The sequence below is a fragment of the Dendrobates tinctorius genome, unplaced genomic scaffold, assembly GCF_039654945.1.
Source record: "Dendrobates tinctorius isolate UK_male_01 unplaced genomic scaffold, ASM3965494v1 ptg000334l, whole genome shotgun sequence".
NCBI lineage: Eukaryota > Metazoa > Chordata > Amphibia > Anura > Dendrobatidae > Dendrobates > Dendrobates tinctorius.
The window spans coordinates 1917142-1989230 of NW_027362000.1; the positions used below are offsets into that span (position 1 = coordinate 1917142).

Here is a 72089-nt window from a genome sequence, read left to right on the forward strand (position 1 = left end):
CTGAACGAGAATGATAGTGGACCAGCCCGGATCAATGCGAAAGGACTAAAAATGGATTTGGCCACAAAAAGGACGCTGGGGAAGAAATCTGCTGCTTCTTCCCATAGCATTGAAGATAGGCTGATTCAGCTTTTCTCCAAATAAACGGCCATTCTGGTAAAGAAGAGACATCAGAGTTTTTGGACACAGGAGTCCATTTTCCACTCTCTAAGCCAGGGTTCCCCAACTCCAGTCTTCAAGGCCCACCAACAGGTCATGTTTTTAGGATTTCCTTAGTATTGCCCAGGTGATAATTGCATCACCTGTACAATACAAGGGAAATCCTGAAAACATGACCTGTTGGTGGACCTTGACGACTGGAGTTGGGGCTCTAAGCCATAATGCCCTTTGATGGCATTTACTGCTGATAGCGCAGCTAGCAGCATCTAAAGAGGCGTGCCTGAGACCATTTGTTTTAGCTACCCACGCCGCAGCAAATGATGGATAGAGTGCTGAACCCGAGGTCTCAAAAAAGAACAGAACGAGTCAGATTCTCTGACATTCCGTGGGACTTTAATTGATGATCCATGCACCAGGATAGAAGGGTTTTGGATGCCAGTCAAGATATTGGCAGGTTTACAGCAGGAGATTCAGCCAAATCTTTCAGCAGAAAAAAGGTGTACTTCGCCTAAAAGAGGCTTCTGATCTGTCAGGCGTTTATCCGATCGTTCCCTGTGCCGGTTAACTGTAACCCTGACCTCTGGGTGGATAGCAAACGCTGTATGAGGGCGTCTAGTCTACTTGAAGGACACTGTGTGATCCAGGACAGAACCGGAATTCTTGTCAACCTTCAGAGTCTGGTTGATGGTCTCAATAAGCAAATCCACCATTTCCTGGAAGTCTGCGATTCCAGATCCAAGAAAACAACTGATTCATACTCAGAGTCTTGTTTGCTGCAAAACTCTGGTGAGGGAGAGCGAGAAAACATAGCTCACGGATGCCAAGTCATGTGATTGCTCGGGTAACGTACTACAGATCCGTTTTCTAGACACCTGTACGTTTGTAGAATACTTGCGGCAACTGCTAGCCGATGACTCCGGTGTAGGAGAGGATCCATTTATATCAGTCCTGCTAACGCTCCGATCCACGGAGGAATCACGGAGGGATTCAATCTCTTTGGCCAGTGAAGCCATGGACGAAGCCCACTCGGGGGAACTAGGTACACGGGGATTGGTGGTTGCAGAGGGCTCCTGAGCGCATAGGGTTCACCAACAGACTGCAGAAATACCCAGGTTCTATGCCTCGCGATCCTCTGCGCTTCTGCTTCTGAGAGGATGCAAATATGGAATGGGTAGGATACCTGGACTCAGAGGCGAGGGGGGGGGGCAGCCGGGGACTTTCAATGGAAACTCTTCGCTGTAATGGCCGCCGAGACTTCCTTGGGAGATGTCGCGCTGCGAGAAACGCCAATAGAGGAGGCGGAGCCGCTGGGAACGTGCGCAATGGGGCGGAGTCAGCCTAGCAGAGGCCGAAGCCTAAATTTTCAATACCGGCCAGACGAATCCCGGAAGGAACGCGACTCTTGCTCAGGAGCACCCCCTCACCTGCCGTATCTGACCCAGGTACTCACCGCTGGGAACCAGAAGGCCCGTGGAGCAAAATGCAGAGCTTGACTGCTCTGCCTGTAGGTTAGCTGCCGAAGCTACTTTAGCGTGACATAGTGCGGGCAGCAGCTGCCGGATGGCAGAGTACACAGCTCTATTCAGCAGGTCAGAGTGCTGTCGCTGTCGTTTGGACAGTGCAGGGATAAAGGAACCCTCAATCCACCATCCCTTTAATAGGGAGGTGGAGAAGGACAGTGCGCCTCCTTGTATCATCCGCTTTAGCAGTGGTGATGCAGTGGGGGCTGCACGGACTCCAAGAAAGTGCCTCTGTACATCCAAGGTGTCCGGTATTAGGTCTGGCTGCAGAAGAGAGTACGTGGAGGCGACACTCCATGTGCTCGTCTGTTGATGGTGCGGGGAGATTGGTGCCCTTCAAGGGACCCGTCGCCCCTAAAAATCAGCTCAGGCATGGCGTCCCTCGTCGCAGGAGAGGATATGTGAAGGCGACACGCCACGTGCTCACCTGTTGTTGGTTCGGGGAGATCGGAGCCTTGAAAGAATCCATCACCCCTTCATCCGAGGAAAAAGTAAAAATCAAAAGTGTAATTATTATTTGAAAATTGAAAATTAAAATAAGAAAGAATTTTTGGTCTGAAAACCAGACCCGTGTGCCTCCTACGGACACTAAGCAAGAACATCCATTTTGGTTTCGTTTTTTGTATGTTCTATTGTGAGTCTGTAAAAGTGGCGTAAGACTCTGACAACATTGTTCACAGCAGTGACCTGGGATTCAGAAATGCTTCCAGGGGTCTTCCCCAAGCTGTTCCCATCAATTTCTAGTCCCTCTGCAGGCCGCCGGAAAAATGATTGAGTTTCCCATAGACTTACATTGGGCCCGTTGCTCGGGTCGAGCACCCGAGCATTCTAGTGTTCGCCCATAAAACTGAGAAGCCTATATAAAAAGAACAAAGGAGTGCAGATCATTGAGGAATAAAAATTAAAGGAATACCAAGTAAGGAAATAAAACAACCACTTTATATAGTTTAGGAAAACGCCCTAATTATTGTTTCCAGTAATTATTCCACAGGTATCTATATCCATAATTCATCTGAATTATAAAAGACATGTAAAACGAAACCAAAGCGTTAACGTGCAAAACAAAAAATTAAAATCCAATTCAATAAAGTGACAAGGTCAAACTGCAGACGGCTCTAGGTTTACTCATAGAAAACAGTCACTTGTCATCACAAATGTATAAATCTCCTTTTTGTAGTAGCAGCAGCAGCAGAAGACAGGGTTAGCCTAAACAAATAGTGTATCGGAAATATATATATCTCGGAAAGGAAAAAAAAAAAAGAATCGAGCCCTTAACTCTGGACTATATAAGATAAATGAAAAATAAGAAAAAAACATTAAAAATAAATTAGAACAGTATCTCTATGTGAGAAATCCTCTCTAGATGCCAGGACTCTGGCTACGTCTCCTTGGTGGCCTCCTCCAATGGGGCGTTATGCCCTAATCTCACCCCATCTTCCTGGACCCATGATTAACCACAGTATCTTAATACATTAACCTCTTTTACAATCTGTGCTCTCAGAACCCCAGTATGGACTCGTCCCACAACATCTCCTCTTCCGTTCTTTGGTCCACAACCTTTTTAGTCTTTTTGTGTTTCTTGCCATCTTTGTCAGCGATCTGCTCCTCTTTCTTCTTCTTGTCTTTCCGGTGTTTAGACTTATCCGCTGAACACTCTTCCGCTTTCTTCTCCCGCTCGCCGTCTTCTTTTCCGGAGTCGGAATCTTCTATTTTCTTTTTTTTCCTATCGCTGATGCAGTTTTCTCTCCTGGCTTTGCTGTGGTGAGGCTTCCGGTCTTTGCTTTTGTGCTCTTTTTTGTGTCTTTTCTCCTTTTTGTGGGAATCGTTGCTTTCATCTGAGGAGAAGTCGTCGCTGGAGTCTGGGCTGGAACGAGGGTGTTTTCTGTGTGGGACGGTTGTTTTGTTGGGTAATTTTGGCATTGACTTTGCATGCCAGTAGGGCTTATCCCAGCTGGGCAAACGAGAGTCACGTGGATGATGGGGATTGTATGCAGGGTATGACTTGGGGTGAGGAAGAGGGGGAAACTTGTAAGGGGCAGCGGCACTAGCTTTCGGATGAATTGGTGCAGGTAAGGGCTCTTCTTCCTCACCACTATCAGACAGATCTTGTCTGAACTGAGTTTTCGGCTCCAGTCCTCTCGCTTTCTGTACTTTTATATAATCTGCTAATTCATCTTGAAAAGAGTCATACGATTTCTTAGTAGTCTTCATTACATTAGCCACGAGAGTCTCTCTGAGGAAACAAAATGATAAATCATTGTATGATTGTGTGACTATCACAATACTATATGTATATATTTAGGAATAAATATCACGTGCATCCATGGTACGACCATCAGCACCCTTCCTTTTTCTACATCCCTGATCAATGAGCCGTGATCGGCGTTATCACTAATCTCGGCCATTACCTCCACGATGTGCTGACCACAACTGATCACCTGTCGAGAAGCCTGACAGTAAGTGTTCAATTTCCCTGTAGCACCACCACAGGTAAAAGTGAGTATTACACAGTGCCTACATCAATAGGTAGTGTGTGTAATACAGGACAGGACGCTTTTTAGGACCAATCTCTGGCCATGAGATGAGGATCCTGAACAGAACCCCACTCTATTTATTCCAACTGACCTTACATAGTGAACGAAAATGGCTTTTCTATATACAGGACTGCTCTTTTTAGAGGGTGGTCCGAGTGCTTGTGGTTTTCTGTACTGCTGTCAGAAATTGACTAGAGTGGCAAAGTTGCACTTGTGCCTCTCCATCCTATGTCTATGGGACTAAGAGATACAGCGCAGCACATTGCTGAACGAAATAGATCAGTAGTGGCACCATCGCGCCTTTCAAATGGAGCACAAGGGACCCCCTGTCTGTTCATACACTTATTACCTACTCTATCACCTACCTAATGAAATACATTAGGAGATGCGCGGTATTGGTCACATAGACCGGAGTGGACTCATTCACTTTTATGGGGAAGGTTCCAGGCATGCTCTGTCACCTGCGCAGGAGTGATTGCGAATGGAGAGAAGGTGAACTGAATACTATAGATAAATATGTGGATAAAGGAAAAAAAAATACAAAAAATAAACCCCATCCATAGCGTCCATTGTCAGGAGGTGAATCCTGATGGCCATTACATACTTGATTTGGTGCTTGTTTCCTTGCATGTGGGACTGGTACATCTCAATGGAGGTGAGGGTAATGCTGCAGATCGGACACACAAATATTCCTTCGCCTGTTGGCGGGAAAGATCATAGGAAACACATTGACACTGAGTAACTCGAAAACAAACTGCAGGAGTTAATATTTGCAGTTATCCGCAATTCACTGAAAAGGACAACAAATTCCCCAATAATCAGGCCATACTTACCAATAACCGGTCACAGTACCAAAGCACTGCAGGATGCCGCCGTCCATGATGGAGGGATTCAGCACCCACAAGTCTCTGCATCCTGCAGTATATCGGTATTGTGACCAGGTAATGGTAATTATGGATTTTTTTTCTGGGATGTCTAGTTATTAACCTTAGGGTATGTTTTCATGTTCCGTATTAGGCAGAGCTTTGGACGCAGCACGTGCCCGCTCCGTCCAAAGCGCTGACGGCTTCTGAACGCAGATGATTCCGCTTATGTTCATTGAACCATGCGGAATCACCGCATCCAATACATTGTAGGGGACATTTACTTTGCGGAGACGGAGCATTTCCGCAAGATAAATTGACATGCTGTGGTTTAGAAAGACGTGCCGCATGTGCATATACGCAGGGCTGCCGGAGGCGGCCGTGCACGCATAGTGGAGATGGGATTTCATGACATCCCATCCACTATACTGTAACATCTGGCCGCTGCGGGTTTGACGCTGCGGCTGTATGCAGTGTCAAACCCGCAGCGTTTACTGACCGTGAAAACATACCATAAGTTGGAGCCATATAAAACCGACACAGCTGATACAAGGTGTAAGAATCTGAGGGGTCCTGCACTAAATATAAAGCTATATCGGCTCTCTTGGAAGGTCTAGCATCCTACAGACCACCCATTTTATGGCATGAAATGCTTTATTTCCCCTAAGGAAACTGATTGGTTAACAAGAACCCCCTGCGTCTCCTTCCCCACCAGCATCGGGTTTGGGCAGTTTTCTAAGTCGCACTGCTCATTGTTTGTATGGCGTGTGAAGACGCAGTGGACATATACAAACTCATTCCTGACGGTGTGCTAGCTGTGCCACATTTATCCTTACCCCCAGTGTCCATAGGGACTCCGGTCTCCCCCAGCTCTTCCATCATTTTTCTGCGTGCCTCGTTACGAGCGTGCTTTTTCCCATTGTAGTGCTGCTGGGCCACCAACGGCTTGTTGAAGCTAGCGCAGCAGAGCTTGCAGTACTTGTTCGGGTCGCTCAGGTCAATGGCGTTATCTCCGCAGGGAGGATCTTCGCTGGCATCCTGCTGGTTGGATTTTTCTGTCAGAGGAGACAATGTGGGTTCCGACTCGGTGACAGCTGCAAACGGGAAGGGCAACAGCTGAGACAACAAATGGCAGCACAGCTGTATAGACAAGACGGGCTGTGTTCCCCCGTAACCAGGACTGTACCAGATGACCTTTATTAAATGATGATGCCCACTGCACAAAACTATCAGACTTACCAATAAAAAATATCTTGTGCTTCCCATCTACATGTCAAAGTAATGTCATTGCTGCCTAATTTTTCCCCTTATGATTATGATGAAACCAAATGTTTACATGTATTTTTTAATTTCTTATTTTTGTTTGTGTCATATAGTGAGAGATAGAATTTTTCTTTATTTTTCTCTGTTTTTACTGGATTGGTTCTTTTTTTGTGATTTTTTTTTAATTTGTTTCTTGAGTTGTTAATTCAATTTTTTGGGGAGGCAATGAATGAAAAAACAGTAGTTTTGGCTTTATATATTTATTTTTATGGTACAGGTTAAGTAATGTAACATTATATAGCCGTGGTCATTATGAATATGGTTATACTAGTTATGTTTGGTTTTTTTTTGTTACATAATGAAAAATCAGTTAAAATGATGGAAGAAGTCATTTGTTTTCACTTATTATTTTAGTCTCAAAAAAGGACTTGAGTGCTGACATAACACTGCAATACTTCTGCCATACTAAGCTTTTGGCTGGGTCTAATAGGAGGACCAAGATGGCAGCCGCTGGGGTCAGTGATAGGTCCTCCCCACTGCCAGGATCATGCATTGCCACTACAAATAAGAACTAGCATTTAACAGGTGCATAGTTCAATATTAGTTTTTTTTTTAGTTTTCTTACTGCAATAATTTGTGTACTCTTGGACAACGCCTGGTCATAAATGTCTCATTAGTAGGGCTCACACGCCATTATGTTACCTACCATGAGAACCTCCAGTAATCTTCGTATAGTGATACGTTTGGCAACTCTCTAATATACTTAGTATATAAATTATTAACCTTTAGCAGAACTTGCTGTCAGTGAATGGATCGTTCTTTGCTCCATCCAGAGACTTAAAAACTGCACAGGTATCTCACCGGGGAGGAGTCTTTAGAGGCGAGTGAAGGCAACACACCAATCCAGCAGCCCCGTCGGTAGCCCTATCGAACCGCCTCCAACTTGACGGCATCCTTGGTGCCTCTTCCGATGGTCTAATCGGAAGTGGAGCTGCGGATTATGGCAGGGCTCTGGACCCTCATTGGGTGCGGGCAACCGACGTGGCCACAGGACCGGGATCTTGTGAATACTTTTTGCTCAAAATCTACTTTTTCCTGACCTGGTAAGTTTGCTACATATATATGGAAACCTGGCAGGTGGAGCGATACATCTTGCCGTCAGGCGCAGAGTTACACACGTGTCCCTCTGCGCTGATGTCCTTGGCAGATGTCCGTGCTGCCCACATGTCCTCACCTGTTTCTGTCTGGGCATTCTCCTCGTTTTCTCCGTTCATCTGCCGCAGCTTCTTCGCATGAATCTTCCCTATGTAATGTGACTGGGCGACGACTGGGGAGCTGAACACCATGTTGCAGAGACTGCAGAACCTGTTCTTGTCCTGAGATGAGTCTTTCTCCACCTAACAGGACATAACGGAATCATAATGAGGCTGTTACAGTGGACGGGTCACCAAATCTCCTTGTACAAGTTCCTTAAACTGATGAGGCCGGTGTACTTATTTTGCCAGAATGGCTTTAACCCCTTCACCCCCGAGCCTGTTTTCACCTTCATGACCAGGCCAATTTTTACAATTCTGACCACTGTCACTTTATGTGTTAATAACTCTGAATCGCTTCAATGGATCCCACTGATTCCGAGAATGTTTTATCGTGTCATATTGTACTTCATGATAGTGGTCACATTTCTTCTATATGACTTGCATTTATTTGTGAAAATTGAAAATTTGGTGAAAATTTTGCAATTTCCAAATTTTTTATTTTTAGGCCCTTAAATCAGAGAGTCATGTCATACAAAATAGTTAATAAATAACATTTCCCACATGTCCAATTTACATCAGCACAATGTTTGAAACAATTGTTTTTTGTTCCAAGGGTTAAAAGTTGATCAGCGATTTCTCATTTTTACAACAAAAATTTACAAAACCATTTTTTCTAGGGACCATCTCACATTTGAAGTGACTCTGAGGGGTCTATATGACAGGAAAAAAACAAAAGTGACACCATTCTAAAAACTGCACCCCTCAAGCTGATCAAAACCATAGGGAAGCAAGTGATAACATGAAGAATTATTCCAGGGTCACTATTCAGGCATTGCTATATATAAGAAGGGTGATAACATGAAGAAAAGTTCCTGACTCCTCTCTGGGGTCAGTATTCAGGGAAGAAATGACGTAAAAAACTGTGATTCATAAGACGGGTGATAACATAAAGAAAAGTTCCTTAACACTCTCCGGGGTCACTATTGAGGAAAGAAATGACAGTAACAAGCTGTGACATGTAAGAAGGGTGATAACATGAAGAAAAGTTCCTGAATCCCCTTCGGAAGTCACTAATCAGGGAAAAAATGACAGTATCGAGCTGTGACATTTAGGAAGGGTGATAACAAGAAGAGAAGCTCCTTAATCCTCTTCGGGGGTCACTATACAGTGGAAGAAAGGACCGTAACAAGCTGTGACATGTAAGAAGGGTGATAACAAAGAAAAGTTCCTTAAGGGTATGTGCACACATTGAGTATTTGCAGAAATTTCTACAAGGTTTCTGCATCTCTTGGCAGCAAAAAAGTGGTGGAGAATCTGCCGCGTTTTTTGCATGCGTTTTCATTTTCCTGTGCATTCAATGGGTCAAAAACACGCAAAGAATTAGCATGTTGCAGATTTAAATGCATTTCAGGATTCTAATTGACTTTTCATTGAATCCTCTCTGGGGTCACTCTTCAGGGAAGAAATGACAGCAATAAGCTGTGACACGTAAGAAGGGTGATAGAATTGAGGTCTCTGTTACTACTTTACTCTTGCTTCCCAGATGCAGTTTGTTGAGGGTGGTTTTATACTTACCGCATTTTATGCGTTCCGTTATTGCCGCCCGTTTTTGCGGGCCGTATCGACACATTTTTTGTGGTGTGCCGCAATAATGGGCTGCAAAAAATGTTTGCGGATCGCCGTTCCCCCCCCCCCCCCAATACTATGGAAATAGTATTGGAGAAAAAAAAAGGCGGTCTGCAAAACCGGAAGTTACTTCCCCACTGATTTAAATGGGCGCCGTGTACATGCACCATGAAAAATACCGAGCAAGCTCTTTATTTTTTCACGGCCGTATAACCGGGCCCCTCACAGCACACCATTGAATTTTTGCGGGCCGATTTTGCGGCTCCATAGAAAGCTATTGGGGCCGCAAAATTGGCCCGCAAAAATACGATAAGTGTAAAACCACCCATAAAGAAACAAACCGTACTTTTCTCACCCATCCCAGGTCCAGTGCAGTGTGTTCAGCACAGCTCCCGATGTCTGTCATTGCCTGCAGCGCTGACTTCACGTCGACAGACCTACAGTCTATGTCTGAGCTCGGGGTCACCCCGATTGGCTGCAGCGCTGTTGACATGACATCAGCACTGCGTCCCTATAACGTCTTGCAGTTTTTTCATGCGTATAGTCAATTCTCTTCTAATAATAAAAAAAGTTAGCAAAGGTCGAAGAAGAAAACTTACATGAAACTCCACATGATCCACTTTATGTTTCTTCTTGTAAGTCAATTCTTCCAGCTCTTGTTTCAGGAAATACAGACGGACTTTTTGAGCGTGCCTCTTACCCTGCAGCAGAGAGAAGACATCTTACTAGGTGCATTCGGAGGGGATTTAGTGAGGCTTTTTGTCCCATCTTAAAAGAGTTGTTCCAGGCTTAGGGTCTGTCCAACACCCGCAGCCCCCTGAACAGTCAGCTGTTTACAGCACCAGATGAACCTCAGTTTCCTATTGAGACAGGAGCAGGGGCTAGAATGGAACGGAGCTGTTTACATCTGGTGGTACTAAGTGTCGGACCCTCACCGACCAGACATTTTAGATATGACTCAGGTGTTTTTTTTTCCCTTGTGCTTCTTTGTTCCTCCTTAAAGGGGTGTTCCCATCTTGAAAAGTGATGGCATAAAGCTGGGATATGCCATCATTGATTGGCTGGGGCATCTCCTGAGACCCCCCCACAGATCCTGAGAATGTGGGGGGGACGCAGAGCTGTTTCGGTGATGCAGCCCTTTTACAGATGATCCCGGTACACCAGTGGGTCAATGCCAGGGAGCTGCAGCACAGTTCGACTTGTGATCGGGGCCGTCCGTATGTGATCCCCAATCAGAACTGCGGCCCCCTCATTCTCAGGATTGGGGGGGGAGGAGGTGACGCTACCGGGAAACTGGGATGGGATGCCAAATGTGCCAACTGGATTAGTGAGAAGTTTGGGGTGTACAATATTGACTATTTGATTGGAGAAGGACGCACTATTGCAATTACTAGAGGAAGCGCTAATCTGGCTACTGGGGTGGGAAGGGGGGGGGATAAAACCTACAGTGGCCTGTAAGGCCAAACTCAAATCTGATTGGAAAGCATTTTCTGGGAGAACAAAAAAAATCTGTAATTTTTTTTTTTTTTTTAATGAGCAATTATTATTCTACAGCCGTGTGGGTCCGGACAGTAAAATACTCTAAATTATTAAATCTCCCTTGTAAGGGCAGAGACACTGTAAGAAAGCCCATAAAACATTGCCGCAAACTCCGCTTTGTATTATATATCTATATTTTATTAGACCCTTGATTTTTGTATGCTGAATTTAAGGAATTTCGCCACATTTACAGCGTGTCTTATAATCCGGAGCAGATAATAACATGGCAGACTCGAATTGGAAAAAAAAAGCCTAGAAAACGTTTGTAGACAGAAGCATCGATTGTATAGACCGTACCTCGTAATGTGCATTTCTGTGGGCTTCAAATTGTAAGACCGCCCCGCACACCCGACAGAAGGTGTCTGTAAAAAGTTCCCTTTTAGTTTTTTCATCCAGCTCTATTTCTGCTAAAAGAGAATAAAAAAAAATAACATTAGGCAAATTATTGCACAGATTGATCAAAAGTAACATGTCCCCCCCACTCTTCATTGTAGATCACTTCTTTGCAGGTCTGGTTGCTTCTTCCCCCCCTGTTGTCAGGCAAGTCACCTATGTGCTGTCATTCGGGTTCCCATTAATGTGCTGCACATCAAGTCTGAGAAAGATCAGATCTTTTTGGATAAGTCTGCTTCCTTCTCCACTTATGAGCCACTTTTCTTCCCCCCCTGAAGTCATCATCCACTCTAAAACACAGCCAAAAATCCTCAAGAGACCAAGTGGGCCTTCTCATGCTGAGGGATAAGATTACACACTGACCATATAAGACTATGGAGAGAGGACAGGGTTGCAGCGGAGAAACAGACAGTGCTGAAGCTTTCTAGTCAGGGTTATATCTCAGCCTCACTGCTTGGTGCTGCTGTATAATGTCCTCTATTTCGGACAAGGTGCTACATAAAAACAGGAGCGCATGAATCCCTGGCATCTGTATGTGCTGAGAATGGGAGACATCAGTCACTGCTCAATACCTATCAGCTCAGAGAACTGAAAATAGAATATAAAGTCTACAATGGGGAAAACCGGTGATAAATACAGAATACAAGTCATATAACGGCCCAAAATAGCGTTATTCCTCATGTACACAGACAGATTATTCTGAAGAGTCACCTGAAACTATCGGTGGATGTGCAGTACCAAGCCTTGGCCCCAACAAGTAGACAGCCAGCTCCGCAAATGAGTACCTCCAGCTGGCGGTGGCCACAGATTACAGATGATCGGCGGGGTTGCTGGGTGTCGGACTCCAACCCCAAGGATAGGCCATCAATGTAAAAGTAGTGGACAGCCTCTTTCACTTATATTGGGGGTGCTAAAGGGGTGGTCCCCTTTCACCAATCTTATTTTGCCAGCTCAGGTCTAGAAAAACAAAGTGATCTTTACTTGACCAATGCTGCCCACTGTCTGTTTGGCTGCAGTGGTGAGGTCCCGTTGACAACGCTGCAGCTAATCACTGAGCTCAATGATTCGTGTCACATACGTCAGCAGAGAAGCGAGATAAGCAATTGGTTGCAGCTAAACCAGAGAGATGGACAGAAACACAGCCCTGGACCTAGGGAGAGTCAGTTTGTTGAAAGGGCGCAATTGCCTCTCTAGGCAGTAAGTGTATTTGCAGTAACTTATTTGTTATCGTTTTCCATCATCAAAAATGGAGCTCTGACCTCATTTACATGTCCATGAAACATGGTCTGAGAACGGACCGCGATAATTGGATCTTCCTTGGATCTCCTGACCTGAACAACTATTTTATTTGGCAGACCCATGGACAGTCCGTCCAACCCGGTCCCCACAAGGATGGAGGTAAAGGAAGGATGCTGCATGGTGGCCACTGGACAGCACGACCTCTGGAGGACTGGTAGGACTCATCAGTTATAGGACAGTAAAAAAAGTCAGGCAATTTTTTTTTAGAAAAATCTTCATTAAAAATTGCCTACCATTTTTCCATTCCACAAGGGTTTGAATCCGATACATACTTTGACACATATCACATTGGTACTAACGTGGCTAAACTGTGTAGGAACATCTATTGACAATGGTAACTTCCAGCCGTCAGTTTTATTTTTCTATTTTCAGGACGAATATCAGAGGAACAGAGTTTTCAGAAAAGATGTTCCAGGAGTATTTAGGAAGACACTTTATTTTTATATCTTACATCTTCTTTAGGATGTACCCTCCACAGGGACATTGAATAGACTATAGCTCTGCACGACGTACGAGGCAGGCAAAGGGTTGTCAGAAGTCTCCGCTGCCTATAGCTCTGCACGACGTTGGCAAAGGGTTGTCAGAAGTCTCCGCTGCCTATAGCTTTGCATGGCGTACGAGGCAGGCAGAGGCTTGTCGAAGTCTCCAGTGCCTATAGCTCTGCACGACGTACGAAGCTGGCAGAGGGTTGTCAGAAGTCTCCGCTGCCTATAGCTCTGCATGACATACGAGGCAGGCAGAGGGTTTTCAGAAGTCTCTGCTGCCTATAGCTTTGCGCATCGTACGAGGCAGGTAGAGGCTTGTCGAATTCTCCAGTGCCTATAGCTCTGCACGACATACGAAGCTGGCAAAGGGTTGTCAGAAGTCTCCACTGCCTATAGCTTTGCACGACGTAAGGCAAAAAAAAAAAAAACAAACGGGAAAAAAACAGAACCAAAAACAAGTAGAAAATAGACTTCAAAGTAAGATTAAATGAAGACTTTGGCACAAAAGAGAAAACAGGCATAACCAGTGATCATAGACAAAAAACGGGCACAAATGCAATAATGAATAGGGCCCTAGATTTTCGGCAAGTACCCTATAGTTGCTATAGAGGGGACCCTGACTGTATAAAAATGGCCAAACAGAACATAGGACAAGGGGTTGTCAGAAGAATTGTTAGATGTGGTCAATGGATTTAAAATCCGAAGTCCATTTGGGTCCTCCGCTAGTAGCCATAAGGGCGAGCAACGCTGGCGGACTTGGAATGGGATAAACAGGCAATCCCTGCAAGTGTTGCAGTTGTCAAACAGCCAAGAGACATGCAGCCACGAGGACTATTTCAAGCACGCCAAACACACGCAGTTAGCACCTGAGCATGCTCGAATAACACCTTATAGCTCAGCACTTTCACTCATCAGTAGAAACGACCCAACGTTCATGATAAATGTGTAATCTGAATGGGTTGCGCGACAGAACGAGGTGTCAAAAAACACTCGCTTGTCGTGAATGAAATCGTTTAGGCGAGTGGAAAAAAATTCCTGTTCAGCCTTTGGAAACCGTGTAATGTAAAGTTCACTCAGCAATTAGACTGGCAAGAAGGAGGAGCGGACCGGTCACTATTCAACCATTTCCTTCACAATTCTCGTCCTGTATGAACACTTGTCTGACATTGTTTGCTCCTTGCGAGTTTACGATCGCATCCGTCCATCCGCTTGTGACAGTGACCCCAACTCCCTAATAAGAGCACATGAATGCTCACCAAATGCCATCTAAAGTGTACGATCACCTCAAATGCCCCGAAAAAGCATCAAAGAAAAGTCGTCCGTAAGAGATGATTTGGACCATGACGAACTATTGTTCCTTTCACCCGACATTCAACTGAGTAATGTCCGTTTTGTTCAAAAGACCGATAGCAACTATGCAGTGTGAAAGGGTATTGGTCATTGGCGAATGACCAACTGTTCGTCGGCCCATATCTAACTCGTGTTTAGAGACCTTGACTGTGAATTGTGTAGGAGAATTCACTAATTTTCCAAAAGGTGTAAAGGTGGCAGGCCGAAACATTTACCCCACACATGGAAAAGCTCTAAGAAAAAGACCACAAAACCTTCTATGGGCACCTCATTTTTGGAGTGTTTTCTATTAATATATACCATGCTTATTGCGAGATGATTACAAAAAATCATTTTGGCTACCATCATGGTCCAACTGGCTATTCAAATCTGCAATATTTTACCCCTGCCTGGACTTAACCGGAGATAAAGGGAAGTCCACGTTAGTACACCGATGCCCTTATAAGAGTATAAATCGTCGTTTAGCAACTTTAAAGACCCATTTACAAGGCCAATAATTATTAATTGGGAATGAACGTTCCTAAGAAAGCTTGTTTTCCATCTATCTTTCTGTCCAAACAGGCTATTAATCAGTTGAAGGATGAGACCCATTGCTACACGGAAGAACTTCAGAATATGGTGATGCCCAACAGCGGAACATATATTACTGTGCCATGTGGACTCGGCACTTGACACAGAACACTCACATAATCATCGCAGGTAGCACAAGCAGCCTTTATAAACTATTCATGACTTTAAGATCTCTGCTTGTGGTCATTCATAAGTTACTTCTAGTGGGTAATAAAATATCAGACTGATGATGGCCTGACCCCCACCACCGATCAGCTCTTACCATATTCCACAGCCTCAGAAAGCGCACAGGGTATAAATCCAGAAAAGCACATCTACGTACATTGCTGCAGAAGGCGTTAACTAAGGATCCGTCATTGAGCTCCGTCTGACAGGTCAGTGACACTTATCTGTGTTCCTCCTAGATCATTTAGAACCATAGACCAAATCAAAGTTGAATGTGAAGTCAAGAAAACCAACTGCAAAAACTGTGTTAATTGGGGCCTCACAACAGAAAAAGTTGGGAGACAGATGTTAGATTTCAACTCAGTTCTTTTGTTCTTGGTGAGATAAACCACTGTCAGCTCTCTGCATTTTACTCCCCTCTGACTACTTGATGAAGCACAGAGTGCATGTGTACTGAGTATTTCAAAGAGACAGTAGTGTGCCTATGGAACGTTGGGCAAGCCCAAAGGTCCTATTACAAAGACAAATTTTCCGCCTGAACAGAGAACCTATCAGTGATATCACATGTCGAACAGAGCTCATTAGGCTGCATTTACATGGAGCAATCATCGGCATCGATTACCAGGGGCAAACAATTTTAATGTTTGTGCAAAAACCAAAATCAAACCACAAACGCTTCCTCACTTGGTTTATGGTCATGTTTTCACGGGCCAATGCTTGGCCGATCATTGAGCAAAGAAAGAAGACCGGTTCTCAATATCTGTTGGGTACGTACACTTTCAAAATATTACTTTTTTCCAACAAGAATCAACAGCAGAAGAGGGACAGGGAAATATTCCCAAACTTTCCTCTGGGAAATTTTTCTACCAGGGTACAATGGTGATTTTCAACAAGTGTTAAGGACTGGCGGAACGCACCAAATAATAAAAGATGGTGGTAAGGTGTGTTCGCAGCCCGGGGTCCACCGTGCAGAGGTGATAAACTGCTGCTTGGTAATAGCGGACGCTATGTGGCGGTATAATACAGGAACAAACGCAGGTTAACGTCACCCGGTGTGTACAGGGGCGAACTGTTACTTCACAGAGCCGCACTACCACGGAACATAAATGCCGGAGTCTGTTAAGCTCACAGAGCTCGGCAAGGTGAGTGCTCAGTATATGGTCACAGAACTCTGCTCCACGGACACGGAGTCAGAGTCCCTCTAGACCTACTAAGCGTACGGCGTCGCACCTGCGGACGCCACTAATAGACGCTGGCGACCGTGGAGTGCCGACCAAGTGCACCGTGGCGTACAGACAAGCCACCACTTGGAGCTAATGCTAGTCTCAGACTCTGCCTCCTACGTGCACCTCAGCCAGGGCGCTAACAGGCAAGGCTACGGGTTTCTTAATGAGTCATTCACCAGAGACATTCATACCATCATACAACACTCACTCCACATGGTCTGTAATTATTTCCTATAATAGCGCATGGCCGGGCGACCATGCAAACCTTTATTAGTTGCAGCCTTCCGGGACCTTCCTAGTGAAGCAATCGGTGCATCAACAGGACGTGAGCATGTGACCTCCGACCTCCAATGAGATGTCGTCCCACAGGCATGCTCAGTAGACCGAAAGGACTTAGTCCCAGGAGCAGCTCGTGGCTGGCTATTGTGGATTGCTAAGGCTGAACCAGGGGTGACAGCAGCAACCAAGCCGACAACACCAGGCTGAGCAAGACGCTGAGATCGACGTCTTTGCTAAGCAGCCTCCTCTGCGGCCGGGAATGAATGGGAGACCGCAGAAGGCAAGGCTCGGGACTCCTGTGCAGGAGAAGAAACCCGATGCCTAACATTACCCCCCCCCTCCTGAGCCTCGGTACGCTCAAAGGCCGCAATGAGCAGGGGAGCAGGGCTGTTCTCCATAGGTTCCCAGGTCCTATCCTCTGGGCCATGACCCTTCCAGTTCACCAGATAAGATTTTTTTGCCACGTACCACCTTGCACCCCACGATGGCATTCACCTCATACTCGTCCGAGGACAAGCCGGGTGTTCCGGCAGATGACTCGGAAAACCGGAACATGTGGATGGGATTAAGGAGGGATATGTGGAAGATGTCGGTGATACCTAGGCGTGGAGGAAGGGCCAGACGGTAGACCACAGGGTTGACCTGTTCTAGGACCTTGAAGAGACCTATGCAGCGAGACGCAAACTTAGTGGACTCAACTCGCAGCCTGATGTTAAGGGTGGAGAGCCACACTAAGGCTAGTTTCACACTTGCTTTTTTTTGCAGCGCGTTTTTCCCGCAAAAAAACGCATTGAAAAAACGCATACATAAGCATACAACTGCTGCGTTTTTTTTCAAGCATTTTTATGAGCATGCATGAAAAAAACGCAGCGTTTTTATGCGTTTGTATGCGTTTTTAGTGCGTTTTTACCGCGTTTGCGTTTTTTTCCAACATTTTTAGGTGGCCCCTCACACTACCCAAACCATGACTTTACTAACCCTAACCCTGACCCTAACCCTGACCCTAACCCTTAACCAAATCATACTTAACCCTAACCCAAACCCTAACTAACCCTAACCCTGACCCTAACCCTTAACAAAACCATACTTAACCCTAACCCTGACCCTAACCCTGACCCTAACCCTTAACAAAACCATACTTAACCCTAATCCTGACCCTAACCCTGACCCTAATCCTTAACAAAACCATACTTAACCCTAACCCTGACCCTAACCCTGACCCTAACCCTTAACAAAACCATACTTAACCCTAATCCTGACCCTAACCCTGACCCTAACCCTTAACAAAACCATACTTAACCCTAACCCTAACCCTTAACAAAACCATACTTAACCCTAATCCTGACCCTAACCCTGACCCTAACCCTTAACCAAACCATACTTAACCCTAACCCTGACCCTGACCCTAACCCTAAACCCCCTTAACTAACCCTAACTCTAACCCAAACCCCTAAATTCCATGGTTAAAAAAAAAAAAACGCATATGCAAAAAAACGCATACATGAGCATGCCAGTGCGCACATATGCGCATCCATAGGCTATAATGGCCATTTTTAGCGCAAAACGTGCGCATATGTGCGCATGCGCTTTTTTGCAGGGCCAAAAAATGCAACATGCTGCGTCTGGAAAATACCAACGCACACCCCAAAAAAACGCAGCGCATGAAAATCGCATACATGCGCTTACCAGCGCGCAGGTATGCGCACCCATGTTAAATATAGGGGAAAAAACGCATGCGCAGGTATGCGTTTTTTTCCAGCGCTAAAAAACGCAAATGTGAAACCAGCCTAAGTCAGTCGGAGCGGGGTGCCATTGTGCATCAACGGAGGACCTCATTCTCTCCTTGGAGGCCCAGATGGCATCCTGCGTACGGTCCCAAATGTCACGTGCCTCCACCGCCCAGTCTGCCACCCTAGAATCGGTGGACGACACAGGAATGGGCACAAGGACAAGCGGATGCTGGCCGTAGTGGAGGAAAGGTGTCTGTCCGGTGGAGTCTGCTACGGTGATGTTCAAAGCAAACTCCATCCATGGTAGCAGGGATGCCCAGTCATCCTGCTTAGCCAAAACAAAATGTCGCAGGTATGAGACCAGAGTCTGGTTGGCTCTCTCTACCAACCCATTCATCTCAGGATGGTATGCTGAAGAGAGGTTCAGCTCAATGCTGAGTAGACGACAAAGTTCTCTCCAGAACCGAGACACAAACTGGGGACCCCGGTCATTGACAATTTTATCTGGCATACCGTGCAGAAAATATGCTTAATAAACAATACCGCCAAGGCCCGTGCAGAAGGCACCCGCGGGAGAGGCACCAAGTGCACCATCTTGGAAAAATGGTCAGTGACTACCCAGATAGAGATGCAGCCACGAGACTTGGTTAAGCCCCTCCACGAAGTCCATCCCGACCATCTCTCAAGGCCTGTCTGCCACCGGCAGTGGATAAAGTAACCCAGCAGGCCGTTGCCGAGACCTATTTTGGGCGCAGAAGACGCACGCCTGAATATAATCTCTGATGTCTCGAGCCATATGTGGCCATCAGTACGTCCTCGCCAGGGACTCAGATGTCCGCTTTGTCCCAAAATGTCCACCCACCCTGGACGAGTGAGCCCAAGAGAGGACCTCTGGTCGCAGACGGGCAGGGACGAAAGCCTTGCCTGAAGGCACCGCCTCGAGGGCGACCGGAGCCACGGTCCTCAGGCTCTTGGAGCAGACAATCAACCGAGGCTCCTCCTCCTCCAATGACACTACGGAGCGAGAGAGAGCATCGGCACGGATGTTTTTCTCTCCAGCGAGAAAGTGGAGGGTGAAGTGGAACCGGGAGAACAGGGACCATCTGGCTTGGCGAGAATTCAGCTGCTGGGCTGTCTGTAAATAGACTAGGTTTTTGTGATCGGTAAATACTTGGAAGGGGAACTGGGCCCCCTCCATGAGATGTTTCCACTCCGAGAAGGCCAACTTCACAGCTAGCAGATCCCTGTCCCGGATGGAATAGTTCCTCTCCGCTGGTGAAAAGGTCTTTGAAAAGAAGAGGCAGGGCTGCTTCCGACCTTGAGCATCCTTTTGGAAGAGGACCGCTCCAGCACCGATGGAAGAGGCATCCACCTCCATGATGAAGGGCTTATCCACATCGGGGCGATGTAGAATGGGAGCGCTAGCAAAATGGGCCTTGATAGAAAAGGCCTTGGAGACGTGTTCCGACCACATATTAGAGTTTGCACCTTTCTTGGTGAGGGCAACCAAGGGAGCTACCAAGGTGGAGAAGTGGGAAATGAACTGGCGGGAATAATTAATGAACCCCAGAAAGCACTGCACCGCTTTGAGGGAGTGGGGTTCCTGCCAGTCCATTACCGCCTGCAGTTTGGCAGGATCCATAGCCAACCCCTGGGCAGAGATGATATAGCCCAGGAAAGGCAAGGACTCCTGCTCGAACAGGCACTTCTCCAGCTTGGCGTAGAGGGAGTTCGCCCGTAAGCGGTCGAAGACCTTGCAAACTTCTCTCCGGTGGGAGTCCATATCTGGAGAGTAGATGAGAATATCATCCAGATAGACAACCACCAAGGTGAGCATATCCCGAGAGATATCATTCACAAAGTCTTGGAAGACGGCAGGGGCATTACAAAGCCCAAAGGGCATGACCAGGTACTCATAATGGCCATCCCTGGTGTCAAATGCCGTCTTCCATTCATCCCCCTCACGGATGTGTATCAGGTTATAGGCCCCCCGCAGATCTAGTTTGGAAAAAAACCTCACTCCCCGTAGCATATCAAACAGTTCCGATATCAGGGGCAGAGGATACTTATTCTTAACGGTGGTGGCGTTAAGACCCTTGTAATCGATGTAGGGACGTAGTTCTCCATTCTTCTTTTGGACAAAGAAGAATCCTGCCCCCACAGGTGACACCGGCTTCCTAATGAATCTTCTTGCCAGATTCTCCCTGATGTATAAAGACATGGCCTCTGTCATCAGGAGAGATAGGGGGTAGACTCGACCCCGGGGAGGCTCGGCACCAGGCAAGAGATCAATAGAACAGTCATAGGGGCAGTGCGGCGGAAGACTCTCTGCCGCTTTCTTGGAGAACACGTCTGCAAACTGTTGATAGTGTTTGGGGAGAGAGGAAAGATCTGCGGGAACCTCGGTGGAGGCAACCTGTATGCACTCCCTCTGACATCTACCCTCACAGGATTTACCCCAACCGAAAATTCTCCCCGAGGACCACTGTATATGGGGAGAGTGGTAACGCAACCTGGGGACCCCTAAAAGGACCTGATCGATACCCTCAGGCATGATAAGGAGAGATAACATCTCCTGATGGGAAGGAGATAGCGAGAGTACCAACGGGGCGGTCTGGTGGGTAATCTGTGAGGGTACTGTCGCACCGTTCACCACTCTGATGGTGACTGGCTGGGGTAATAAAACCAGGGGAATTGCGTGCCGTTGGGAGAAAGCAGTCAACATAAAATTGCCCTCTGCCCCGGAGTCCACGCAAACCTCCACCACCAGATTGGAAGAGCCGAACTCAAGTGTCCCCTTAAAGGACAGCTTGGAGGGAAACGTCGCAGTGTCTAGTAGGCCTCCTCCAACAGCCACTAGACGCGAGCGTTTCCCCGGCCGTTGTGGGCACCTGTTGGCAAGGTGACCAGACGGCCAACAACCATGACTGACCACGGGTGCTCGAGCGGACAGGGACCTAGATCCCGTGCGAGAGACCCCATGGTCTCTTGAGGCTTGGACGCCCGATCGAGAGATTCCAAGGGTTTAGCAAAACTAGGTGCCAACCTAAACCTCTGCCTACACTGGGACAGCAACAACCTTCGCTCCGAAAAAAGAGAGGTCTATACGGGTGGAGACGGTGATAAGCTCCTCCAGTATGGCAGAAACCTCCGATGACCAGAGCGTCCTTCACGTGGCCTGCCAGACCTCTCCAGAACACTGGGACGAGGGTCTTGTCTGACCACTCTAGCTCTGAAGACAGAGTCCGGAACTGGATGGCATAATGGCTGACCAAACACGAGCCTTGTGACAATGCCATCAGCTGGAGCGCGGTATCATGGGTGACTCGCTGTCCCAGGAAGACCTGCTTCAGAGTGACCAGGAACTGTGTGGCACTCTGAACCACATGATCACTGCGCTCCCACAGCGGTGTGGCTCACTCCAAAGCCCTGCCCAACAGGAGGGAGATGATAAATCCAATCTTAGCCCGCCCGGAGGGGAATCATGTAGCCAGCAGCTCTAGCTGTATAGCACACTGGCTCATGAAACCCCTACAGGAAGCACTATCGCCCGAAAACTTCTCAGGCAGCCGAAGGCGGGACAGAGTCGGGACAGGATTGGCAGTGGACACTCGGGAGACAGCCTCCGTGGCTGCCTGAACAGCGACCGCAGTAACATCCGCAGCTGAGGTTGAACGCTCAAGAGCCGCCAACCTGCCCTCCAGCTGCTGGATGTACCTGTGGAGTCGCTGCTCGTCCGCCATTACAAGCCAGACCCTGGTGCTATTATAATGTTAGGACTGGCGGAACGAACCAAATAATAAAAGATGGTGGTAAGGTGCGTTCGCAGCCCAGAGTCCACCGTGCAGAGGTGGTAAACTGCTGCTCGGTAGTAGCGGATGCTATGTGGCAGTATAAGAGAGGAACACACGCGGGATAACGTCACCCGGTGTGTACAGGGGTGAACTCTGCTACTTCACAGAGCTGCACTACCGTGGAACATAAATGCCGGAGCCTGTTAAAGCTCACAGAGCTTGGCAAGGTGAGTGCTCAGTATATGGTCACAGAACTCTGCTCCACGGACACGGAGTCAGAGTCCCTCTAGACCTATAAGCATGCGGCGTCGCACCTGCAGACGCCACTAATGGACACTGGCGATCGTGGAGTGCCGACCAAGTGCACCATGGTGTACAGACAAGCCACCACTTGGAGCTGATGTTAGTCTCAGACTCTGCCTCCTACCTGCACCTCAGCCTGGGCGCAAACAGGCAAGGCTACACAATACATGCGTACCAAGGGTAGGGGTTTCTTAATGAGTCATTCATCAAAGACATTCATACATGCATGCAACCCTCACTCCACATGGTCTGTAATTATTTCCTATAATAGTGCATGGCTGGGCGGCCATGCAAACCTTTTATAGTTGCAGCCTTCCGGGACCTTCCTAGTGAACCAATTGGTGCATCAACAGGACCTGAGCATGTGACCTCCGACCTCCAATGAAAGGTCGTCCCACGGACATGCTCAGTAGACCGAAAGAAGGAGCTGCTCGTTGCTGGCTATTGTGGATTGCTAAGGATGAACCAGGGCTGGCAGCAGCAACCAAGCCGACACCAGGCTGAGCAGCCTCCTCTGCGGCCGGGAACGAATGGGAGACCACAGAAGGCAAGGCTCGGGATTCCTCATGTGCAGGGGAAGAATCCCGACGCCTAACAACAAGCCTTTGCCAAATTCATGGTAGAGCAATACCAGTTGTGCTCAAAAGTTTACATACCCCAGCAGAATTTTTGCTTTCTTGGCGTTTTTTCAGAGAATATGCATGATAAAACCAAAACTTTTCCTCAACTCATGGTTAGTGGTTGGGTGAAGCCATTTATTGTTAAACCACTGTTTTCTCTTATTAAACCGTAATGACATCCCAAAACATCCAAATGGCTCTGATCAAAAGTTTACATACCCTGGTGACTTTGGCCTGATAACATGCACAGTTGACACAAATGGGTTTGAATGGCTACTAAAGGTAACATCCTCACCTGTGACCTGTTTGCTTGTAATCAGTGTGTGTGCATAAAAGCTGAGTGAGTTTCTGGGATCCAGACAGACTCTTGCATCTTTCATCCAGCCACTGATGTTTCCGGAATGTGAGTCATGGGGAAAGCAAAAGAATTGTCAACGAATCTACGGGAAAAGGTAGTTGAACTGTATAAACCAGGAAATGGATACAAAAAGATATCCAAGGAATTGATAATGCCAGTCAGCAGCGTTCAAACTGTGATTACCAAATGGAAAATCAGGGGCTCTGTAAAAACAAAACCACGGTCCGGTAGACCAACAAAAATTCCGCCCACAACTGCCAGGAAAATTGTTCAGGAGGCAAAGAAAAATCCACAAATAACATCAGCTGAAATACTGGACTCTCTGAAAACTAGCGGTGTGGCTGTTTTAAGATGCACAGTAAGGAGGCACTTGAAGAAAACTGGTCTGCATGGTCGAGTCGCCAGAAGAAAGCCATTACTGCGCAAATGCCACAAAGTATATCGCATACAATACGCAAAACAGCACAGAGACAAGCCTCAAAACTTATGGAACAAGGTAATTTGGAGTGATGAGACCAAAATTGAACTTTTTGGCCATAAACGTTACATTTGGAGAGAGGTCAACAAGGCCTATGATGAAAGGAACACCATTCCTACTGTAAAGCACGGAGGTGGATCGCTGATGTTTTGGGGATGTGTGAGCTACAAAGGCACTGGAAACTTTAGTCAAAATTGAAGGAAAGATGAATGCACCACATTATCAGCAAATACTGGAGGCAAATTTGCAAACATCAGCCCAGATGCTGCGCATGGAAAATACTTGGACATTCCAGCATGACAATGATCCAAAACACAAGGCCAAGTTGACCTGTCATTGTCTACAGCAGAACAAAGTGAAGGTTCTAGAGTGGCCATCTCAGTCTCCTGACCTCAATATCATTGAGCCACTCTGGGGAGATCTCAAGCGCTCAGTTAATGCTAGACAGCCCAGGAATTTACAGGAACTGGAGGCTTTTTGCCAAGTAGAATGGGCAGCTTTACCATCTGAGAAAATAAAGGACCTCATCCACAACTACCACAAAAGACTTCAAGGGATCATTGATGTTAGAGGGGGCAATACACGGTATTAAGAAATTGGGTATGTGAACTTTTGATCAGGGTCATTTGGATGTTTGGGTTGTCATTATGATTTAAAAAGAGAAAACACAGAAGTTTGACAATAAATGGCTTCACACAACAACTATCCATGAGTTGAGAAAAAGTTTTGGTGCTACCGTATCATTCATATTCTATGACAAAAGGCAAAGGAAGCAAATATTCTGTGGGGATATGTAAACTATTGAGCACAACGGTAGACCCTGTGTTAATCCATCTTTAGATTTCTTCAGCGGGATGTCTCCAGAAGGAATTGTGATGTGATCTACTCCTAACCATTCACACTTAGTTCTTTAAAACACTGCTTTGAGCAGAATGTCAGAGGCCGGGGCATTGTATACGGAGGTCACTCAGTCTCAAGATGCTGTTTGGATGAACCACCAAATGTGGAGGGGTTCTCATCAAACACAATAAAGGCATCCAAAACCATCGATTCTGGTGGGACTGGACAACTAACTTATGAGTAAGAGAACCTCCTGACAGAGGATGTTGGGGGAAAGAGGAATCGGGCACTCAATCCTGTTATTTTCAGGGGAGATAAGCTGCCATGTTTGGAGGAATAGCTATCGGCTGAATGAGCTTTTGGCCAACGCATATCTAAAGGTGCCCATATCCCAAATTCCAGCGGGACTGACTGACCATCTTATGGCTATGTGGATCTCCTCTGACAGATGTATGGGGAAAGAAGACTTAGGTGTGATGAATTTCAACACCCAATGAGATGTACTAATACAAAAGAAAATAGTGGCACTCACTGAAAGATTCGGTACTTCAGTTTTTAGGCGCTCAGCCTAAGGCCAGGATAACACATGCGAGAAACACGGCCGAGTCTTGCACGTTAATACCTGGCACTGCCACCGGCACTTGGGAGCGGAGCGTGCGGCAGCACAGCAATACATGGAGTCGCACGCTCTGCAGTGCCGGGTATTAACACGCGAGACTCGGCCGTGTTTCTCGCACGTGTGATCCCGGCCTAAAAATGGGATCAGTAGTAAGAAGAGATGCAGAAAGACAGCGACAGACATTTCACAATATTTAATGCTTCTTCTAGTCTCTGACACTTGAGGAAGGGTTATATAATGCGAAACAGTCATTGCCATCTTCATGCACTTCCTGTTCCAGAAGTCATGTTTATGTGTGTCTTGAAATAGCAAATTGTTCGGTGAATGCCACATTTTCTTTTGGATTAGCATGAACGTATCTGAACCTGTATTTCTTGAAGTATGAGAAACATGGACATCAGTGTGGGCCACCTGTTTATACTAGGAGCAAGAAGTGGAGTTGCTCCCACGGGAGATAAGCTGTTGCCAGAGGATTCTGGCAGTGACTTATTTTCCTTTCTACTGGAAACTCATGCATGCTCGCCCGAGCGTGTGTGTATTGGTCGGATCATGAGAGATAGCTCCTGTATGTATATCGACACATTTACTGGTTCAGAAGTGTACTAGGGTATGGTGTATTGAGATGATCTCAAACTAGTGCATGTTTGCTGGGGAAAGTGTTATTAGGGAACTCTCTCACTGAGGAAATGGGAATGCAAGGTGATGGCACAAGGAATGGGGCACAGCACAAGTAGGCATTCTCTGGCCAGGTACTGTACATGGGAACCATCTTTTGCAGGAGTTGTCCACTAAATATTGATGACCAATACTAATCAATATAAGTTCAGGGTCTGAAACTTGGCACCACGGTGGGATGTAAACCATATACCGAGTCGAAACAGCATAGCTCCGTTCACTGTGTAATTTCCACTCCCGGGTACTGTAGATCAGTTCCTATTCAAGTGAATAAGACCTAAGATGCAATACTGGGAAGTGTTTGGTAAGCAGTGTACAAAGCCATGCTGTTCTATTCCATACGTTTACATCCAGCTGCTGCCGGAGGTCATAACAGCTGATCGGGGGACATAACAGCTAATCGGGGGTCATAACAGCTGATCGGAGGACATAACAGCTGATCGGGGGACATAACAGCTGATCGGGGGACATAACAGCTGATCGGGGGACATAACAGCTGATCGGGGGACATAACAGCTGATCGGGGGACATAACAGCTGATCGGGGGACATAACAGCTGATCGGGGGACATAACAGCTGATCGGGGGACATAGCAGCTGATCGGGGGACATAGCAGCTGATCGGGGGACATAGCAGCTGATCGGGGGACATAGCAGCTGATCGGGGGACATAGCAGCTGATCGGGGGACATAACAGCTGATCGGGGGACATAACAGCTGATCGGGGGACATAACAGCTGATCGGGGGACATAACAGCTGATCGGGGGACATAACAGCTGATCGGGGGACATAACAGCTGATCGGGGGACATAACAGCTGATCGGGGGACATAACAGCTGATCGGGGGACATAACAGCTGATCGGGGGACATAACAGCTGATCGGGGGACATAACAGCTGATCGGGGGACATAACAGCTGATCGGGGGACATAACAGCTGATCGGGGGACATAACAGCTGATCGGGGGACATAACAGCTGATCGGGGGGACATAACAGCTGATCGGGGGACATAACAGCTGATCGGGGGACATAACAGCTGATCGGGGGACATAACAGCTGATCGGGGGACATAACAGCTGATCGGGGGACATAACAGCTGATCGGGGGACATAACAGCTGATCGGGGGACATAACAGCTGATCGGAGGTCATAACAGCTGATCGGAGGACATAATAGCTGATAGGAGGACATAACAGATGACCGGTCGGGGTCCACATGAATCTGATATTAATGACCTATCCAAACGGTGGGTTATCAATACTAAAGTAGTGGAAGACCTCTTAAAAGGAATCTGCCGGTAGGTTTTTACTATGTATTCGGAGAGCACCATGATGTAGGGACAGAGACGCTGATTAGAGTGTTGTGTCACTTATTAGGCTGTGCGCTGTAGTTTCAATAAAATCATTTTTTTAGCAGTAGATTATCATGACAGGAATAGGTGTCACGTGCCTCCCGATCCAGTCCCGCCCTCACCCAACAACCGATTGCAGCTGTCGATATACATTGTACACATAAAGCAGCCAATCAGTGGTGTGGGCGGGGTTATGCAGAGCTCAGCATTGCCAGTTTTGCTGGATCTGCAGCAGAGAAAACTGTGATTCTATCACAGCTGCTGCACTCGGTAAACTAAGTGATGCATCGCTGGAATTGGGGTCTCTGCCCCTACAATATGCTGCTGTCAGATTACATAGCAAAAATCTGCCGACATATTCCCTTTAAAGGGGTTATCTGGTGCTGTGACCAGTGCCTATGATCTTGCTCATCCATTTTCAGTTCTGAAACAGGACTTGTCAGGCTATGTGCACATGTAATCTTCAAGTAGTTTTCAGAAACTCCAAGTCTTTCAAAATTTGGAAAATTTCCACTCAGTTTCTGCTCCAAAAACTTCTCGTAAAACTCTATGTGCACATACCATTACACGGAACGCAAAACTAAAAACTTGTCCCAATGAGGTGATCCCGAGCTTTGTTCAGTGCTATTGAGGGGGAACATCACATACGCTCAAGATATTTGTTTTTGGGGGGAGGGATTCCACATCTCCAATGATGTGACACGTAGACCCCCGCCACTCAACCTGACTGGCTCATGAGTCTCGGATCAATGTATGCATCATGATCACAAAAGAAAAGATAAAACGCAAAAATATGAAGATATTCCAAAAAAAAAAAAAAAAAAAAAAACACCAAATATCTATCTTTTTATTAGAAGTCAGGCAAAGACCACTTCCATATAGGAGCTAATGTGTCTTCTGTGGTGTACAGGGTTATATGTAACACATCCTATGTATGACAGCGGAAAGCAAGCATCACAAACGGCAGAAAATAAAACGATGTCACAGCCCGTAGTCAAAGTGGAGGGATGGCTTTATTACACCATATATAGATGTGACGGAGGGGGCTCCCCAGACCCAAATACACTACAAATTGCATCCAAAGGGCTCCCAAATCACATCATATATGAAAAGAATAAGCCTATACCATCGTTTAACAATAATGGACTTCTGAGCTTGGAGAACACATGGTCTGCAGACTCTCCAAGGTCAATGGACGAGCTCTCTCCAAGGCTCTAGGTGTTTAAGCTGGAGCTAGATGACCACTTATTGACGTCGCGTACCAAAGGCCATTCCCGTGACGTCAAATGTCACTAACTGCAACGTTACATCTGGCACAACTTGACTCTACGAGTGACCCAAAATGCCAGGACAAGTCTTACTCCAGCCGTAAAACCTCAGTCCTGACCTCCGATCTCATTCTGGGTACGTGGTGCCGTGAGGGCATCTCCCGCAATCTTATAAACAGCTTTACCTTTAGACAACGGAGATCAGGAAACATCTTGTTTACTTCTATTTCCAGTGACGTGATCTCTATATTATAAACCTACTTACATGTAGTAGATGTCTCAGAGGAATACTGCACACGAGAGGGGTTTGGAACGAGTAGTGTACAGACACGGGGACCTGGAGGACATGCTATTCCCATTGTGTACCCTGCCTGATCAATCGCCCACCTACATTTATTAATCGGTATACGGGAATTCCCATATGACTGAACGTGAACGTAGATGAGGAGACCCGGCCCTGATCCAACCCTTGCACTTCCACTCCTACTTTGGCACAGTGGACCACTTTGGATCTAACCTCCTATGAATCAAAGGTCTAGGATTTCATGTCTCCAACTTTGGACCAGCGAGGCACATCATGGGAGATCGCTGAAGTTGTTCTCCCCGGTCGTATCCTTGTGAATCAATACTGATATAATAGGGAATTGCTAATTGCCTTGGCTAATGGGCCAACAGGGAAGCCAAAGGAGACCTGAAATCTCTGCGGTTGCCTTGATCGGAAATTTCATTGCTATTTACACACGCTGTTATCCATTGCTCATTTGTCTACATTTCATGTATATTGCAAGAACCAGAACATTTTGACTGACCATCTGCGTATGGGGCCTCCGAAGTCTCTGCTGTCAAATGTCGAGGGGAAAAAAAAACAAACAATCAGGCAGCTGGATTTTTTCCATTTAAAGGGAACCTGTCACCCCTCATACCTGTAATGTGTCCCATAGGTATGGTGTGTCCCCCTGTATCAGCCGCCTACCATCCATCCATCATGCCTGTCCGGTGTCTCGGCGCCGCCCACCGTCCGTCCATCATGATGCCCCTGAGTGTCGCTGCATCCTCCTGTTTTGAATGCCGCGCATGCGCTGTTACAAGAGAGTTCTTGGGCATGCGCAGTGCGCGCTGCCCGAGAATCGACATCAGGCTATTGCGCCTGCGTGTTGTGGAGGCCCCAGATCCCGCCCCGAAGTGAGTTATGATGTATTCACACTGCGGGGCTGGGGCCTCCGCAAAACACAGGCACAATAGCCTGATGTCGGTTCTCGTGCAGACGACCAGATATTTAGTCCGAGTGCAATCCGACAAAACGGCGGATGACAGCGAGACGAACGTTATTCTGTGGGGCCATGCACATGTCCGATTCTTTCTTTGGACTCTCTCGGTCCGAGGAAAAAGATTGTAGCATGCCCGAGCTTGATCAGATATTCGGATCGCACTCACCCATGAAAGTCAATGAGTCTATGGCAACCATCGGGCTGCACTTGGAGTGTGGTCCGATTTCCATGGACTGTCAGAATGAAGACATTGTTTTTCCATATCCTCATCCGAAACACTCTGAGCACACTTCTCGACCCCGTTCCTCTCGGATGAGAGAAAATTCACCCTTGTGACCCTAGCCTCAGGGGAGCAAAAGCAAACACCTGTTATCTATGCCCAGACAGTTATATGGAAAATTTGCACCTTTATTACTGGAGACATAACATCGGAACTGAGGGGAACAGAAAAAAAACAAACAAGAATGGTTCCAGAATCACTGGCATCAATTGGAGATACTCAGCTTAAATTAAAAAAAAAAAAAAATTCAGTGAAAGGTCCTCTTTAGTCTCCTATTGTTTTGGGGGAAATAAGCCACCACCAAGTCTGGAAGTGGCCGACTGCCCTCGGCCTACTGAGTGCTTGGCTTAGCATACATGTATATGAGAGGGTTTTGGCTGATACCCATCTAATGTGTGTAGGAAGGTGTAGAAAGTTTTTTTTTTTCTTTCACATCGGAAAAATCCAGAGGAAACACTGGTGAAACTATGACCATTTTTCACGCATGTGAAAAAAAAAAACGGACATCTGAATGAGCTCTTAAAAGGGAGCGTTCAGAATGGAGAAAGAGTCCTCCCACCAATCACTGTCCTCCCAGTACCACGCCAGTTGGAGATCAGAAATTTCCCAGTTCACAGCAATAGGACTGCAATCTGCGTGATTGCCAATGACAGGTTCCTAATCCTAGGGGAGCATAGTCCCCCCTCTCTAGAGATCCTGGGGGCCATAGACCACCCACAATAATGGATGATTTCACAGTCCTCACATGAGCAAATGCTTAACTTCAGAAATAACCTACAGGTGTGTCCTGTACATAGGTAAGGAATTAGGGTATATTCACACGTAGCGAATTTACTGTGGAAACGGTCCACATCCGTACCCAAGAGTGTGGATCTTGGGGCTAACTTTTCTGTGAACTGCAGTGGGAAATAAAAGCTCACCGCTGATTTCGCCACTCCGATCAGTGTTTCCAAATTGGCCTCGGTGTTCCCCAGTCTCTAGTGGAGACGTCTCATAAGTCTGGGGTAAAATGTCACCCCTGGGGGGCACAAAGAGCGGCATGAAAACACTGATATGAATGGAAAAATTGGTTCTGCGGAATTAACTGAGGATTCTACTCCCTTAAGTTTTTTTTTTTAAGGGAATCTGTCAGCAGGATTTTACACCCCAAACTCTTGAAAAACACACATTGCTCTTTCACAGATGAGTCTAGCTATACCTTTACATGGTGCATCCATTCCTCCATTACTGAGAAGTCAACATTAGAAAGGATATGCAAATGAGGCTGAAGAGCTAGGGTAGATCTGAAGCCTCTGTCACTCCAGCTCTATTCCCATGCCGCCTCCTGATTGACTGATGGGCTCCTTTGCCTGAAGTCACACAGCGTAGAGGCTGTCAGTCAATCAGGAGGCGGAACAGAGCTGGAGCGACAGAGGCTTCAGATCTACCATAGCTCTTCAGCCTCATTTGCATATCAATTAAAACCACCAATTTCTCAGTAATGGAGGAATGCACTGGCCATTTAAAGATCGAACTGGACTTGTCTTTGGAAAAGCCACATACGCATATAAAAAGTTTTGGGGGGGCGAAATCCTGCTGACAGATTCCCTCTAACCCCTTTCCAACATCGGGCGTAATAGTACGCCGATGTCGGACTCCCTCCCTTTGATGTGGGTCCAATGCTGAGGTCTTTCCCCGGCACATGTGAGCTGTTTTGAACAGTTGACGTGCGTCTAACAGCCGCGGGTGGAATCGCGATCCACCCGCGGCTGTAAGCTAGTTAAATGCTGCTGTCAAACTCTGTCAGCAGCATTTAACGCACACCTCCGGCACAGCTCTTCATCACTAAGTGGCTTGACCGAATACTCAGTCCGAAAATAGGTGGCAACCTCTAGTAGTGGACATTGCCAGATGTCAAATATGAAATATAAAAAAAAAAAAACAGTAAGAGTAAGAAACAACTAAATAGAAATTGTGAAAATCTTTGGTAAGTGAAAAAGTCAAAGGTTAATATTTCCTGGTGCAGAAACAGATCGAAATACGCCTAATGTCTGCCCCGAGAGTTGTTGGAGACTCAAGGTGAACCAATACTTGGATTCTAATCACACCCTAAATTAGTGATCATCACCCTGGAGGAAAACTACAACTCCCAACATGGACAAAGTGCACAATGGAAAGTGCGGCCCTATAGAAGCAAAACACTGCAATATGGCAGATACATACAGTTGTGGCCAAAAGTATTGACACCCCTGCAATTCTGTCAGATAATACTTCTTCCTGAAAATGATTGCAAACACAAATTCTTTGGTAGTATCATCTTCATTTAATTTGTCTTAAATGAAAAAACACAAAAGAGAATGAAGCAAAACATTGATCATTTCACACAAAACTCCAAAAATGGGCCAGACAAAAGTATTGGCACCCTCAGCCTAATACTTGGTGCACAACCTTTAGCCAAAATAACTGCGACCAACCGCTTCCGGTAACCATCAATGAATTTCTTACAATGCTCTGCTGGAATTTTAGACCATTCTTCTTTGGCAAACTGCTCCAGGTCCCTGATATTTGAAGGTTGCCTTCTCCAAACTGCCATTTTTACATCTCTCCACAGGTGTTCTATGGGATTCAGGTCTGGACTCATTGCTGGCCACCTTAGAAGTCTCCAGGGCTTTCTCTCAAACCATTTTCTAGTGCTTTTTTGAAGTGTGTTTTGGGTCATTGTCCTGCTGGAAGACCCATGACCTCTGAGGGAGACCCAGCTTTCTCACACTGGGCCCTACATTATGCTGCAAAATTTGTTGGTAGTCTTCAGACTTCATAATGCCATGCACACGGTCAAGCAGTCCAGTGCCAGAGGCAGCAAAGCAACCCCAAAACATCAGGGAACCTCCGCCATGTTTGACTGTAGGGACCGTGCTTTTTTCTTTGAATGCCTCTTTTTTTCTCCTGTAAACTCAATGTTGATGCCTTGGCCCAAGATGCTCTACTTTTGTCTCATCTGACCAGAGAACATTTTTCCAAAACATTTTAGGCTTTTTCAGGTAAGTTTTGGCAAACTCCAGCCTGGCTTTTTTATGTCTCGGGGTAAGAAGTGGGGTCTTCCTGGGTCTCCTACCATACAGTCCCTTTTCATTCAGACGCAGACGGATAGTACGGGTTGACACTGTTGTACCCTCGGACTGCAGGGCAGCTTGAACTTGTTTGGATGTTAGTCGAGGTTCTTTATCCAACATCCGCACAATCTTGCGTTGAAATCTCTTGTCAATTTTTCTTTTCAGTCCACATCTAGGGAGGTTAGCCACAGTGCCATGGGCTTTAAACTTCTTGATGACACTGCGCACGGTAGACACAGGAACATTCAGGTCTTTGGAGATGAACTTGTAGCCTTGAGATTGCTCATGCTTCCTCACAATTTGGTTTCTCAAGTCCTCAGATAGTTCTTTGGTCTTCTTTCTTTTCTTCATGCTCAATGTGGTACACACAAGGACACAGGACAGAGGTTGAGTCAACTTTAATCCATGTCAACTGGCTGCAAGTGTGATTTAGTTATTGCCAACACCTGTTAGGTGCCACAGGTAAGTTACAGGTGCTGTTAATTACACAAATTAGAGAAGCATCACATGATTTTTCGAACAGTGCCAATACTTTTGTCCACCCTCTTTTTTATGTTTGGTGTGGAATTATACCCAATTTGGCTTTAGGACAATTCTTTTTGTGTTTTTTCATTTAAGACAAATTAAATGAAGATAATAATACCAAAGAATTTGTGTTTGCAATCATTCTGGACCCCACTGACGGACCCCGAGAAATCAACTCTACAGGAGTCACGCCATAACCTTCCCTTGTGCCGATTGGGTCACAAAAAAGGAGATGTATCATAACTGGAGCAAAGGAAAGGATTCTGATGGCTTGCACTGGGCAACTAAGGCTATGTGCACACGCTGCGGTTTTTAGTAAAGTCTATGAGATTTACATTCTGCTGTGCACATGCTGCGGATTTGTAACTGCAGAAACGCTGCGGTTTTGAATCCGCAGAAAGAAATGACATGTCTCTTTTCTGCGGATTCTGCTGCGGTTTACCATCTCCTCCATTGTAGAGGTGATAAACCACAGGTCATTTTACCTGCGGTTCCGCAGATAAAAATCCGCAGACCAATTCGCAGCGTGTGCACATAGCCTAAGGCACGTTTCATCTGAACCAGTTTTAATAGCCCTCCAGTGGGTTTTCTGCATCTCTCCAGTCTCCGCTCAATATTTCAGCTGCTTTCCAAAAATCAGTGGATGGTGTGAGCTCTGCTACAGGGTTTGTGGCGCCGGGAGTGGAGACAATCTGCTAGATACAGGCATGGTGCATTGCAGGAAGACCGCAGTCACACTGCCTGCCAGGTATGGGGTGACCGGCATGGCTACTGTCCTGGCCGGCATGAGTCTCTCCACCCCGGTGATAGACAAGAGAGCCCTGCTGTACAAACCCTTAGGCCGGGATCACACACAGCGAGATACGGCCAAGTCTCGCAGGTTAAAACCAAGCTCTGGCGCCGGCACTCCGGAGCGGAGCGTGCGGCTGCATAGAAATAAATGGAGCCGCACGCTCTGCTCCCGTGTGCTGACAGCAGTGCCGGGTATTACCATGCGAGACTCGGCCGTATTCCTCGCATGTGTGATCCCTGCCTTAAAAGTGTATCAGGAATCTGAGTCTCTGCCCCTACATCACGCTGCCCTCGAGTGGCTAAAACCTGGTGAAAGATTCCTTTTAAAGGGGGAAATTCAGGAATCTGATCGATATTGTATAAAGAACGGGAAACTGTAGAGAATAAAAAAATATTTCTTATTGTGCTCCCATGATAATTTGCAGAGTTCCCATAGACATGAATGGAGAGGGCGTCAAATGGCAGAGCGACCGTCTCCAGAACGCACCAGGGAGCACATCTATATACTGTAGATGTGCCACTAACCTCCCAGATATAACTAAATTAAAAACCTTATCCACTACTTTACCATTGACAACCTATCCTTAGAATAGGTCATCAACGTCTGATCGGTCAGGGTCCAACACTCGGCACCCCCGCCGATTAGCTGTACTCTGTGTCGATGGCCGGAAATGCTCAATTGCAGAGCTGCTCCGTCTTCTGACAGTGGCTGTGACGGGGGAACTACACATCCCCCTACTGATCTGACTAGGGGTCGGATGTGCAGCCGCAGCCAATATCTGAAGCAGCGCCACAATAGAGCAGTTCTGGCCGCCAACACCGGGAACAGCTGATCGGCGGGAGCGCCGGATGTCAGACTCCCACCGATCAGACTGATGACCTATCCCAAGGATAGGTCATGAGTGATAAAAGTAGTGGACAATCTCTTTAAAACGTCTTCCATTTCCTGCATTCCTCTTCTAGCCACGACATCCAGACCTCTAATATGTGACGCCAACTGAATCTTAAAGGGGTTTTCTAGTTTCAGACAACCCCTGTCCCCCCCAAGAAACAAACTGCAGCTTTGAAAGGAGCTTCCCCCCCCCCCCCCCCCCCCCAAGTGAAAAAAACCCTTTAAAGGGACTCTAGTCGGCACAGAATGAAGGACCAATCCAAGTCCCGGAGCTCGGTGCTCCCTTGGCGCGGCCAAACTCTTAAGTGCTCCTTCCAACCTGATTGTTTTCCCCTCTATTCTCTCCTTTTATTATTGACAGCTCTGGCTTCATAGAGCCAGAGAAGGGCAGAGAAAGAAAGTAAGCAGGTGAGAAGTGCATTTATAGGGCTGGCCACGTCATGATGCCACGAGCGCCTGCACTTGAACGCTCCGTCTATGCTGACAGAGTGCCTTTAAAGGCTATGTTCCCACGATGAGTTTTTGAAAAAAAAAAATGCAAGTAACCTATTTTACTAAATGGGGGCAGAAAATCTGCATCCTCAAAAGCTCCTGGTGGGAATGGAGCCTAGCCCCTCACAAAGCCTGAGCGCATCCCACGCACGTAGTTTCTGAAAAGCTGCAGCGTCAGACTGGATTTCAAATCTAAAGTGTGAACATACCCTATTAACCTATACAGGGGATCTGCAAATCTCAGGTGCAGATTTGGGTCAAGAGCGTTACCCATGAAAATGTAAATGGCAGGATATTTCTGCCACAGTTCTCGACCCAAATCTGCGCAGCAGAAATATCCTGCCATTTACATTTTCATGGGTAACGCTAAAGATTTAGGAGAGGAGTGCAAAGTCACTCCAGAATTTGCTCAGTGGTGAGCACTATTGCTTTGCAGCGCTGGGGTCCTGGGTTCAAATCCCACCAAGGACATCTGCAAGGAGTTTGTATGTTCTCCCCGTGTTGGCGTGGGTTTCCTCTGGGTTCTCCGGTTTCCTCCCACATTCCAAGGACATACCGATAGGGAATCTAGACTGTGAGCCCCAATGGGGACAGTGCCGATGTCTGTAAAGCGCTGAGGAATTAATGACGCTATATAAATGAGTACAATCAAAAATATATTTGAGCACAACAACAAAAAAAATTTAAAGACCCCCGTCTAAGATTAAGAGGTTATCAGGACCAAGGATTTTTTTTTTTTTTTTTAAAGGGTTATTCCGAAAAATAAAAAGAAACCCCCTAACCATAGGATAAAAGACACCTTGCTGATCACTGGCGGTCTGAATGCAGAGACCCTCATGAATGCTGTAATCAGGACTCCACAGCCTGAGGGGGACACGCTCGGCCCCCAGCCCCACGCGTTGGCTATGGGACTGCGCAGTGCAGCGCTTGACTAATTCTAGCAAGGGAGCTTGGGACGAAGCCCTGATCTCGGGATCGCTGAGGGTCCCAGCCGCCATACCCTCCCAGTGATCAGTACGTTTTCCCAAGGACAGGGAAGAACTCGTTTTTACGGGATTAACCCTTTCTAACGTTATGTTTAGCCAGATTTATTACAGAACAACAACACACCCATCGCGGATCTGCCTTCCCCCCTTTTGGATGTGAACCCACCAGTTATCAGCCTGCAAGAGCGCAACATGCTGGACCATCGAGTGATTTAATATCTAAGCCGGCAGTAAAAAAATTAAAAACTGGCAGGTGGGAAAAAGGGGACGGGTGGCCAATAACATGTACTGTGTATGGGGGGGCAGATTGAGCGTAGCAGCCATCGATCTGTCTCCACTGTGTATAGTCCATCATCACTGGGCCAGAGTCGTCCAGTGCAAATGGGCCATTACCTGTCGCTCCACCTGATCGTCTGCCGACATGTCTGATCATAGTCTCATAGGTCACCCCCACAAACCAATATCCGTCACAACAAGGAACCCTGGAAAATATTAGATTTTAAAGTGACTAAAAAAAAAAACAAAAAACGAAATCTTGGTCCGAGACAGCCCGTGTAGAGGGGCGCCCCGACAGTCACATCGCCTGTCTTTTTGAGACATGAATTAAAACTAATAATCGGAGGCATACTGACCTTCCAGCGCCCCTATAAGTGGCGTCTGCCCCTTCATAAGCCCGAGCACCGCTGCTGCCTGTTAACTGGCTGCAGCGGTCAGGCGATTCCGGTGCCAGATCCGTGGGGGGCACCGGAAGGCGAGAGCGCCTTTATGATTACATAAACACTACCGTACCGTCGGACCGCCCCTGTAAGGCCCAGGTGAACCACAGCCAGGATTCGCCCACGGGTAACCTCACGGCTGACGTGGCCGCCGTAGTGACGTCACGTGACCGCGGCGCACACAAGGATATTACAGCCGCGACATTCTGCAGCCGTCGTTACCGGTGACCTGATCTCCTTACACACAGTCCTGACTTGTCGTTTTCTTTGGCTTCCTGGTGTTTTTGGAAAGTCCCAGACATTCCCTTTAATCAGCTCCTGGCCTTCCCCCAGGACAGGAGAGCACTACAGGGGCCAGGATGCCTCAGCCCTGCCTGGCACAGAGGAGCCGCAGCCAGGGCAGAGGCCTGTGTGTCCCCTCCACCCTCCTCCGTGTTCGGGGCCTGTCCCTGCCGGGGGTCACTCACACTCACCTGTCTGGCAGGGGATGGTGGTGTGGGCACTACTACTAATGTCCCCCCCCGCCATGGGCTCGCTACAGGGGCTGCTGCTCTGTGTTATACTCTCCACTAGCTGCGGGATGACGGCACCCTCCGCCGCCATGTTACAGGCACTCTGCTCTCTCCCACTTCCCCCACCCTCCTAGGGACTGACCGCACCGGGGTGTGGACACCTACGTCACGACTGACGCACACGTACGCTCTCACAGGCGGTTATCTGGGGACTTCCCAGCGGCCCTTTCGAGCTGTGACCGGAAGTGAGTGCACACGTGACCCGACGTCGCCTGCTGTCGGCGGCCATATTGCTTACTGGTAAAGCACCATCTAAAAATTCACAATTCACCTCATAAACCCACGGAGTGTCCTGTCTGAGTCGTTTTTCTCCTGTAAGGTCGATTATTTTCCATATTCTTTCCTAGTTTTTTTTTAACTTTTTTATCTACGTCATTGTATGAAGGTTTTTTGTTGTAGTTTTCATTGTCACCGTATACTACAAAAATACTAAAAAACGCCCACGGTTGTGATGTTGTTGTTTTGTTTTTGCTTTTACAGCTTTTTTGTGACCCAGAAGTCTGATTGTCCAGATTGGAGCGATTACGATGCTTTTATATATATATATATATATATTAGTGTAATGACAAAAAAAAAATTTTTATGAAACCATGTGCAATGGAGGAACTTTTATGGGTTATTTAAGAATAAGTATTGCTTTTTTTTGTTTTTTAAAAAAAGTTCCCCCTTTCATTCAAATGAAATAAGGCAAAAAAGGACATGCAATTTTGCATTATTATCTTTTATGTTGAGAATAGGAGGGCAGATTCCTCGTCCAGATAGACCTGTTTGCCTTTACACTGTTGCTGGAATTTCTAGAAGACATTTTCTGAATGACCTGTCCTGCACTTCTTGATCGTAAAACTTGAAGCTTTGCACTGAAAATGAAAAGATAATACTAAGTTCCAAAATATTTTAAAATATTCCAGAATGTTCTAGATGTGAATAAAATACCACTTTTTGTTACAACTTAGGAAGATATTTTCTTTAACCCCTTACCTACAAATGACGTAATATTCCATCCATGTGACCATGGACCTAATTACCATGGACGGGATAGTACGTCATCGCGATCAGTGGCGCCCACGTGGTGAGAGCCGCTGATCGCGGCAGAGTGTCAGCTAATTATCATAGCTGACACCCGGCACAATGTGTCTGACCGCCCCCGACACGTTAACCCCTTGCACACCGCGATCAAACACGATCGCGGTGTCCCGGGGGTTAAAGGGAAGCATCGGCAGGGAGGGGGCTCCCTCTGTGCTTCCCTGAGCCCCCCACGGCAGCGCAATGTGCAGCGCTGCTGCGGGGGACTCCTTTCCTGCAGGTCCCCGGATCCAATATGGCGACGGGGACCTCCGGGGGCCTGCAGGAAGCTGGCTTCCTCAGTGCCTGCAAAGCGCAGGCATGAGGAAGCCTGTGCAGTGCCTGTGACAGATCGCTGATCTGTCACAGTGATCTGTGATGTGACAGATCAGCGATCTGTCACAGGACAGTGATGTCCCCCCTGGGACATTGTAATAAAGTAAAAAAAAAAATAAAAAAAAAGTGTAAAAATAATTTAAAAAAAAATCGCCAAATAAATTAAAAAAAAAAAAAAAATATCCCCCAATAAATTCATTTTTTGGAAATAAAAAAACAAACAATAAAAGTACACATATTTGGTATCGCCGCGTCCGTAACGACCCACCCTATAAAACTATCCCAATAGTTAATCCCTTTAGCGAACCCCTTAAAAAATAAAAATAAAAAACGAAGCAAAAAATAATGATTTATTATCATACCGCCGAACAAAAAGTGCAATAACGCGCAATCAAAAAGACGCATATAAATATCCATGGTACCGCTGAAAACGTCATCTTGTCCCGCAAAAAACGAGCCACCATACAGCATCATCAGCGAAAAAATAAAAAAGTTATAGCTCGCAGAATAAAGTGATGCAAAAATAATTATTTTTTATATAAAATTGTTTTCATTGCATAAAAGCGCCAAAACATAAAAAAAGACCTAAATGAGGTATCGCTGTAACCGTACTGACCCAAAGAATAAAACTGCCTTATAAATTTTACCGCACCCGTGACGGCGTAAACGCACCAGCCAAAAGAAATTCATGAAACGCTGGTTTTTGTAAATTCTGCGTCCCAAAAAACGAAATAAAAAGCGATCAAAAAATGTCACATGCCCGAACATGATACCAATAAAAGCGTCAACTCGTCCCGCAAAAAATAAGACCTCACATGACTCGGTGGGTCAAAATATGGAAAAATTATAGCTCTCAATATGTGGTGATGCAAAAACTATTTTTACAATAAAAAGCGTCTTTTAGCGTGTGACAGCCGCCAAACATAAAAACCGCCATAAATAGTAAATCAAACCCCCCGTTATCACCCCCTTAGTTAGGGAAAAATAATAAAATTAAAAAAATGTATTTATTTCCATTTTCCCATTAGGGTTAGGGCTAGGGTTAGGGTTAGGGCTAGGGTTAGGGCTAGGGTTAGGGCTAGGGCTAGGGTTAGGGTTAGAATTAGTTATTTGAATGAAATTTTACCACTAACATGAAGTACAATATGTCACGAGAAAACAATGTCAGAATCACCGGGATCCACGGAAGCATTTCAGAGTTATGACCTCATAAAGGGACAGTGGTCAGAATTGTAAAAATTGGCCCGGTAGTTAACGTGCAAACCACCCTTGGTAGTGAAGGGGTTAAAGATTAAAATTAAAAGACGAGAAATCTTTTGAAAAAGAGGGGGAACTTTTTTGAATATTTTACAAATTTGATGATACTAATGTCATTTGAATGCAATTGTTCCTCCAATGTAAGGGGTTTCATTTTCGTTTTGCAAAATTTTTAAAATTGTCATCACCCTAATATATATATATATATATATATATATATATATATATATATATATATATATATATCAGAAATGATAAAAAAAAGTGTCTTTTGTCTCCATTTTTCTATGATCTGTTGTTTTTACACTTCGGGCTGTTTTTACTGATCCTGATCTGAGGAACAAACATTATTTTAATCTTTTTATTGCCCATTTTGGGAGAGGAGCGGAGACTGGAAAATGGCGATTCTGGCTCTGATTTTTATCTTTTTGGTGTCTACCGTATAAATATTTTTATCATTTATTAGTTTGGGCAATTATGCCAATTTTTATATTTTTTTTACATTTTTTTACACTTTACATTTTTGCAATTTTTATATTTTTTTTTTACACTTCACAATTTCCATTTTGAGGTTGATTTAAACTTTTATATTTTTTCCATTTTTTGTGTTTTTTTTTACACTTTTAATACATTTTTATTACCTGTCCTTTGGGGACTAGAACTTGCAGTGACTTTATTGCCTACACCAAACCTGGGTAAATTTGTAACCTGGCCCTTTGATTGTACCCCTCCTGGTATCTTGCGTTCAGTTCACACTGTGTGGCTTATTTTTTGGTGAATGTTCGCTGCACGGCTCCACCATTGTTCACTAGCAGCAGGATAACATTTCTGCACGGTGGACCCCGGGATGCGATCGCACTTTATTAGTTATTTTTATTTAGTGCGAAACGCCAACCCTAACACGGTTCTACTTTGGTTTCATCAGACCATATGACATTCTCCCAATACTCTTCTGGATAATCCAAATGCTCTCTAGCAAACTTCAGACAGGCCCGGACATGTACTGGTTTAAGCAGGGGGGCACATCTGGCACTACAGGATCTGAGTCCCCGGCGGTGTAGTGTGTTACTGATGGTAGCCTTTGTTAAAGGGGGTCCCAGCTCTATGCAGGTCATTCACTAGGTCTCCCTATGTGGTTCTATGATTTTTGCTCACCGTTCTTGTGATCATTTTGACCCCACGGGGTGAGATTTTGCGTGGAGCCCCAGATCGAGGGAGATTATCAGTAGTCTTGTATGACTTTCCATTTTCTTCTTATTGCTCCCACAGTTGATTTCATCATGTAAGGAGGTGAAGAGGAAGAAGAGCCCAAAGGAGGTTACCTTCCCTGCACCTTATCCGGAACCAGACAGCAGGGTTGCCGGGGGGGGGGGGAAGACTTTCTGCCCTGGACGGACTGGACCATGTGACTGCAAGGGGCAGGAAGGAAAAGAAAGGGGCGGTGGACCAGAAGGTGTGCAAACAGAAAACAGAGCGCGCCAGGCATGGAAGAGAGCGCACCAGAGATGGGAGAGCACGCCAGAGAGAAAGCAGGCTGCAGCACCGCGCTCCCAGAGAGAAAGAACCCCCCGTCAGAGTTTTGGGACTGAAGTACGAGACATAGTGCGCGCTGTATGTGAGTACGTGGATTCAGTAACTTCACTGACCAGAGGAGTCCTTCCCCCTGACAGTGCAAAGACAGTGACCCGAGCGCGCAGTACTGGGGACTGCAGTGACAAGCCGGGGCCCCTGAGTGTGGCCAAGAGACTTCCCAGTGTGCGCAGCATCGTTACTGCAGAGAGACTGTCAGCGTACCATATTGTACAGAGACTTAGAGCAGGAGAGACTCAGGTTCGCAGCGTCTCCCTGCTTCCTGCTTTAACTCCTGAGGTCCCCGCTTCACCCTGAGAGGAGACTGCAGAGACTTAACCCCTGAGGTTCCAGCTGCATCCAGAGGAGACTACAGAGACTGCAAGCGCTGCTGTTGACGGCGCCAACGTGGGAGAAAGAGACCCTGCTATCAAGCTTTCCCCAGACTGATAAGTCATTAATTCCAGTCGAACCGTCTCAACTCTGCATAACAGTTTAGTAGTTTTCTTAGTGTTTTTGCTGTTTATATTGTTACTCTTATTTAACCCCTTATTGCTCCTCCCTGCATGGAGAATCTATCCCCTGTAAATATACCCTTTAACTCTTGGTCTGTCTCTGATCCGTGGCGACATCCTCAGTACCTGCAGGTTATTACAAGTGGCGTAGTCGGCAGGATGTCACACAACGGCGTGGAGGGGGCAGAACAAGCAGTTGGGGGAGGCCCCAGGTCTAGCATTTCTTTGGGAGCCATGCTAATTAATTTGCCAAAATTCTCCGGGAGCAGTGTTATGCTGTGGAGTTGGACGGAATGCATCTGAGGAATGATATGGATGCATCCCATGACGCCGGCCCTGGAGGCAGAAATAGCTGTGATGGCCCTAGAGGGGGATGCACGGGACTCTGCTATGCTTAGTCCCCCCCAGGCTAGAGATACCCCGAACAAAGTTTTACGTATACTTGAGGAGACGCATGGGGAACCCACTGACGTAGGGGAGCTGCGCATGCGACTGTTTCACCGGTTACAAAGAGAAGGGGAGACTGACAATGGCAGAACTCCATACTGCCATCGTACAGAAGGACGGCAAAGCTATGGGGCCAATTGACGTGCTACGAGACCAGCTGGTGACGGTTTGCGTGATGTGCCCTTCACCTCGCCAAACAGACCTACTTCGCCACCCTGATCTCCTCACTAGCCAATAACCCCAAGAAACTTTTCGACACTTTTCACTCCCTCCTCAGGCCAAACGCACAAGCCCCTATCACAGACATTTGTGCTGATGACCTGGCCTCCAACTTTACAGAAAAAATAGATAATACCCGTCAGGAAATCTGCTCCCAACCACCAAGTGCTATTGTTAGGCGTCGGGTTCCTGCAGCTGCACAGCTGGAATCCAGAGCCTTGCATCCAGCGGGCTCCCATTCTCCACCGACCGCTCAGGAGCCTGCACAGCAATCTCGGCGTCCCAGACGCTCTGCTCAGACCAGCTCTGCAGGACTGGTTGTTGCTGCCACCTCTGGGTCAGCAATAGCAGCGCAGGCTGTCCTGCAGCAAGCCAGTCCAGAGGCTAAGTCCTCTCGTCACGCTACTAGGCATGCTCACCAGACGATCTCTCATTGGAGATCGGGAGTCACGTGCTCAGGTTCTTCTCCTGATGTGATTGGTCCATCTCAGAGATCTGGAAGGTCCTGGAAGCGCACGGCTATAAAAGGTCCGCATGGCCGCTCAGCCATGCGCTAGTATAGACTCTAATTGCTACTGTGTGAATGGTGATGGATGTATCGACTGCAAATCACTCATTAAGATTCCCCTCCCTCTGATATTAAGAGTTTGCGTTTAGGGATCTAGTTATAGAGTCAGCGCCAGTCAGTGGCAAGTTACTGGCCACACGGCACATCCTCCACAGTGCGCCCCTCTTGGGCACTGTCGCATTGCGGCTGGGTCAGTCGCCGTGCTGCTGTAGCAGCACTAGTTGGCGTCTGCGGTAGCGACTCTGCACGCACGGTATGTCTAGACGGACATCACCCTGAGTCTTGGGCTTAGTCCTGTGACCACATACCGTGCGTGCACTTCGCTGAGTCCTGTGAGGTCAACAGGCTCGGCATTTATGTTCATGCCTTTGGCGACTCTGTGAATCAACAGAGTACGCCCAGCGCACATCAGGTGACGTATAACCCGCGTGTGCTATTCCGCCATATAGCGCGTCTGCGATTAGCAGCGGTTTTAACACCTACTGCAGGGTGGACCCTGGGCGGCAAACGCACTTTCTATTATTTAATATTTAGTGCGTTCCGCCGTCCCTAACAGCTATGTCTCCCATCCTTTCCTGCATCGCCCCTGGCTCACTTTCCACATTTGATCCCATCACAGAATAAGTCTCCAGACTCCTCTATTACTCTCGTCCGACCACATGCACTACCGACCCCATTCCCTCACATCTCCAGTCTCCAGTCGTCACAACTCACCTAACTGCAATCTTTAATCTCTCTCTCTCCTCAGGCATTTTCACATCCTCCTTCAAACACGCCATTGTTACTCCATTACTAAAGAAACCCGCTCTCGACCCATCCTGCACAAACAACTACAGACCAGTCTCCAATCTCCCCTTCATCTCTAAACTTTTGGAGCGCCTAGTTTACTCCCGCCTTACCCATTACCTCTCCACTCACTCCCTCCTAGAACCTTCGCAATCCGACTTCCGACTGAAACTGCACTCATCAAAGTGACCAATTACCTTCTGACAGCAAAATGTAACAGTGACCACTCTCTGCTCATTCTTCTTGACCTATCTGCAGCTTTCGACACTGTTGACCACGATCTCCTACTCTCTAGGCTCCAGTCACTAGTCTTTAAGGACACTTGTCTGTCCTGGTTCTCTTCCTATCTTTCTGACCGCTCCTTCAGTGTTTTGTTCTCTGGCTCCACGTCATCTCCTCTTCGTCTCACTGTTGTGGTACCTCAGGGCTCAGTCCTTGGCTCCCTTCTCTTCTCTCTCTACACAACCCCAAGAAATTAGGACCATCCACAATTTGCATAGTTTCAGGCGCTCCCTCAAAACACATTTGTTCAGAGCGGCCTCTCACGTTCACTAATCACAGTCATTCTATGTGTAAGTGTGCGTGTGTAGCCCATTCACTATCTCCATCCATCCCTCACTCCCTCAAGATGGCTGGACCATCATTGTAAATACATCATTGTAAATACACACCTGTACTTTGTATCTCCCCCACCTCATTGTAGATTGTAAGCTCTCATGAGCAGGGTCATTTTATTTTGCTTTAATTATTGTAGTTAACGTTGTTACTTATGACTTATGTTTGGAACTGTTAAACTGTAAAGCGCTGCGGAATATGTTGGCGCTATATAAAGATTACTATTATTATGTGTTGATGAAGCAGGCCCTGCAAGAGTGTATGCGGGTTAAGCCAGGCATGACTTTTTCTGAGGTTGGGAGTGAGGCACACACGCGCGAGCAGGGGCAGGGAGTGATAGTGCCGGGGGTGTTATGATTGGGTCACCGAGGAGGAGAGCAAGCCCAAGCTAAGCCACAGAAAACCAGAGAGGTTGGTAACTAAGCGGATTGCAGACCCCTGATCCTATCCACACAACTAGCAGCCGTGGAGCGTGCCTACGATGATTCTAGACGCCTTGGCACAGCCGGAGAGCTAACTAAGCCTAAAGCAAGAAAGGGGAAATCTAAACTTCCCCAGAGCAGACCCCAAAGGAATAGATAGCCCCCAAACATATATTGTCGGTGAGACAAGATGAAAACACAAACGCAGGTAGGAAAATAGACTGAGCAATCGATGGGGCCCACACTGACTAGACAGGAAAGGAAAGACACTGCAATCACGAAAAAAAACCCTGCAAAAAGGTCCAACACGTCTGATGCAAAAATACTGAAGTCGCACGACTTCGCCCACTATATCAGCACTCTGGTATATTCTGAAAGCAGAGCAAAAAGAGGCCAATCTAATAAGGGACAAAAACAAACTGGCACAAGCAGTAACATATGGATGGTGATTCTGCACAGCCCCAGCCGGAGCTGACTGACCCACACAAACCTGAAATAGACAAAACCAGATCAAATGTGAACAGAATAGCAAAAGAACACTTCGCTGAGCATGCAGGGACTGAGCTGGAAACTAAGACCTCAGGAGACAGGAAAAATCACCAGCAGGGATAGAGGGAGTCGGCTGTCTTAAATCCAGTCAGAAACCCCAGATCTCTAATCGCTGTCCTCATTATCAGGTAGCAAGCCTCTGTTAATCAGATCAGCTCCATTACCTCCAGTAACCACCAGAGGGAGTCCAGAGAGAGCACTCGCAACCCCTCCGTCTACCTGACCAGCTCCACCACCTTCAGCAGTAACCACAGGTAGGCCAGAAAGCGAATTCACTACAGGGAAGGTAAGGAGCGGGGAGGTAGCTGCCCCCAATGGGCGGAAGAAGGAGATTAAGTGGATCCACGAAGAAATAGCTAAAAATAAGAGGACCCCTGCTGTACAGTCCAGCACGACGGTGCGAGACAGAGAGACCACCCCCCAACGTGAGACTAGTGCCGCTTGGCGAAGAAGACCGCCCACATGCTACAACTGCGGAGTACCCAGCCCGAATGAAGAAGAGACGACATGGACCTGGGATTCACGGCTGAAGATAAGAAGAATCTGGGAGAAGATTGAGAGTCTGGGGGAAGCCCTTACTGCTGTCTTGGGGACAAGCGGCATACCCCGAGGTAACGCATGAAAGCAGACGGAGGGAGATAGAGGAGAGGTGCGGAGCATGAAGAAGACTTCAATGGCGGCTCCAGAGCATAACCCGTGTAAGGTAGCGCTCACGGAGGGTATTGGGGAACACTCACTTGGCTGCAGATAGACCAGGTCTGGCACAGGCTTTTTCATATAACATAGTCCATACGGTTTATTGTGCAGCATAAACCATAGCAGCATGAGGAAAACAGTAACAGTCTTACAGCAGACAAAAACGAATGTTCATAGTGGAGCTCCGCTCCCTTAGCCCTGTGTTCACACAGGTTGTGCTTTATCCAGAAAACAAGCTCTACAGTCTCTCAGATAATTCCCCCCTCTGTCTGGGATTACTTCTTAGCTGCTTCTCAGTCCTGACGTCCCTTTCCTCCTGGGGACTGGCCAGCACTCACAGGCCATTACAGACAGGCCACACATGGTCAGCGGCGTCCACACATGCACTTCAGGAAGGCAGCCACACCTTTTAGCATGTCGGCCTTCCGGGACCTTCCACACGGACCGATCAGATCCAGGCATTCTTTCTTGTGACCTACCTTGGTCACCTTATATGGTCCGTATCACATGGCTATGACCTCATTGCTGGTCCTTCACAACCACACACATAGGCTTTACTTCAGACACACGCCCCTGGGTGAGTTTTTAGGTGATTGGTCCCACCCATCTCACCAGCCACCTGGAAGCTTTTCCCTAATAGAGAGTAACAAACCCTCAGCAGAATATCTGCTGATTAATAGAGATTCCAGCTTCCATCACAAGGCCACCCACCATGTGATACATAACGGTCATTTACCATCCTTTCTCCATTCATCCTATTTCCATTACCACAATGTACATGCCTGTATGCCTGTCCTGGGACACCCACACAGCGCCCCCTAGCAGACACAGTGGTCAATGCACCACAGCCCGTATCCTGGAATGGAGAGCAATCGCAGATGAGAGATGCTTCCCACTGAGGTCAACGATGTAGACCAAAGCGCCCACCAGACAGATGCAGACGTGAGTGCTGGGCATGCAGAAGAGTAGGACACCTGTCCAGAAATTGCCCTACCCGAGAAAAGCGGTGGCAAAGATCCGCTCACCCCTCTGAGGGTCCTGCTAATTGGAGGGAGCGTCGCTCCTGGTGGGAATGGTACGGTGGGAGAAGGAGACCTCCACTCAGAGCAAGACAGTGTCATGGTGTCGGACGCCGAGAAGAGGTAGAGAGGATATCGACTGTCCATGGTCAAATGTCTGTACTGTCTGGGCCCGTGGAGGCAGGAATAGAACTCCAACCTGGGACTTCTTTAGAGGTCTCGATGGTGAGATTGGACCTGAAGAGGAGGAAGGTATGATTGCCCCAGTGGCCCATCGAAGTAAGTCACCAACAGACCCACCACAAGCTACCGGAAAGGAGAAGAGGTGACAAGAGTTCCCTAAACACACGCTTCTACGGTTCTTGTCAATGAGAAGGAAGAGCCGCTAGTGTCCCCTGAGGTGGAGCGTGTGGCGGCCGTCAGCTCAAGAGATTCTGACCAGACAGAAGAGATGGAACAGCTGTGTGAGACAAAGTGTGGCTGAGAAGCCCTGGGAAGTGACGCTGAGCCTGGCACGGATGATGAAGGTTCTGGCTTGCATGGTCTTAATCCATCTGGTTCTAGTTTTGGCATGATTGCTCCTGTCAAAGAGGGGGGGAGCTATGGAGAAGAGTTACCTGTACTAAGCTCCCAGACCGAGAAACCTGAGCAAGGAACCCCCGAAGTTGTCAATAACGACAAAGAGAAAGGCGAATCTACTCGAACGTCTGCTAGCGACAAAACAAAAAGAAGAAAAAGAAGACAAAGCCAAGTTCATCCGAGGTATTCTCTTCTGCAACTGATGAAGATTAGGATGAAGACTGGAGTATTTTCGACTAGCCTTACTGAAAGACCTTGGAGCCAGCAAGACAAGAGGTGTTGCAAAGGTTGTGGGCAGCTGTCAGTCGTCTGGAGGACATAGTGGAGGACGACGAAACCTCACCAGTGGAATGGCGAGCTTTAAGAGATGGGGAATGTAAGGGGGTAAAGAGGAAGAAGATCCCAAAGGAGGCTACCTTCCCTGCTCCTTATCCGAAACCACTTAGCCAGACAGCAGGATTGCCGGGGGGAAGACTTTCTGCCCTGTACGGACTGGACCATGTGACTGCAAGGGGCAGGAAGGAAAAGGAAGGGGCGGTGGACCGGAAGGTGTGCAGGCAGAGGGCGCGAAAGCAGAGCGCGCCAGTACAGAGGACAGCGCACCAGACAGAAAGCAAGCTGCAGCACCGCGCTCCCAGAGAGAGAACTCCCCGTCAGAGTTCTGGGACAGAAGTACGAGACATAGTGCATGTTGTATGTGAGCACGTGGATTCGGTAGCCTCCGTGACCAGAGGAGACCTTCCCCCTGACAGTGCAAAGACAGTGACCCGAGTGCGCAGTACTGGGGACTGCAGTGACAAGCAAGGGCTCCTGAGTGTGGCCAAGAGACTTCCCAGTGTGTGCAGCATCGTTACTGCAGAGAGACTGTCAGCGTATCATACAGAGACTTAGAGCAGGGGAGACTCAGGTTCGCAGCATCTCCCTGCTTTAACCCCTGAGGTCCCAGCTTCATCCTGAGAAAAGACTGCAGAGACTTAACCACTGAGGTTCCAGCTAAATCCAGAGGAGACTTTAGAGACTTCAAGCGCTGCTGTTGACGGCGCCAATGTGGGAGAAAGAGACCCTGCTATCAATCTTTCTCCAGACTGATAAGGTATATTAAATCCAGTCGAACCGTCTCAACTCTGCATAACTGTTTAGTAGTTTTCTTAGTCTTTTTGCCGTTTATTTTGTAACTCTTACTCATTTAACCCCTTACTGCTCCTCCCTGCGTGGAGAATCTATCCCCTGTAAATAAACCCTTTAACTCTTGGTCTGTCTCTGATCCGTGGCGACATCCTCAGTACCTGCTGATTATCACAATCCCACCAAGCTGCTTGCCTATTGCAGATTCAGTCTTCCCAGCCTGGTGCAGGGCTACAATTTTATTTCTAGTGTCCTTCGACAGCTCTTTGGTCTTCACCATAGTGGAGTTTGGAGTGTGACTGTTTGAGGTTGTGTACAGGTGTCTTTTATGCTGATAACAAGTTCAAACAGGTGCCATTACTACAGATAATGAGTGGAGGACAGAGGAGCCTCTTAAATAAGAAGTTACAGGTCTGTGAGAGCCAGAAATCTTGCATGTTTTTAGTTGAGCAAATACTTATTTTCCACCATAATTTGCAAAATAAATCTTGCCAAATCAGACAAGGTGATTTTCTGGATTTGTTTTCTCATTTTGACTCTCATTGTTGTGGTCTACGTATGATGTCAATTATAGGCACCTCTCATCTTTTTAAGTGGGAGAACTTGCACAATTGGTGGCTGACTAAATAGTTTTTTCCCCACTGTGTAACCTTTACCAAGTTGCCGTTCAGTAAAAAGTTTGTTTTGGATTGGAAGTCTCCCTCATTGAACTGTAAAACACATGGTTCTGACCAGTCTAAACCACTGACTATTTATGGCCTGCAGGGGCATAGTGGGCAACATATGCGTAAATGATGATTAGAAGGCTTTTGTCATTAATATATGAAAAACTTTATTATTTAGAACCACAATAAAACATTACATATCACCAATTGGGGGATAAAGGGGAAGTAAACATACACATATGTATAATGTGATTACACATCTAAAAAGACGCACATAACCAGCACCTGAAGGTATAACCTATACACTTCCAATTATATGACTATCCACAATTAACAATTTTGCTGAAAAATAGTACATCAATCCCAGAATGGACACTATAATATTATGTCCTCATATCCTACAACCAATTTAGAAAATTCATATTGAATGACTATTATATCATGCCTCCACCACCGAGAAACTAGCCACTGTATATATAACGGCCATAATTAGTTGTAATAATAAACCTTTATATGGCCCCTTGAAAAAGGCAGGTCCGAAACGCGCGTCGGGGTGGACGCGCTACCCAGGCACCTGTTCACCTCCTGACCACCACTGCCAGTAATCACTGATTTAATATGGGCCGCCACCTATATAAGTGGCGGCCATTACTGAGAATGGCCATTATGGTGTGAAGTGATTTGTCGTACACAGTGGCTATCGCTGGTGATAATCACCATGGTATGTCTAGTGGCCACTTGGTGGTATTGTAGATAATTTTACGGGTGATTGGCCAGGATAGTGGCTATATCTAGGTACCACACCATATAAAGGTTTATTATTACAAGTAATTATGGCCGTTATATATACAGTGGCTAGTTTCTCGGTGGTGGAGGCATGATATAATAGTCATTCAATATGAATTTTCTAAATTGGTTGTAGGATATGAGGACATAATATTATAGTGTCCATTCTGGGATTGATGTACTATTTTTCAGCAAAATTGTTAATTGTGGATAGTCATATAATTGGAAGTGTATAGGTTATACCTTCAGGTGCTGGTTATGTGCGTCTTTTTAGATGTGTAATCACATTATACATATGTGTATGCTTACTTCCCCTTTATCCCCCAATTGGTGATATGTAATGTTTTATTGTGGTTCTAAATAATAAAGTTTTTCTTATATTAATGACAAAAGCCTTCTAATCATCGTTCTTCTCCGTTTGATATGTTATATTTGATGATAGGCATATTTAATCCAAGTGGACACATGGGGACTTAAACTAATGATATGTAATGATTATTACCATGTGTCCTAGTCATACTTGGTTTATTTAACATATGCGTAAATGCAGGGCCGGCCCGAGAGATTACGGCGCCCTAGGCGAAACTATTTTGTTGCGCCCCTACTATTCTAGGCAGTAGATGAAAACTTGGGATATAAATTTAGGAGCAAAATAAACCACAACAACAATGATTAATTAACTCTCTCCTAACTCTTTAATCTTCTGAGAAGTTGTATAGGACAAATATATACAAAGTAATCAATAACACAAAACAAAAACGACCATAGGTAATTAAAATTTTTGTTTCCTTGCCTTTTTTTTTGAAAAGGATGACACTAAGTCACCAAGATTAATTTGTTTAGCAACTTCAGATTCTATCGAAATTGTTGCCAACCCAACCAACCTCTCTTGCGTCATATTTGCCCTTAAATATGTACACTTTTCTTTCCATCCCTAAAACTTTTTGCCTTTTGAAAAGATTTTTTATAACTTTTTCTATTTTTTCTCTGGCGCCCCCTTTGGGTCGGCGCCCTAGGCGGCCGCCTAGTTCGCCTATACGTTTGGGCCGACCTGCGTTAACGTATGCGTAAAGCACGACAAGGTGTAAAAGGAGACCACTGCCTCACCCACAGCTAACGCCCCGTGCCGCGCTACACTTATGCACATATGAGATAAGAAATTTATATAAGACTTCTATTCATTCCAAATTTGCACTTGTCAAAAATCCCAATTTTTTTTTATTACAAATTGACAAATGCACATTTATTACATAATCACAATGTGTAAACCCACTGTGATAAAACATTCCGGGATCACCTTTGCTGGGGTCAAAGGCCACGTGGGTTTAGCATGAAACTCAGGTGCACAGCCGGGATTTGGACATAACTGACGCTGGGTCAGGTTTATTTCAGGTGAAAGCAAAACATATAGGAAAAAACATAAAACAAATCCTTGCCTGTCCGGCACTAACTAAACAGGGTCCATACTAACTACCAACTGGAGGGCTTCTCCCAGCCAGCCAAACCAGCGTTACCGTAAGCACAGCTTTCACTCACAAGTGTCGCTCACACAGACATGCTCTCTGTGTTCCCCAGGCTGAGCGACTAACACACCACCTGGCGTCCTTTTATATCCGCCTCCCATTACTCATTAGTCACCAGGTGAGATACTGACCAGACTAGGCCACATAGGAAAGGTATCTGGGCGAGATATACCTGCCCTCATCCACTATTCCCCCATGATTCTCACACCACCCTTAAAGGGGTAGTAAATTACTGTCCAGCCACTTCATCGACTCCTGTACACTGTGCCAGTCATTGTACTGGTTATCCATTATTAGGGATCCTGAAGTGGACCCACTGGATCGCAGAGCCGACCGACCCTGAGTGAGCTGGCCAGGTGGAACCGACCCCTATACAGGGACCATTAGGGGCTGTCCCCTGGTGAAGGTATACCGCAATTGCTAGTACCAGAGGGACGGCTCAAAGGAACAGGAGAAATCAGGCTACTCACCAAGAGCAGGATGGAGCAGGGCATCCACAGAGAGGCATGGGATCCAGGATGGAGCAGAGTATGCACAGGGAACACACAGTAACAGGGACAGAGCAGAGTCTGCACAGGGAACGCACAGCAACAGGGACAGAGCAGAGTGCACAGGGAACGCACAGCAGCAGGGACAGAGCAGAGTGCACAGGGAACGCACAGCAACAGGGACAGAGCAGAGTCTGCACAGGGAATGCACAGCAACAGGGACAGAGCAGAGTCTGCACAGGGAATACACAGCAGCAGGGACAGAGCAGAGTGCACAGGGAACGCACAGCAACAGGGACAGAGCAGAGTCTGCACAGGGAATACACAGCAACAGGGACAGAGCAGAGTATGCACAGGGAACACACAGTAAGGCTAGGTTCACATTTGCATTCGTCAGTGCTGCGGATGGCTGAGTAGTTCCTCTGTGAAGCTCCGCCCACTGCTGCACCTCCTCCGGTAAGCTCCGCATACATCTGCATGCGGCCTGCGTACCTATCTTTAACATTGGGTACGCAGGCCGTGCAGATGTATGTGTCGTTGGACCACAACAAATTGCAACACGGTGTGGTCGACATGGGTCACCGCATTGTCAAAACGACGCATGCGGACGCATCTGCATACATCCGCATGGCCTGCGTACCCAATGCTAAAGATAGGTACGCAGGCCGCATGCAGACGTAGGTGGAGCTGACCGGAGGAGGTGCGGCAGTGGGCAGAGCTTCATGGAGGAACTACACAGCCCTCCGCAGCTCTGACGAACGCAAATGTGAAGCCGGCCTGACAGGGACAGAGCAGAGTATCACCTAAGCGGGACCACGAGAGGGCACTGAGGTAAGCACCATAATAATCAGGTGCTTCTTCTAGCAGGAAGCAGCCTGATATACCTGGAGGCCGCTGCCCAAGCAGGGCAGTGCTTCCGGGTCAGTACAGCCCGGCAGCATTAAGAAGCCGGGAGTGCGCGCGACCGCATCCTAAGCGTTCTAGGGCGCATGCGCGAAAAGCGGGATCCCCAGCGCGACTGAGGACCCGGAAGTGCAGGTGAGACACGGCGAGGGACCCGGGATGTGGAGGAAGCAAGGTGAGTATCGCGGCCAGGTATGCTAACATCCATCCCCTACATAATACAGGGTGGGCCATTTATATGGATAAACCTAAATTAAATGGGAATGGTTGGTGATATTAACTTCCTGTTTGTGGCATATTAGTATATGGGAGGGGGAAAACTTTTCAAGAATGGTGGTGACCATGGCGGCCATTTTGAAGTTGGCCATTTTGGATTGCATCTTTATAAATGGCCCACCCTGTATATTTATCTCTCTCACCCACAGACCACTCCACAGTTATTAGTTATTGCTTTTTTGCCTTCCTGAGGCCTGCGCTGCCTCTCCACCCCTGCTCCGGTCTCTCTGAAAGCACAAGTCGCTGAGCTAGTGATTGACAGCAGCGGTGATGCGCGCTATAGTTGTGATGTCAGTACTGCAGCCCAATAAGTAAAATCAGGAGCAGCAGAGGCCATATTGTGATGATGGCGCTCTTCTGGTGGCAGTCGCCAAGAGACTTAAGGGTTTTTTTTTATATTTTGGATGCTCTGGTAATAAGCAGAGCTCTGATTGGTTGCTGTGATAATAAGGTGTGCTCTGATTGGTTGCTCTGGTAATATGCTGAACTCTGATTACTCTGGTAATAAGGTAAGCGCTGATTCGTTGCTCTGGCAATAAGGTGTGCTCTGATGGGCTGTTATGGTAACATGAAAGCTGAGCTCTGATTGGATGCTCTGACAGAAATCTGCGCTCTGGTTGGTTGCTCTGGTAATACGAAAGCTGAGTTCTGATTGGTTGCTGTGGTAAAATGAAAGTTGTTGTCTGATTTGATGCTCTGCTAAAAAGCATATCTCTGATTGGTTGATCTATTGAAATGAAACCTGAGCTCTGGTTGGCCTGGTAACATGAAAACTGAGTTCTGATTCTGATTCTGATTGTTCCTGTACAAATCACAAAAGAAAATCGGGTGTGGGTCAGGTGGTCCACGCTGTGTTAGTCAGAGCAGAGAGAAGCTGATGGGGTCAAGTATGGCTGCCTCATGGAGACTTGAAATTCATTTTCCATCTAGACCCAGCCTTAACCCCTTAACAACCAGAGGTATTTTTGGTTTTGCGTTTTTTGTTTTTTGCTCCCCTTCTTCCCAGAGCCATAACTTTTTTATTTTTGGTCAATATGGCCATGTGAGGGCTTGTTGTTTGCGGGACGAGTTGTACTTTTGAACCACACCATTGGTTTTAACATATGGTATACTGGAAAACGGGAAAAAAAATTCCAAGTGCGGTGAAATTGCAAAAAAAGTGCAATCCCACAGTTGTTTTTTAGGGGTATTTTTTACGATGTTCACTAAATGCTAACACTGACCGGCCATTATGATTCTCCAGGTCATTACGGGTTCATAGACACCAAAAAATCCCAAAGTTAGTAAAAAAATGCTCCATTTTCCAAGACCCGTAGCATCTCCATTTTTCGTGATGTCGGTTTGGGTGAGGGCTTATTTTTTGGGCGCCAAGCTGATGTTTTTAATGATACTATTTTGGTGCAGATGCGATCTTTTGATCGTCCATTTTTGCATTTTACTGCAATGTTGCATCGACCAAAAAAACATAATTCTGGCGTTTTCACTTTTATTCTCGTTACACCGTTTAACAATCAGGTTCATTCTTTTTTATTGACAGATCGGGCGATTCTGAACGCGACGATACCTAATATGTGTATGCTTGATTTTTTTATTGTTTTATTTTGAATGGGGTGAAAGGCGGGGGGGGATTTGAAATTTTATATTTTTTTTAAATATTTTTGAAAACGTTTTTTGATTACTTTTTGCGTGGTTCAACAGTCTCCATGGGAGCCTAGAAGCTGCCACAACCCGATCGGCTCTGCTACATACAGGCGATGATCAGATGGCCTGTGTGTAGCAGAAATACTCACTTGCTATGAGGGCTGACCACCGGGCGGCGCTCATAGCAATCCGACTATGACAACCATAGGGGTTTGCTAGAGACCTCTGGGTGTCATGCCAACCCATCCGTGACCCGATATGTGTGTCGGCTCACCAGGGCGGTATAATTAAAGATGAATGTAATTGTGCTCACTCCTGAATAACCTTTGTACTTGTCAATAGATTTGTTTCTTCACTGTTAATGTTGTTAACTGGCCACAAGATGTCGATGTTGTTTGACCTATGTCTGTAAGATGTAAAAGGCCTGCGTGTCCTGAACTCCAGGAAGGACTTGTGTTTTCCTATCTGTTCTGCTGGAAAAGGTGTCTCTCTGTCGGACAATATAAGATGGGGAGCAGTGATTCAGCTCCAACAGACTTATTGCACTCAAACCAGTTATCTCTCAGGGAGTAATAAGGTAACGGCGGCCGCTTCAGATGAGCCCGCCAACAGGTAAATTCCCATAGAGAAAATAGCAGAAACAGTTCTCTTAGGTGCCGAGCTGTCCAGCACAGTGGATATAGCTTTCTGGCAAAATGTTTGATGCATTTATCAAAACCGAGTAGGAAAATCTTCTTTCCTAAGTAAAATAGTTCTTTCCCTGTCTGTGACTCCGCAGTACATTGAACAACCCCCTTGGTGCATTATTTACAGATTGACAACGGAATTTAAATAGTTAACAGCCGTGGGTGGATCGCTATTCCACCCACTGCTGTTGCAGGCACATATCAGTTGTATATATCAGCTGTCATGCGCCCGGAAAGGTGCAGGCTCAACGCCGGAGCCCGCACCAAAACGGGCAGTCTGACATCTGCATACTATTACGCCCGATTTCGGAAAAGGGTTAAAGGTAACTGTCAGCATTTTTGTTATGTAATCTGAGAGCAGCACAATGTAGGGGCAGAGACTATGATTCCAGCAATGTGTCACTAACTGAGCTAATTTTGAACTAAGCCCACAACACTGGTTGGCAGATTACTGTGTACACTGTGCATAAGCAGAAAGCTTCCAATCAGTGGTGGGGGTGTGGCTGGACTACCTGAGAGCATATTATTAGTCCTCTAGTGATAATCTCCTGCTTATAAAACAGGGATTTTATCAAAACTATAGCATGCAGCATAGTAAGTGACACATCACTAGAATCAGTATATCTGCCCCTACATTATGCTGTTCTCAGATTAGGTGGCAAAAACCTGGTGACAGGTTACCTTTAAGCACAGGCTGCACCACCATGGAGACTGCCAAGTGACCCCACAAAAAAGTTTCTAGCTGACTTCACTCATAAAGAATAGTACCATCACATCTCACATAAGGAGAACCTGCTGTGTGACCTGCCATAAATCAGACGTCTCCTTGATTCCCTGTCACTCGGATCATGGTGTATGAATGCTTCATTACGTGCCTCACCATTAGTATGTCGGGGAATTTTCTCGTACACAAAAAAAACAAACGTTTTTGACAGCTGCAAAAAGACGCAATGTGAACATAGCCTTACCATGTTAAATACGGACTGCACATGGATGGCATCTGTGTGCTGGCTGTGATTTTCATGGGCCAATAATCTTGCATTGGTGAGTTTGATCCATGGCTATTAGCTATGAACAGTCAAGGCTCCATAATTTTCACTGACCACAAAAAAATCCGGTCATGTAAACAGACACGTGTACTGTAATGGGTCCGTGCTCTATATGTAAAAAACACAGAACACATCAGTGAAAAACACACGTGTGAACGAGGCCTTAGTGGCAGCTGTGTAGATGCGTAGTGGAAAGTAAAGGCCTTCCGACTACCCGTCCTCCACAGTAAAAACTCACAACCATTGAGCAGTGATGGCCGACTCGGTAGCATGTGCTTTCCTTGGCACAATGATAAATTACGTGGCCAGCTGGGTGGCTTCTCACCTAATTCCTTCTAAAGCACAAATCTGTCCATCTCAGCCCTTGTAGAGCAATGTCACCCCATCTTTTTACTATCTCTTGTGAGGAGGGCCTAGGTAGTTACTGCGAGAACTTTCTGTTATGTGGCACTCGCCCATAGTAGTGGCGCTCAGTACAGATTGCAATACTCTGGTTTCTTCAATAATTAGGGAACATACCGTATTTTTTTGGACTATAAGACACACTTTTTTCCTCCAAAAATGTGGAGGAAAAGCGGGGGTGAGTCTTATAGTCCGGATGTACTGGCTCTGGCTGTGGTTGGGAGGTGGGGGAGTGGTATCGGCGGAGCAGCGGGTCACAGAGGCAGGAGCCTGCTGCTGCGGCTTAGTCCTGTGCCCGCTGCTAATGAGAAATGAATATTCACTGCATTCCACACCCATGGGCGTGAAGGGCAATGAATATTAATTTCTCTTAAATAGCATCCTTGTATTATGAGCCCCCATTCCCATCCTGGTATGCATGGCCCCATCAGAAAACATTAAAAAACCGAAACCATTATACTTACCCTTCCAGGCGCTCCCTCGCAGCATCTTGTTCTGATACCAGCAGCTGCTTTATGCTTGTAAGCAGCGCATGACAGGGACATAATTCGCTGCTTGCAAGCCGAAGGTCAGCTGCCAGAATACATCTGGCCTCCAGGGAGGTTGTAGAATCATAGAATGGTAGAGTTGGTAGAGTTGGAAGGGACCTCCTGGGCCATCTGGTCCAACCCCCTGCTCAAAGCAGGATTCGCCAAATCATCCCAGTCAGATGTCTGTCCAGCCTCTGTTTGAAGACTTCCATTGAAGGAGAACTCACCACTTCTCGTGGCAGCCTGTTCCACTCATTGATCACTCTGTCAAAACGTTTTTTCTAATATCTAATCTGTGTCTCCTCCCATTCAGTTTCATCCCATTGCTTCTAGTCTTTCCTTGTGCAAATGAGAATAAAGTTGATCCTTCTACAATGTGACAGCCCTTTAGATATTTGTAGACAGCTATTAAGTCTCCTCTCAGTCTTCTCTTTTGCAAACTAAACATTCCCAAATCCTGCAACCTTTCCTCATAAGACAGGGTTTGCTGACCGGTCACCATTCTGGTCGCTCTTTTCTCAACTTGCTCCAGTTTGTTGATGTCTTTTTTAAAATGTGGTGCCCAAATATTCCAGATGAGGTCTGACCAAAGATGAGTAGAGGGCAATAATGACTTCACGTGATCTAGACTGTATGCTTCTGTTAATACATCCTAAAATTGCATTTGCCTTTTTTGCTGCTGCATCACACTGTTGACTCATATTCAGTCTGTGATCTATTAGTATACCCAAGTCTTTTTCACATGTGCTGTTGCTTAGCCCTATTCCTCCCATTCTGTATATGCTTTTTTCATTTTTATTGCCCAGATGTAGTACTTAGCATTTTTCTCTGTTAAAAACCATTCTGTTAGTTGCTGCCCACTGCTCCAGTTTATTTATATCTTTTTGAATCCTCTCTCTCTTCTCTAGTATTAGCTATCCCTCCTAGCTTTGTGTCATCAGCAAATTTAATTAGTTTACCCTCAATTCCTTCATCTAAATTGTTGATAAAGATGTTGAACAGTACAGGGCCCAGGACAGAGCCCTGTGGTACCCCACTTGAGACATTCTTCCAACTGGATGTGCAGCCATTTACGAACACTCTTTGGGTCCGATCACTAAGCCAGTTATGAATCCACCTATCAGTTGCCTTGTCTATTCCATACTTAGTCATTTTTTCAATAAGGATTATATGAGATACTTTGTCAAATGCTTTGCTGAAGTCAAGATATACTATATCTACAGCATTTCCTTGATCCACCCAATCAGTGATTCCACCATAGAAGGTAATTAAGTTAGTCTGACATGACTTATTTGTTACAAACCCATGCTGGCTCTGTTTAATCACTTCATTCTTATCCAGGTACTGACATACCTTTCCTGGTATAGAAGTCAGACTCACTGGCCTATAGTTGCCTGGGTTCACCTTCTTCCCCTTTTTGAAGATAGGAACAACATTTGCTCTTCTCCAGTCTTCTGGGACTTCTCCTGTTCTCCAAGAATTTTCAAAGATTATGGAGAGGGGTTCAAAAATTTCTTCTGCTATCTCCTTCAGTACTCTGGGGTGTAATTCATCTGGACCTTGAGACTTGAATTCATTTAGGTTAGCTAAGTGTTTCCTCACTATCTTTCTGTTTATAGATATCCTGGATTCTTCTATTCCGTTAATAGGACAGTGAAGAACAGTTGATGTTACATTTCCTTTCTGAGAGAAAACAGATGCAAAATAGGAGTTTAAAAGTTCGGCCTTCTCAACATCCCGTCTTACTATTTCATCATTTTCATCCTGTAAAAATCCTATAGCATCTTTTACTTTTGACATATCCCCAAAATCCTTTATTATTGCTTTTGACATCTCTTGCAAGCCTCAATTCATTGTCAGCTTTAATAATCTGATTTGTGCCCTGCAGGTTCTGAAGACAGCATTGTATTCTTCTTTAGATATGCCTCCCTCTTTCCATTTTATAAACATTTCTTTCTTCCTTTTTAGCATGTGCTTAAGTTCTGTGTTCATCCATCCTGGTTTCCTTAAATGCTTCCTATTCTTCCCTCTGAATTCTGAATTATGACAGCACTGGAGGATAATGGGTCTTGGTCTCATCATTTCTGATTATTCTTGTATCTTTGGCCATTATCGTGCATCTTTTGTTCTCATCACATTTTTTGTGACCCTGTTGATTAGCTGATCCACCCTGCATGTATTCACTCCATTCACTGTTAGCAAGCAGCCTGAATGGTACAACTTCCCACCCCTGCTGGCGGTCATTTCTGCTGCAATATATCCAAATGGTAATCAACTGATCCACCCTGCATGTATTCACTCCATTCACTGTTAGCAAGCAGCCTGAATGGTACAACTTCCCACCTCTGCTGGCTGTCATTTCTGCTGCAATATATCCAAATGGTACAACTCCATACTTCAGCTTGCTGTCTGTCTTCTGCTGCTTTACCATTTTGCTACATATTTTAATGTGCCTGCTAATGCTTTGGTATAATTCATTTGTTGCACTGTATTTAATACTTACTGCTCTATATCCGTGACTGGGGCCTCTCTAGATCTTATCAGGTGGAAGGTGCTGTAGCATATAGATGCAGCCTGGTCTTGTGCCTTTGATCATCTAACCACCCCCTGGTGTGCTGGCCCCAGCTGCCAAATTATACCAAACCAGCTCACACAATCCCTTTCTCCTGACCCTGTATTGTGGCCTATATATTTAGTAGCTCCTAAGGGGAAGCACGCAGTGAGGGGTGCACGCAGGCATCCCATAAGCAAAGCATCACAGAAGCTAAGCATCAAGAAAACGACAGTTATCCATGGCAGTTAATCAGGGCAGGAATCAGCTAACCCACACTTTGCATTCCCTTTTTGCCATCTGCATTATTTCTATCCTCCTGTGCTTCTTTGCCATCCACATTCACCACCCCATCCCCCCTCCATCACGACTCATACACATCAGCCCCTCTATACTTCCCTCTCCCATGTACAGCTCCCATGCACTCCTCACCTTCCTGAGAAACCTCAGCCCATCTTGCCCAAACACATCACAGAAAAAAACTACTTACAATTCCAACAACTATTTGCTCTTTATCTTCCTACTCCTACTGATTTCAGGGCACATCTCCCCCAACCCTGGTCCACCATCCCTCAACCTCAACCCCTACCCTACCTCATATCGAAACCTTTATAATCTTATTTATATTATTTGCACTCCCTCATCTCCATCTTTTAATTGTGCCCTCTGGAATCCACGGTCTGTTTGTAACAAGCTTCTTTTCCTGCACAACTACTTTATGAACAACTCTCTTAATCTTTTGGCCCTCACTGAAACATGGATTCAGGATTCTGACACTGTCTCTCCTGCTGCCATTTCCTATGGTGGCTTATAATTCTCTTATTCCCCGAGACCCACAAACAGACTTGGTGGTGGAGTCAGCATACTCCTGTCCCCACAATGCACTTTCCAGGTCATCCCCCCAGTTCTATCCCTCTCATTCCCTTCTTTTGAGGTCCACACCATCAGGCTCTTCCGTCCCCTCTCCCTCAGAGTAGCGGTCATATACCGGGCCCCAGGCTCATCCGCCCACTTCCTTAACCACTTTTCTGCCTGGCTGCCGCACTTCATGTCCTCAGAGCAAGCAATGCTTATCCTGGGAGACTTCAACATCCCCATTAACAGCCCTGCTTCCACATCTGCATCCCAGCTTCTCTCACTAACCACCTCTCTAGGCCTCTCGCAGCTTTCAACCTCTGAGACACACAAGGACGGTAACACCCTTGATCTCGTCTTTGTCCAGCTCTGTTTAATCTCCCACCTAAATAACTCGCCGCTTCCACACTCTGACCACAACATACTCTCCTTCATGCTCACAAATCCTCACCCACCCCAGCTCACTCCTACCTACCACACAATCAGAAATCTACAAGCCATTAACCCTCAGACACTTTCAGACTCCCTACACTCATCACTGTCCCCAGTCTCCTCTTTTTCCTGTCCTGATCTGGCTGTTCATCACTACAATGACACTCTTAGAAGCACCCTTGACCTAGTAGCTCCAATCACCCTCAGAACCTGCAAGCACAGAGTAAAACAGCCCTGGCTCACATCGCAAACTCGACTTCTCCAGCGATGTTCTAGGAGTGCTGAACGCCTATAGAGAAAAACTCACACACCAGAAGACTTTATCCACTTCAAATTTATGTTAAGAACCTATAATTCTGCCCTTCTCCTCGCCAAACAGACCTACTTCACCACCCTGATCTACTCACTAGCCAGCAACCCCAAGAAACTTTTCAACACTTTTCACTCCCTCCTCAGGCCAAAAGCACAAGCCCCTATCACAGACATTTGTGCTGATGACCTGGCCTCCCACTTCACAGAAAAAATAGATAATATCCGTCAGGAAATCTGCTCCCAACCACCAAGTGCTGTGACTCCCATTCCTTCCTGCATCTCCCCTGGCTCACTTTCCACATTTGATCCTATCACAGAAGAAGAAATCTCCAGACTCCTCTCTTCTTCTCGTCTGACCACATGCACTACCGACCCCATTCCCTCACATTTCCTCCAGTCTCTCTAGTCGTCACAACTCACCTAACTGCAATCTTTAATCTCTCCCTCTCCTCGGGTATTTTCCCATCCTTCTTCAAACACGCCATCGTTACTCCATTACTAAAGAAACCCACTCTCGACCCATCCTGCACAAACAACTACAGACCAGTCTCCAATCTCCCCTTCATCTCTAAACTTTTGGAGCGCCTAGTTTACTCCCGCCTTACCCGTTACCTCTCCACTCACTCCCTTCTAGACCCTTCACAGTCCGGCTTCTGCCCCCTACATTCGACTGAAACTGCACTCATCAAAGTGACCAATGACCTTCTGACAGCAAAACGTAACGGTGACCACTCTATGCTCATTCTTCTTGACCTATCTGCAGCTTTCGACACTGTTGACCACCATCTCCTACTCTCTAGGCTCCAGTCACTAGTCTTCAGGGACACTTCTCTCTCCTGGTTCTCTTCCTATCTTTCTGACCTCTCCTTCAGTGTTTTGTTCTCTGGCTCCATGTCATCTCCTCTTCCTCTCACTGTTGGGGTACCTCAGGGCTCAGTCCTTGGCCCTCTTCTCTTCTCTCTCTACATGGCCCCAATTGGACAGACCATCAGCAGATTTGGCTTTCATACCATCTTTATGCTGATGACACACAACTATATACGTCTTCCCCCCGACCTAACCCCCTCTGTACTACAGAACGCCAGTGACTGTCTGTCCGCAGCCTCCAATATCATGTCAGCTCTCTATCTGAAACTCAACCTCTCCAAAACTGAACTTCTTCTGCTCCCACCATCTACTTACCTCCCTAAATCTGACATTTCCCTCTCCGTGGGTGGCACTATAATAACACCCCGGCAGCAGGCACGCTGTCTGAGTGTTATATTTGACACCAATCTCTCCTTCACATCCCATGTACAATCTCTTGCCCGCTCTTGCCGCTTACACCTAAAGAACATCTCTAGAATCCGCCCTTTTCTCTCCATGGAAACAACAAAAACCCTCACTGTAGCATTGATCCACTCCCGTCTGGATTACTGCAACGCTCTATTAATTGGCCTCCCCGTTACTCGACTATCCCCTCTCCAGTCCATACTTAATGCAGCAGCCAGGGTCATCTATCTGGCTAATCGGTACTCGGAAGCGTCTGCTCTTCGCCAGTCCTTACACTGGCTGCCCATTCATTATAGGATCCAATTCAAAGTACTTGTTCTCACCCACATAGCTCTCCACAGTGCAGCACCCCCCTACATCTCCTCCCTCATTTCTGTCTATTGGCCTAACCGATCGCTGCTCTCTGCAAACGACTTTCAACTAACCTTTGCACTAATCCGTACCTCCCACTACCGACTCCAAGACTTCTCCTGTGCTGCGCCAATCCTCTGGAATGCTCTACCCCAAGAAATTAGGACTATCCACAATTTGCATAGTTTTAGGCGCTCCCTCAAAACACATTTGTCCAGAGAGGCCTATCACATGCAATAATCAAAATCATTCTGTGTGTAAGTGTGCATGTGTTGCCCATTCACTATCTCCATCCATCCCTCACTCCCTCAAGATGGCTGGACCTTCATTGTAAATACACACCTGTACTTTGTATCTCCCCCACCTCATTGTAGATTGTAAGCTTTCACCAGCAGGGTCGTCTTATTTTGCTTTAATTATTGTATTGTTAACGTTGTTACTTATGACTTGTGTTTTGAAACTGTTAAACTGTAAAGCGCTGCGGAATATATTGGCTCTATATAAATAAAGATTATTATTATTATTATTAGCTACAAAACATTTTCTGGTTTTGTGATCACCCCAATATCTCAGGAGCTGCTCCCTCTGTAGACTGGTAACAATTTGTGACTTTTCAGAGTCTGGTAAATCTCTTTTTTTTTGCCCATTTTGCCTCAGGAAACAAAACTTCTAATAATTCTGCACCTCTGATAAATGGTGTTGTATCTTTAGGTCTCACCCCCCTCATTACACAAATACACAGCACATGATATGTTCCATCTATATATAGCTCAGAGGTGGAAAATCTGCATAAAATAATGATACAGTGACAATCCTCACTGCCTGATAATTCTGTACACAGTGTAGTTGTGCACATGCCCTGGTTCCTGCTGCACATATTGTTGGCATTGGTTTTGTACCCTTCGCGGTACCTCACGATTATAGTGTGCAGAAATGGCTCCTTACCACCTGTCACCAGCATGGGTTTCTGTGTCGGGATTACAGAGCTGCACACACGCCTATTGTGAGATATTTTTAGGCATTACATTTGTGTTTAGGGGTCTGCACTTGAGTGGAGCTGAGCTGCAGATAAAGTAGGAATTTGGCTTCTGCAATTTCCACTTAGGGCTGCTTCTATTAATAATTTCTCTTTTGTATCCGACTCGAGCGACCAGGTGATGTACAGAGTGAGAATGTATTTTCAGAGGAATAATAACAATAGTAATAGTATATAGCATGTGGTATAATATTTGATGGATAAACAGTAGATGAAAACTCTTGAAGATGTAATCTCACGGGTAATTCCACAATTCCAGCACTTCCAAACCATCCTAGCCCTAGGAAATATCTAATGTAGGCTCTGTGCATTCACTGCTAATTTAACTATTTTTTTTGCATAGTCTTCATCTCTATTGATTGCCATGATAGACTCTTGTCTACACCTATAGTCTTCCCCAAAAATAGATACAGGAGCTATGTGTGTAGGACCATGTTAAAGAAGTCCGAAGTAGGTTTGATGATCGAGCAGAACATGTAGGTCTTCTGCATTATTCACACAGAGGTCAGCTGACACAAGGTAAGGTTTTAATATTAGAGACAGGTTTGGACCATCCCGACTGGGTACACCTTGTCATGGTGGGAAGGGTTTTATGCTTTTTTGATCAATATAGTCTTTACTATTACTTTTGACTTATTTACTTATAACAGAGTATATGCTCAATATGTCTTTTTTCTTGGGTTTTGATTTATATCTTGATGGAGAACTTCTATTCCCACGACAAGGAAGTGTCAGGTCTTTATAGGGTTTGCCAAAAAAAGCAGAGGGCAGCATTCAGTATCCCCATAGGAAATTGATTGAGTGCAGGTTGAGCATGCGTAATGGCGCGCCACTCTGATCGTAGTAAAAGTGCTCCATTCTTCTGATCAGCGCAGCACGCTGTTTTCTTGCAGTTCTGGGGTTCTGGTTTCATATCCTAGAAAGGACATCTGTCAGGAGTTTGGATGTTCTCCCTATGTGTGCGTATTTTCCTCCCTCATTCCAAAGACATACTGATAGAGAATATAGATTGTGAGCCCCAATGGGGACAGTGCTGAAAATGTCTATAAAGTGCTGTGAAATATGATGGCACTATATAAGCCAAGCGTACTAATAATAATCAGTGTGGGTCCCGGCGGTCGGGCCCCCATACAATCAGTAAGTCATCACCTCTTCTGTGGATAGGTGATGGTGACTTGTTTTCACTGGACAACCCCTTTGAGCTGGAGCAATAAAGAGAAATAAATAGTTCAACGGGAACCCTAGACACCATAGGGCTTGAAGAACCAAGCAAATCTTTCTTTCCTTGCAAACATTGCCACCATGTAATCCGTAGCTTTCTTTTTTAGGTCAGATAAGGCGGGTTTGCAAAACTTTTGCTTTCTTAAAGGGTTAAATCAGGTGGTCTAGAGGGGAACTCAGCCAGGGGATCAGTAACTTGGTGAGATCATGTGAATGCCACAAACTTGAATTCTATAGACACAGACACTGCCACAATCCACACAGGCGGGGCCCATTGCAACTGAAGACATTTTAGAAAGTAGACAACCCCTTAAAATTGATTCTATTATTTTTTGTACAGGATGTCAGGACATATAACGATCATCGTGGCTAAGCTGGCTGTGTCAACAACACAGCAAAGATATTTTTAGCCAATAAACTATATGGTGTCACAATTATATCTTGCTTCTGACAACACATTTATAAGATGAGTGTCATGAATGTGTCACATTCTCCTGGGCGATCTGGTTTTAGGCGATCATTATGTATTCTGAATCTCATGTCTTCAATTTAACCTGTGATTTGTTCCTCATATTACGTGGACTTCATTTCCTTTGGCGCTGAAGAGGTTAACAACTCTATGTATGCTGGTTAGAGACATGCAGCTCCATCTCACGGCTGCTCCTGACCTGCTCATTTCCTCTCTCTATAAAATCTGGCCAGACCTTCTCTTCTCCACCTGTGAAAGTTTACTTCCTGGCTTGCTGGAGTTGGTGTGCTGAAGTTGGAGTTCGTAGTTGCTGCTGGAGATTGTTAAATGCTGTTTTTGAATACATGCTTTCACCATTATCCTATTACCCTTTGGTTTGTACATCCCTACCCTTGGTGAGTGTTTTTGTATGTGAGTTACTTTTTGTTATCACTGTTTGTCTTACATGTTTTTGTATGTACACTAACTTATCTGTCCCAGGCATTCTTGGGGATGGACAGCTTAGGACATTAACAGTAACATAGTAAGGTCGGAGATTCATACCTCTCTACTTTCAAGAGTCTCCCTGGGATAGAGATACTTAGGGTCCCAGTTCCAGAGACAGTTTGAGGGCCCCCCTCCTTACCGAAGACCGACATTTTTCCTTGTACCCTGTGTTCAAGATGTTCACTATTTCGTCCCTTTGGGATGGTAGATAAGTTTTTTGAATGCGGTCTATGGGCTCATTTTAATGTCCGATTTTCATGTACGAGTGCTATCTGTGGTTTTCACGGATAGCACTCGTACCTTTGATAATCTATGAACAAGAGACCATGATTAAGACTTCTTAGTCGGCTTTTCTTTTGGGTACTCAGTGGTATGCCAATATGTCAGTTTTTATGAAGAAATAATAAATGTGAAGTTTTATTTATACAGCCAACGCTGGAGAATTCCTTTCCTTCTCTTGTTCACGTTGAAACGTCCCATACCAGGGCTGCTCCGGGCGGAGATTCCCATCCAAGCAAGGTACAGAGGACCTCCTATATGCATGTGATAGTCTATGGGGCCAAAATCACTGAAACACGTCCGATGTTGATCAGAGGGTCAAAACAAAATCGGCAATGCAAGTCAATGGGTCCGTGAAAGAAATATTTGAGTGCGGTCCGATTTTCACTGTTAAGATGGTAAAGGTAGATGAAATTTTTTTTTTTACGAGAAAAATGGATGTCACTCGGACCACACTATGATCGATCTCTGGTCAAAGTCTGATCAGAATATTTAGTCCGTTTTTCTCATACATGGGTGTATCCGTATCAATAGGCTTAGGGTAATCCAACCGTTTCTTAATTATATCTGAATCCAGGTATTCCAAGTGTGAGACTACATTTTGATTTTATGGGACTTTTTTCTCCATGTATATTCCCTTCTGTATACAGGGGTTAAGAGAGGAGCTAATGGGATGGCTGCAGACGGGAGCCAGGAAATGCATTGGCTCTTGAATTTGGAAATTTGGAGTGAGGAGTAAATCAGCACGGCCTGCTCTCCTACTCAATTACAGAATGTAAACACTTGATATTTTCGTGTTGGTGAAATGTTTCGCTACCGAAGGAATTCCTTCCAAAGTTTATTTCAGAGTAGCAATGTTTAGTGATATGGACATAAAGCAGACGAAGAAAAAGAGTCATGGAGACGAGTCCGAAATAAATCTGCAGTCACGCACCAATCCAAACAAACACGGCAGCCGGAGCTATACAGCGCGTCATATATAATATATTTTGTGCTGAGGAATTACTGCTCATTACTGATACTGAGCCAGCAATATCCACCACAGAGATAAAAGTCATCTGCATGGACTTTGTATTCATTTTCAGAAAGTCTTTATATGGGCATTACGTCTACCGCCATATACTGGCACTGTGCGCTAGATTGTACTATGAAAGTGGACAATCCCTTTAACCAGACTTTATTTCGGTCAGGTTTAGTTCTTCCTTTTGATGAAACTAAAAAAAAAAATTGTAAACAAGCTATAACTTCAGTTAATTTCTACTTTTTACACAATTTGCTGCACTTGTATCCAAGCCGAAAGGATCATCAGTTTGCAGGTTTCCAGGCTGTTTAGCTCACGGTAAATTGTACAATCCTATATCCTTATGACATCCATACATAAATAGTCAAATCCGTTTTTTTACTATTTTTTTCCCCAACAAAATAACAATTGAGGAATAGAAATGGATAGAACCACATGAAACACCTCACATGATTTTAGGCTTAAAATAACTTTGCAAAGTTTACTTTCCTTTTGGCCTCTGCACTCAATCAGAAATGACTTCTGAGAGCATCAGACAATGGCAGGGCATTAACACCAGACACATAAAGGGAAAGTATGTATGTATAAACTGAGAATTAAGCCAACTCTGTTTAATCCATTCAGTCTCTGCCTTGCAGATGACTTTGTTAAAGGAATATTCTTATGTTATTGAATTGCTTAGTTTAGATAGACAGTATGAAAGAAAGTTTGCAATTGACTTTCTTTTATGATTTGCTTTCATTCTCCTGCTGAGAGAGCTTTTATCTTACATAGTGTACAGCTTGTTTGCATGAAGAACCTTGACCAGTAGGCACAGCAGTTACATTTCAGGACAAAGGTTAACTCCCAACATCCCAAACATCACTCTCAAGCCCATTTATATCTATACAGCATTTATCTGCTCATCTTCCTCCCTCTCTGCCCCTCACAAGTTGCGATTACAAATCTTACCGTGTGTTTATTCAAACGTCCTATCCAGTGATAATTGTGTTGACTTCAGAACAACCAGTGGTAACTGAATGTGTTATAGTAGAACTATAACACTCAGTACAAATTCTGCTAATGTTTCAACTAGGTTATTGATGTGAGTTGTCACTCAAGAAGGAGTGTCCGCTCCCCAGAAACCAGGAAATAAGGAGATTGCAGAGCTGTGAGCTGCTCAAGAAGCGGCGCCCATGTCGGTCAGGATATGGACACTGATGTACGAGGTTTGACTTATGACGTCACCAGTCCACTCCCCCATCAGACGCATCATGATGAGAGTGGGAAGAGGGAGGCAGGAATAACGGGTCCTACCAATGTGAGCTCCGCTTCCAACCTGATTGGGGAGTTCCACCATAAATAGTTCTGGTCTTTCTTCTTACACTTACTCTCTCACTCATTTTGTAAAAAGCTAACTTGAAACGCACGTCGGGGTCCTCTCTACTGCCTACAGGTTGCTACCCAGCTCTGCCTTATTCTTATTCATGTGACTCGCCCCCAGAGGCCGTGGGGTACTCAGTGCCGTGCCTGTTGATTACAATGGGAGATGTCACAGTGGCAGTGACCCGGTCCGTGGCCTCAGGTGGTCAATGTAAAAGGGGGTAGAGTGATGGGGATAAAGTTGTTGAGATGATTCGTGATGCCACCTGTGGTTTCTGGTCAGTTTGACCAGCGCTGCAGGGTTGCTTCTCTGGGACAGATGGTGTGGTGCAGCAATGATGTTGAAGCTCACCACAGGTGGAGCTGTAGTCCCAGGGCAGAGTAGATGAGGTTGGCAAGTGGGGAGATGGTGTAAAGAAGTAGATGTAGCAGAGCCGGGTGTAAGGTGCAAAAATAAGTGGAGGACACAAGGGCATGTAGTTCCAAGGCTTTACTCACAGTCTCGTGCACACAGATGCCCGCTTCGGTGCCGTGTCCTCCAGGTCAGGGGCTCAGACAACTCCCAGGCAAGGTAAAGTACACCTTTCCAGCACTCCTCCAACATGTGCCTTCTCTGAACGTCTCCACACTAGCGCCTAATCTGAAGTACTTGTAGTTGCGTATTAAACTCAAGTTCCTCCTTCTTGATGTTACTTAGAACCCTACTTGTACGACAGACAGCAGTAGCTTGCTTCAGAGACTTCTTGCTATCATGTCCCGGCTCACCCACGTTGCTGTTGTGCCCCCAAGTCTTAGATGGGAATAAAGTGGTGACGACTTCTATTCCTCCGGTTTCTGCTGCAGGAACATCAGTATCCATACAATGTCGGGGACCGGACCCCAGCCATGCGCTTCAAACTTGAGGAAGGGCTCTGCTCTGACCCTAGTCCTTAGTTCTCTTCTTCTCCTTATGTTCCGTACTAAACTATCTTCCTTCTGAAGAATCAGGCTTTCTATGGCTCTTTCCTGTGCCAGCAGCTCCAGGTCATGGGAGTCTGCTGCAGCACTTCCTTCACTCCATCCCTCTCAGGGGATCTTCTCTCACAGACTGACTTTTCCTAATATTCTCCCGCTCTCATTTGCAGTCTAAGCTCCACCCACTTCCCAGCACTCTTCGTGTTCCAAGCCGGGAGCCACCAAGATTGCTCTGCTACACTACTGGTGTGCGTTTGGGATGTGAGTGTTGGAGTGTGGTCAGGTGTCTCCACCTTACCTGGATAGTGGGGTACCACACCTCAGGAGGAGGTGCAGTACCTCTGTGGCGACTAAACCCTCACGGGCGCCACATACCCCCTGTTAAACACCGCACGTCCGCGGGCTGCAAGTGAAACAAAGGTGTTACATAAGGAACATACAAAATTTTTAAAATGCATTTTAACAGGTAAACAATTTTTAAACTAAACTTCCCAATATGGGAGGCACTGATTCTTAAATGTTGCAGAACAAGTTAACAGACTACCTATAATTTAACATTTTACCTAATTTAAAGTGCTATTGGCAGTAACCGTTGC

The 72089-nt window shown here is 46.1% G+C and overlaps 1 protein-coding gene and 1 long non-coding RNA gene across 4 annotated transcripts; one reads left to right on the top strand and one right to left on the bottom strand.

Moving 5' to 3' along the window:
• Nucleotides 1-2596: 2596 nt before the first annotated feature.
• LOC141074834 (zinc finger matrin-type protein 1-like) lies at nucleotides 2597-38278 on the bottom strand. Of its 3 annotated transcripts, none has more exons than XM_073562092.1 (7): nucleotides 38081-38278; nucleotides 11058-11164; nucleotides 9821-9922; nucleotides 7574-7736; nucleotides 5913-6170; nucleotides 4818-4911; nucleotides 2597-3912 (listed from the first exon to the last, which is right to left on the bottom strand). In XM_073562092.1, the coding sequence occupies exons 1-7, from the start codon at nucleotides 38208-38210 to the stop codon at nucleotides 3177-3179; spliced, it is 1590 nt and encodes a 529-aa protein (XP_073418193.1). In that variant the 5' UTR covers nucleotides 38211-38278; the 3' UTR covers nucleotides 2597-3176. The 3 variants fall into 3 exon arrangements, with proteins under 3 accessions (XP_073418193.1, XP_073418192.1, XP_073418194.1); XM_073562091.1 differs by having other exon boundaries at nucleotides 11058-11167; XM_073562093.1 differs by lacking the exon at nucleotides 38081-38278 and adding an exon at nucleotides 16457-16478 and having other exon boundaries at nucleotides 11058-11167.
• Nucleotides 38279-38358: 80 nt separating this feature from the next.
• LOC141074837 (uncharacterized) lies at nucleotides 38359-43009 on the top strand. The gene is made up of 2 exons (XR_012227217.1): nucleotides 38359-38419; nucleotides 42104-43009. It is a non-coding gene; the product is annotated as an uncharacterized lncRNA (long non-coding RNA).
• The last annotated feature ends 29080 nt before the right edge of the window (nucleotides 43010-72089 follow it).

Bases quoted from the DNA above. Each gene is read 5' to 3' on its own strand.
- LOC141074834 (XM_073562091.1), bottom strand. From the start codon at position 38,210: ATGGCGGCGGAGGGTGCCGTCATCCCGCAGCTAGTGGAGAGTATAACA. The intron at 9,923-11,057 runs GTACGGTCTATA...TCTCTGCTGCAG, and splicing joins ACAGAAATGCACATTACGAG to GGTAAGAGGCACGCTCAAAA. The intron at 3,913-4,817 runs GTATGTAATGGC...TTGTTTCCTCAG, and splicing joins GGAAACAAGCACCAAATCAA to AGAGACTCTCGTGGCTAATG.